This window comes from Panthera uncia (assembly GCF_023721935.1).
Source record: "Panthera uncia isolate 11264 chromosome B2 unlocalized genomic scaffold, Puncia_PCG_1.0 HiC_scaffold_24, whole genome shotgun sequence".
Classification (NCBI taxonomy): Eukaryota; Metazoa; Chordata; class Mammalia; order Carnivora; family Felidae; genus Panthera; species Panthera uncia.
In genome coordinates, this window is record NW_026057580.1 from 14,254,652 (window position 1) to 14,326,434 (window position 71,783).

Consider the following 71,783-nt stretch of genomic DNA (forward strand, 5'->3'; position numbering starts at 1 on the left):
TAATTTGTCCAAGGTCAGGCGGACAGTAAGCAGAAAAGCCAGACCCCAACCCAAGTCTGTTAGAATCCCAGCCCCAATTCTTTTCACTATTCTTTACTTTATAATAACTCCGCTTCCCAGGGGAAACTATTACTAAATTCAAATAATGTCTTCTTAGACTTGTTAGACAGACAGTAACAAATGGGATGGCATTTTTTAAGTATGCAGATCACAAAAATCCTCAGCCTTTTTTTTTTTTTAATTTTTTTTTTTAACGTTTATTTATTTTTGAGACAGAGAGAGACAGAGCATGAACGGGGGAGGGTCAGAGAGAGGGAGACACAGAATCGGAAACAGGCTCCAGGCTCTGAGCCATCAGCCCAGAGCCTGACGCGGGGCTCGAACTCACGGACTGTGAGATCGTGACCTGAGCCGAAGTCAGATGCTTAACCGACTGAGCCACCCAGGCGCCCCAAATCCTCAACCTTTTAAAAGTTTTTCTCTCTTGGGGCTCTTAGGTGGCTCAGTCAGTTAAGTATCTAACGTTGGCTCAAGTCATAATCTCACCATTCATGGGTTGGAGCCCCTTGTCGGGCTCTGTGCTGACAGCTCAGAGCCTGGAGCCTGCTTCGGATTCTGTGTCTCCCTCTCTCTCTGCCTCTCCCCTGCTCATGCTCTGTCTCTATTTGTCTCTTAAAAATAAATAAAAATGTTTAAAAAGATGTTTTAAATAAAAAATACATAAAAATTTTTCTTTCTTTAATTACTTTCCCCCCCCCCCCCAGAGTTAATCTGCAAACTAGGTTTGAATGTGTTTCATTCCCGTCTTGGTTTATCTCAGTAATTAGGTACCCATAAACCCCCAACTTTTAGCTTCTAGCACTCATAATGTCCAAACTAAGCAGAAAATATGGAGTGGTATCTGTCTAATTACTAGAATCAGAGTTGTTCTCTCTCTCTCTTTTTTTTTTTTTTTTTTTTTTTGGTATGGGTATACATGTTTGTACGTAAACACATAAAACTGTATTTGTGGGTTTTAAACAATTATTTATTTATTTAAGTAACCTCTATGCCCAAGGTAGGGCTCAAACTCACCACCCTGCAATCAAGAGCTGCATGCTCTTATGATTGAGCCAGCCAGGGCCCCATAAAACTATTTGTACTCCACTTCCCTACCAGTATTTTGTGGCGTTGTTGCTGTCCTGTGTCTCAGTGTTTATGGTTTCCTTGTCATCACTAGAGAACGTCTGCTGTCACTGCTAATAATCATGGCACACAGTATCTGTCCTGTGTACGTCCTGAAGTCTCAAACTAAAATAAGACCGCTACTTGAATGAATGAACCTATCTGCATGTATCCACGTATATATACGCTCCGTGCGTATATACGTATGTATACGAAAGACTACTTACATATGATGTGCCGTTACAAGACCGGGGATCATGAGGTCACTGTAGTTTCCATCTTTCTCTCTTATTTGGGCTGTCGCTCTAATCCAAAAACTCTTCTCTCTCTCTCCTACCACCCCTCTTAATCTAACTCCTGCTTTTTGCCAGGTTAAGCATCCTACAATGCAGCTAAGATTGCACAAATCTTCCTCCTCCCTTCTTATCTATTGCTCCTGACCAGACAAGTGATGCCTTCCCCATGAGGGCCTCTTTGATCCCTCCAGACTTTGTCTTCATGGCTGTTGGTGCAAGCACTATGTTCCAGCCTTCATAATAGCGTTGCTTCTGTGGGTACCCTCCCTGCCACCTTTTCTATCCTACTCCATTGATTGAGGACAATGATCGTATCTTATTTATCTTTATATCCCCTCAAACAGTGCTTCTTAAACTTGAATGTTGCATAAAACCCACCTGGAATCTTGTTGAGATGCAGATTCAGATTCCCACAGGGCTGGGGTAGGCCTGCGATTCTGCATTTCTAACAGATTCCCAGAGAATGTGCATTCTACTGGTCCACGGACCACACTTTGAGTAGTGAGGCGTTAGTAGCCCTTGCATAACATTTTACATGTGGCAGGTGTTAACTCACACCTAGCAGAACGTTAAAAGTTAAAAAGCAAGAGCAAAATGCAAATACCATGAGAGAGCCCCGTGCCCATATGACCTCACCAAACATTGGTGAGGATGTCTGAGTACCTGGCTGTTCATAAAATGTTCATGGGAATGTTAAATAGTACACCTGTTTTGGAAAAAGATCTGGCTGTCTATTTTTTTTTTAAACAAAATTAACATATACATATCCCGTGACCTAGCAGTTCCTTTCCTAAATATTTATGTGTCCACAAAAAGAGCCGTATGAGAATGCTTGAAACAGTTTTATTCCTAATAGTCAAAGCCCCCAAATACCCTCAGTGTCCCTTCACTGGCAACTGGGGGAAGTAAACTATGGTATGTGCAATGTTGACATCTATTCTATGCCAAGGGATACTGGCACAAGGCTGGAGTCGTGTAGGGCAGAGCTACAGTCCTCTGAAGGCTTGCCTGGGGCTGCTGCAGAACCTGCTTTCAAGATGGCACCCTCATATGGCTGTTGGCAGGAGGCCTCAGTTCCTTGTCACATGCTCCCCTCGCTGAGCCACTGGAGTGCCCTTATGACATGGCCACTGGCTTCTATCATGTGAGTGATACCAGAGAGACCTGCTGTGGCCTAGCCTGGCTCCAAGCGGCTGCCACACCTGCCCTGAGGCTTTCTTGGTCAATGTTGGGCCACAAGGCTCCTAATGAAAAGGTATGGATTCCTGATGCCCAAACATATGGGTGAGTCTCAAATGCATTATACTGAGTGAAACACCCAGAACCAAAGGCTACTTACATATGATTTTATTCACTTTATATGAGGTTGTAGAAGGCAAAACAAATCTGTAATTTAAAAAAAAAAAAAAAAGAAAGAAAAAGTCAGGGGCGCCTGGGCGGCTCAGTCGGTTAAGCATCCGACTTCGGCTCAGGTCATGATCTCACGGTTCGTGGGTTTGAGCCCCGTGTCGGGCTCTGTGCTGACAGCTCAGAGCCCGGAGCCTGCTTCGGATTCTGTGTCTCCCTCTCTCTGCCCCTCCCCCATTCGTACTCTGTCTCTGTCAAAAATAAATAAACATGAAAAAAAATTTTTTTTTAAGTCAGGACTGCGGTTGCCTGGAAACGGGTAGGCAGGGAGGATTATCAGGGAACTTTCTGAGGTGGATGGAATGTTGTATGTTTTGTAGCATTTTCAGTTACACAGCTGCATGCATTTGTCAGAACTCAGGATCGTATGCGTAAGATTTGTTGTACATGTGGGTCTTCGTAAATGTCTTTTGAAAAGAAAAAGAACCCTCAACGAATTCTGAATTGTGACGATAAGCTGCTGAAATGTTCCGAGTTGCGGGGTACTGATCTGGCAACTTAGAGTGGCTATAACAAGAGAGCTAGTCAGACAGTTGAGCTACATCCTTCCAGGCTCCTAAGGATTCACAAGAACCCTACTGAAATGTCTTGATGGTTAAAATTCAACCAACATTGACAATGTTTACTTAGAAGTGCCTGCCATTCTACGTATACCTGGAACCCTTCAGCATGTGTTGTTACACTTAAATCCATGTTTTTCCTGCTGAGTTAACCTGAATTGGTGTTTTTGTTCATCAGTTTCAGGTGGAGACCAACGAGGAGTCAGTCATTTGTCTTAATCAGTGCTGGACCATCTGATGGGGTGTAGACACATCTCCTTCTGGGTGGAACACTGGTTCTCCAAACTGGCTTCCTATTAAGACTCACCCTGGAGAGCTCTGGAAGCAATCACGATGCCAGCCCACCCTAGGACAGTTGAATCAGTATGGGAGGGCAAGTAGGAAGGAGGTCTGGACATCTATACTTTTTAAATGGTCTCCTGGGTATTTTATTTATTTATGTATTTATTTTTAGAGAGAGAGAGAGAGAGAGAGAGAGAGGGAAAGAGAGAATCTCAAACAGGCTCCACACTCGGCACGGAGCCTGATTCGGGGCTCAGTCCCTCAACCCTGGGACCATTACCTGAGCTGAAATCAAGACCCAGATGCTCAACCGACTGAGCCACCCAGGTGCCCCACTCTCCTGGTTATTTTAATATTTATCACATAACTTAAGGTCTATTCATTTTTTTAAGTTAAAAAAAATTCCTTAAAAGACACTGCAAAGAAAATATAAGTCTACTTCAAACAATGCTGTTTAGGGTCAAGGTTCTTAAGGTCAGTGGGCATCTTTTTTTTTCAGCTCTTTGAGATCTGTATCAAAGTGTGACAGGTCGGTAAGTTTGTTCATTGAAATAGAACACACTTCAGTTTTTGACTCCTGGGGAATAATAGGATCTCACTGGCAGACGTTATTTGGATATTATTGACACTGAGATCTATGAAAATGGTAGTATTTTCCTGAATTCTAATGTGTGTATGTCCTGTTGGCATAACTGGATTACCCTATAGGTGAGCCAAGCATGTGTTTAGGGCAGGCAACAAAATATGTGTTTGGAAAAAAATTGTATATCTGATATTTTATTTATTTTAAATGTTTATTTATTTTTAGGGGGGGCAGAGAGAGAGGGGGACAGAGGATCTGAAGCAGACTCTGTGTTCACAGCAGACAGCCTGACGCGGGGCTTGAACCCACAAACCTCAAGATCATGACCTGAGCTGAATCAGACACTTAACCTACTTAGAGCCACCCAGGTGCCCATGTATCTGATATTTTATTTTATTTTTTAAAATTTTTTTCACATTTTATTTTTGAGAGGGAGAGGGAGAGAGAGAGAGAGAGAGAGTGAGCAGGGGAGGGGAAGAGATAGAGGGAGACACAGAATCCAAAGCCGGCTCCAGGCTCCGAGCTGTCAGCACAGAGCCCGACATGGGGCTTGAACTCACAAGCCACGTGAGATCATGAACTGAGCTGAAGTCAGACACTTAACCGACTAAGCCACCCAGGCGCCCCCCCATGTACCTGATATTTTAAAAGTGGTATTGGAGGAGTCATTGTACTTTTTAAAGAAATTAGAATTATATTGGCATTCCTTACACTTATTCTATCTCTGGGAGGCAGGGAGGACCGACGGCCTTGGCAACGATGACCACCATGAAAGGCGCTACCAGCCTGGTTGGCGGAGTAGACGGGGCTTCTGAATGGAAGGCATAACCAGTGCTTCCTGCCCTGCCCCCTCTCTCCAGCCAGGTGTCAGTACCAGTCAATTACAAAGTCAAAGTACCCGAGGAGAACGGAGAGAGCTTGTGCCTGGCCCAGAGGGTTTTACACTGTGAACTAGATAGAGAACAACATGCTAATTGTTCTTTGTTTGCTGAGCAGGGCCTGCTGCCAGCGCAGAGCTGGCCCTGAGAAGCTTCCAGAGCCTGGTGACCAGGTGTGGGGAACCAGCACTGACTGCCCGCCACCCTGCTGCCTGCTGGGGGGGGGGGCACACAGCAGGCGCATAATAGATGGATTAGAAATCCCGCACAACTTACAGGTTTCAGAGTTTTTGAACTTACAGGTTTCAGAGTGTATTCTAGAAAAGGACAGAAAATGGTTACAAAACTTAGGCTGGCCACACTCCTATCAACACAGTAAACTCCAGGAAGGTGGGGGGTTTAGGACTGTAAATGTGCAGAGATGCCCCCCCCCCCCCCCCCCGAGAAGAGTCTAGCCCAAATGTCAAAGCTCTTCCCGGCCTTCAGATTGTTTGACCTGCAGAGACATGACCAGACCCAGTTGTCACAGACACTGTGGACTAATCCTTTAACTGCAGGGCAGTCCCCAGGTTGTGAATAAGAGAAAGGCTCCAGGAAGGCAGCCTCTGTGGAAAGCGAGACTTTCTGGAAAGCAGAACATAAGGTCTTTGTGACGTTATCACTGGACATTGAAAAGGTAAAAATTCTACAGCTATGATTTTGCTGTTGGTCTTCTGGATGTATCTAGACAGGAAAAAAACGTAAGTATACGCCAAAGAAAACATACTTTTCAAAAATACATGCACATAAAACTGTCATGAGCTCTGGGCTCATGAACTGGACTGTGGAAGAATTTTTCTTTTTCTAAACTTCTAGACCACCTTACTTACTTTAGGTATATACACATTTATGTATTTATACAAAGACCGCGCATGTCTAAAACTCAAGAGACGTATAAAGCTAGTTCTACAGTAAAATCAGCCTAAAATTGCAGAGCCCCTAGTTGGGGTCCACACTGGGCGTGGAGCCTGCTTGAGAGTCTCTCTTCCTCTCCCTCTGCCCCTCACCGTCCTCTCTCTTTCCAAAAACGTAAAATAAAATACAGACATAAAAAATAAAAGGATCGAGGGAGAGATTTATGTCTCTGGAAAAGTCTCTCATGCTTTCCTGTGGTAATTTAGAATTCATAAGACCATCACGAACAGGGCAAGACCTCTCTTCTGCCGCTCTGACACAACATCACCAGTTTTCTTTCCTTGGAAATGACGGTACTTAGCTGCTGTTCTTAGCTTTCCAGAGATGTCAGGCAAAAGGAGGTCATTACAATGTGTATCAGTCTGTCGACTCATCCCAGTTGGGATCCAGTCATTTTGTTTACCTTTGACCCTTCACCTTGTTTCAGTCTCTAGTTGCTAGGTCACAGCAATGGTGCACGGAAATATCAAGTAGCCAGGAAAAAAACAAAACCAAAGAAAAAGAACAAAACCAAACCCAGATCCTGTGAGTTCGCTAGGACTAGTATCATTGCTCCTACTTTCATGTTGAAGATGAGACAATAGACTTGGAAAGGTCCTGGGATTTTCCCCCAAGTTATATAGCTCCCCAACTTGGCTCCAGAACTGCTTGCACCGTGGTGGTGACAGAGGCTGGCCCATGATGCCGTTGGCGCTGGCACGGGCTGCAGGAACTACCCTACCCATGCATTCGATTGCCACCCACCCTTTCATCTGACGTGTCCCCTTCAGCATTCCAGCCCACATTATTAACACCACAGTGGCAGCCATTTTGGAGGCCCAACTGGACAGGTACCATTCATGGACTCCATTTTATTCTACTTTTTAAAAGCCATTTTATATACTTTTTATTTTAAGCTACATAAGAAATACATGAGTACAGAAACAACATAAGACCTTCCAATAACCTAAAAGAATATAAAGTAAACAAGTAAAAACTCATCTTAACCGTCTCTCTGTACTCCTCCTGAGAGGCCTGAGAAAATTGAAACTTAAAAGCTTAAGTTACGGGAAACTGAAACCTAACCAAGCTTAACCAGCTTGTTCCGATTCTATACAATTGCTTGGCGCGCCCATGTATTCCTGATCAATCATTGTTGCCTGGCACATCCGTATATTCCTGATCAATCATTGTAATACCCGTACCTCTGGTTGTGGTCTGACCTAAAGGCAGGAACCAATCGAATACTGTTAAGTGTCCAACTTTAAACACCAACCAATCGCAGCTCTGTAACTGTGGAAAATTCCTGATTTCCCCATGACTTGTTTGTACCTGTCTATAAAAGGGGTGTAAAAACCTCTCTCAGGACCTCTCAGCGTCACCGGCAATGAGGGCGCAGAGGTCCAGGTTCGAACCTGCAATAAATGACCCTTGCTGCTTAGCTTTGACTCTGGACTCTGGTGGTTCGTTTTTGGGGGTCTCTTAGACTCTGGGCGTTTCACTCCATCTCCTGCCTCAAGACACGTACTCTCAGTCTCACTCACCTCGCTAGAGGTAGCCACCGAGATCATTGGTACGTATTGTCTAGCAAAACAATTGTCAAAATGGTTGCTACAGACTAGAGATTGCCATATGCCCCCTGTTCTCCTAGTTCTGTCCAGTTCAATGTCATGTAAATATGAGGGCCCAGGCTAGGCTGGCTCAGAAGTTCCAGGTAGGGCGGGTCGCAATGTGGATTTGACCAAGAGCAGTGGCCATGGAAATAGCCCAGAGGACACAAGCGCAGTGTGTCTATGATCACCTCATGGCCTGACTAGTTTTCCACCTCTCATCCACTCCTTTATCATAAATGGACCTTGAACACCTCCTTTCTCGTCTCTAGAACCAGAGCTGGCTTGAGAGGGAGAGTTTTAATAAGCACTTCCCCAGCACTCTGTCACTCAGCATCAAGTCGACTTTGCTTTTGGTTTTGGCCGAACCTTGTTCCTGGTTTTCACAGCGTGTCTGCAGGGCCCAACCCTGATTTCATATCCTAGATCTGATCAGTGGATCCACGATATGTCACTTTCTTGGTAACACGCACGGCAAGTCAGATCCTCTTAATCTGATAGCCTGTCCTTGCTCTCACGTGTCCCCGGCCCTTGAATTCCAGTCCAAGAGCAGAGCCTGAGAACCTACAGTAGACCTCCCCGATACAGGACTCTGTGTGCCAGAATGAACTTCCTCCTGCGTCCACAACCCTACTCATCTCTTTAGCACTCTCTGCCCCACGGTGAATGGGTTTAGTCGACCGGTTATGTCCAAAGAGATGGCAGGTCACAAAAACAGGAGAGAAACGGGTGGCAAAGGTGTGCTGCCAGCTCTCTTGGCCACATCAATTGACATCTTAGGCAGAAGCGGCCCGGATGCGCGGTCCAGAACACCTGTGTGAAAGCTGGGGAAGGAGTGGAGGTCACTGGCAACCTCGCAGCGGGGTCTATGCCCGCACTGTACAACCACTGGTGCCGGCTGGCCACCGATGGTGCTTGGTGGTGTTTTGCTTCTCCGTCCATCTGAATCCCGTGACCCACGCACAGTATCGCAGGACAAGTGGGGCCTGATGCGCGAGGACCAGCGCGAGCCATCAGCTGGAGGGCAACATCGGAGTGCTGCCACCCTAAACTTTGCCTTCAGATGAAGAATACAACCGTGAGAGTGAGTAAAACAAGGAAGTGTTCCCAGTGCTTTCCTGGGCTGCCTTAACATTGGTGCGAAGCTCCCAACAACTGCCGTCTGGACCTCAACGTTAGCTGCCCAGGCACAACCGCCCCCGGGGACCGAGCTCTTGCCTAAAGGCAGAGGGAGTTAGGAGGAAGCATGGAGAGAACTCAGGAATTGCAATGGGAACCCAGGTGGACGTCCCAGCTCTGACGGTGACAAGCCATCTGGAATGTGCCCCTCTCTGGGCCTCAGCCCCCTCACCTGACAGCAAGTAGGAGTAGCCTCACACACTTTCTAAGGTACTTTCTGGCTTTCGCATTTGATGAGTCTCTGTTTTTCCGCGTTACTGAAACATGAGAAACCACTTAGTTTCGTTCTTACCCCAGCCATCCACCATGTCATTAAAACCAAGAAACGGCCTATTTATACATTTAGTCAAGATGATATCTGACTACACCATGCAGGCATTTGCATGGTGATATTCTCCCAGTTGGGGTGATAGATAGATAGATTGCAAGGTCCTTGCAGGAGCACACTCTTGCCTGTTTTTCTTTCCTGGGCTAGCACAAAGTTATGCACACAGTAGGCCCTCAACAATATAGACAAGATTTGAACCGAGACATCCAATCTTTCCCACCGAATCCATCACGGAGCAAAGAATGTCCTGAGGAAACTTTGGGGGTTTGAAATGCGTCTTGTAAAAGACAAAACTCTCTGTGCTCATCAAGTTGAACCTGGCTTGACATGCACCCTGTGCCAACATGCTAACTGAACAAATCTAGACACATACATCTGTTCGGATGGAAATCCTCAGTTTACAAGGATCCACTGCTTAGATGGTTCCTAACATGCCCAAGAAGCATGGACAAATGGGCCTCAGGAGACCATTCAAAGGAGCACACTATAATCTGACAATCTTATAATGTCCTCAGGGAAGGAATGGGTATTTCAAATTTGGCATTTAGAACGAAACAGGTTATTAAAGTTTCTTATATGTAAAATGCAGGTTTGGATTCAATAATCTCTGAGGAATTTTTGTTTTTTGGCTTTCTTTGATTATCCATACACTTACATACCCTAGAAATAATCATTTTATACACGATGCTATATGCCATTCTTAGGGAAAAAAATATTTTTAGGTTCATTGCAGTGCATTCTGCACATATTGAGAAATCAAAAAGAAAAAAAAAATGTGTGTGTTTGGGGGCGGGGTGAAGGGTAAGGTAATAGAAGGAGAAACTCACGTCCGAGGTCATCTTAAAATTTTCTGCTTCCTTATTTGGAAAATGGCTCTAGCCATCTTCACATTACAAGTTGGAAAGAAAGGACTAATAAAATACACATCACAGAGCTCAAAGTGTAGTTGAATTTTTAAATTAAAATTTTAAAGCATGAGTCAAGTATACAAAGGACAGGTGCTTTTTAAAAAAGTATTTATATGTAGCTTCACCTTGTTCCAGAAGGGACTCGAGGTGGCATAATATAAACAAACTAAAGGTAAAATTCAGAGGAGGGAGAAACAAGGTTGGGTTGGGACAGACGCCATTACAGAATGCCATGTAAAGGATCAGTAATATCTATATCTCTCTCTATCTATCAAATTATATCTCTATATTATATATGATTATATCTCTCTATATAATATAGGTCTGTCTATATAATATATAGATATATTATATATAAGATACAGATAAATAATTATTATATATTATATATTATATATAAGATACAGATATAATATCTGTATCTCTCCCTTGTGGAGAGGCACATACTCATATATAGCATGAAATATGCAAGGAGTTAAAAAATTTCTCTCTTCCTTGACTTGCTCAATTCTTTCTCCAAGTATTCTCCCATGTGAACATGTCCCATGTGAAAATCCCACAGCTTTTTGAGGATGGCAAACAGAAAACTTGCCTTTTTACAAGGGACTTAAAGAGATGAAGGAATGCACCTGTGGTCACATAACTCGTTTTGACGGAACTAATAATTAAGATCTTTAAAAGAAAGAATGGGCTTCTGAAAAATTGTGTATAATTTCCTTTCTTGCAGGGCTTTGAGAAATAAGATAAATAACTGCCTACCTAGGGTACCTTAAATGGAGCTCTTCCTGAAAAGAACATTAATTAGAATATGTTTTATCCCTGTAACTTACAGCTTTTACAAAGCCACAGTTTTCAAACATTTGAAGTTATTGACAATTGTGTAAACTATATTTAGTAAGAGAATATCAATTTACGCAGAGATTTAACAAGAATTGGGAGTATGGTGTGTGAAGCTTGCGTGGAGGGTTGCTTCTATGTCTTTGAGAAGTTGGAGAGGCCAGTTTGTCAAGAATGGTGTGTACGTGTGGGGCGCCTGGGTGGCTCAGTCGGTTGAGTGTCCAACTTCGGCTCAGGACATGATCTCGAGGTTCATGAGTTCAAACCCCGCATCAGGCTCGTGTGTGACACGGCGAGTTAGAGGGGACTGAGGTCCAGAAAATACTGAGGTGGACAACTGCCATAAACCTCTGGGAGCTCCTGCACGGTCTGAGTGCTACATATACATAGCTGAGGGAGACTGTTGAGTCCATGGGAGACATGGGACAGTGATACGAGGTTCATGAGTTGCTGGGGGAGAGGCATCCTGCAAATTACTGGGCGGCCCTAGCGAAAATCGAGATGATGGCAAAACAGTTCATTGGCACAAGAATGACAGGGTGCTGCAAATGAAGCAGACATGGGACTCTGGTGAGCAGCTTGGTGACTCCAATGAGTTCCTGGAGGCTGGATCATAGCAGGTGACCTTAGAGGACATCTGTGACTGTGGTTGAGAAGCTTGGGAGGGCAGCCGGAAGCCATGATGCAGAACATCACAAGGGGAGTTAGGCCTGGGTGTTGTGGGTGGAGTTAGCAATGGTACCACCGTCATCTAAAACAACAGTGATGAGAAGTCAGGACTCCACCAGCTTCTGGTAAAGGGGCCAGAAAGCCACCTCCTTCTTCACCCAGGCGGTCCTTGGGTCCCGAAGCTGACTTTCTCTTCTTACCAAATATTTGGCTTTAATAACTTTTCTGCTACCTAATCCGTTTCTGCGTCTGCAGAATCTGTTAGGACCTGGCCTAGGATGGGCAAGTAGCCTGGATGAGCTGCTCCAAACCCTGTGCTTTCATCTAACCCTATAATTTTGTAATGATCATCTTTTCTCTTTTTTAAAACTTTCAGGTTTTACTCTAGTTACATTGATTAAAAGTTTCCATTTTGTTCATATGAGTTTACCTTCATGACGCGCTGACACAATTAAATTAATGCTAACCAGTTTGGTACTCCTTCTAGGAAAGTGACTTCTAGGAGACAGAAGCAGCCTTCTGTTTGTCTCTGGAAAACATTCCAAAGAAACAAGTATGTCTTTGATTTTTAGTGGATGTCAGATAGCATCACAATACATGGGATTCCCGCCCCTGGAGCTAAGATACTTACCAATGTCGAACAAAACCAGTTACATAACTCACCCAGATGCCTTAGGTTAATAAGCAAGGCAGACTGCATTCATGACAGGTCAGAAATGGGAAAAATCCCAGCCAGCTTTGCTCATGACAAAGAAGAGGGGAACGGGTATCTCCCAGAATGGATATTATCCTCAAACAATCCAAGGCAGTTGAAAGCAATGTAAAAATATCTTGGAAATCTTGGGTACAATTATGAAAAGGCGTGCGATTTTTTTTCATCCTCTTCTATAATATACCTGTATTGTTTTATTAGACTGTATGCCACAGCGTGTAAGAGAGCTGGTCCCTGACCCTATTACTCTGAGTTTGAGAGCATAGCCATTACCAAACCCCCAGGGTCTGCAAGCAGCTTCAGAGACAATGTGGGGCTGGCTGGGTTCTATCGATTATTAGTTCGTACCTTCACAAGTTCATTCCCATTGCAGACCTCTCGGCCGGCCTGTGCACGGATGTATTGGGCTCCTTAGATCCGTGGGGTGTCAGAGCCGGCAGGAGTGGCAGAGGCCATGTCATTCAATCCCTAGAATCTGCCAGACCTGAATTTTAATACTCGCTCTGCCACTCAGTAGCTCAGCAATCTTGGGCCAGTGTCTCAACCTCTTGAGCCTCCATTTCTTCATCTGTAAACCAGCCCTCTTACAGCACCAACCTCTTCGGGTTACTGTCAAATGAATGAGATAAAGCAAGTAAAGTGCTCAGCACAGTACCTGGCACATGGTAAGTGTTAGCGATCATCATCACTCTGAGCAGAAAAACGTTCCCCACCCTGAACAATGGTCAGGAAAAGTCTGAGTTCTGGGGAAATTTATGTAATGTCCAATGTAGGGGAAATTAATTTTTTTGGCATTCTGACACGAGGTGCATGACTGCTTAAAGAGTAGACAAAACCGACTGATACGAAGGTCAGATGCGGAGCGGAGACGGCAGCAGGATGGGCATCGGGGGAGAAGGTTCCCTTCATCCACGGCCACTGCCCACGTGGCTGGGTCAGATCAGGCATGAAAGCTTGGCTTTGACGTTAGTAGGCATCTATTGACCTCGAATTACTCCTTGCCAATTTGAGGTCATGAGCACAGAGAGTCCCCATGTGTCACATTACAACCTCTTCCTAGATCCAAGGGTCCCTTGGTGTCCTGTCAGCTACATTCCACTGTGGCACACAGGAGGATACCAGGTTACTAACTGGCACCAAATCCAATATTTTCTGAACATGCCTCATGACGAGACACCCAGCGTTCACGAAAAACAGAGTTCTCAGATGCCACACAAGATTTATTGAATCCAAGTCTTGAGGGGAGGGACTTGGGATCTTTTGAACAAAAGCCACAGGTGATTTGTGATTGGGCAAGTTTGCAAAACTGTAATGCAAAAAGCCAGAATGCAAATGTGTTAGTTAACTAAGATGTTACTCTCTCTGGACTTAACCCAATTAAAACATCCAGCTTCTTAAACGTCCCAAAGGTGTTACACTAATTCTGGAAATTCCAAGCAGAACCCTAGGGAGGATTTATGTCTGAGTAAAGAGAATTCCTTAAATCCACTGTTAGGAGGGATGTTTATTAAATTTTACCTACATTGTTCTGTAGCTCCATAGTTGAAGAGAGTTCTGAATATGCTTGGAAGAAAAGCTGTAGAATGATCAAATGGTTAGAAACACCAAGCAACAAAAAAAGATGTAAAGTAATTAAACTTATATAAGCCCCCAGGGGTACCACTTCAGTGAAAGTCTTCATATTTGAGAAGAGATGTTATCCTACTGATCTTAAAATATACATTCCCCCCTACATTTCAACATCTCTGAAACCAGAATGTATCTTACAGCTGATTGGCTATAGTTTTTCTTAGCGATACATCAAATAACAGGGTTTCTTAACACGGTATCTTGTAGTCAAAGAAATACTGAAACCAAGCACGCGACAATGACATTCTCCTCCATTCCTACGCACGCGCAACAAGTGATCTAGGTGTCCCCTCTTGCCTGTGCATCTCCACAAACAAGCCTGACGACACTTGAAGGTCCAGCAGCCAATCAGTCTAACCCATCCGCTCACCCAGACTGCAGGATACCTCTACTCCTATAGCTCTTATTATCCGTACAACCTATTTTCTTCTGTTTCTCTTGCTTAGCATATATGTTGCAACATAAATCCTGCCTGATCGATTAATTTGGATGCTACCCTATCCCTTTATAAACATCTCGGCCTCTAAAACTAGGTGGTAAACAACATGAACACACAAAATTTGCCTGTCTCTTGTTTTTCCCCCGGGGCCTAACACAGAACTCCACCTGGCAATATTCAATAAATATGAAAGATGATGGCACTTCAGTAGGGTGACCATATACTTCATCATCCAAGCCAGGACATTTTGGAAAGTGAAAGGGGGCACTGTGAATATGGATGTGAGATAACGGGCATAAACGGGAACTATCCTGGGCAAATGTGATTGATCCTTCTATATGTGAAAGTTTCTCCTACTCTGTTGTAAACCTTTTTGAGGGCAGGGACAGTGTTGTACTCACTCCTATTCCCACCATACAAATAGCACAGTGCTTCATACCTCATTGCCAAATTGGGTATAACTCCTTCTTTATGTAAAAAATAATATGGACTTTTTAATTTTAATTTTTTAAAGGATTATTTTATTTTTGAGAGAGAGAGAGAGAGCATGCATGCAAGCAGGGGACAGGCAGAGCGAGGGGAAGACAGGATTCGAAGCATTCTCTGTGCTGAGAGCTGGGAGAAAGGAACCTTGCAGGTGTGATAAGATAAGGACCTTGAGTTGGGAAGTCGTTGTCCTGGATTACCTGGGTGGGCCCAAATTAATGGTAATCAGAAGGTTCTTTATAAGGAAAAAAAGGACAGAAGAGTCAGAGTCAGAGAGATTAGAAGCTGCTACACTGTTGTCTCGGAAGCTAGAGAATGGGGCCAAGAGTCAAGGAATGTACTTGGCCTTGAGAAGCTGGAAAAGGCAAGGAAATGGATTCTCCCTGAGAGTTTCCAGAAGGATCGCAGCTCTGCCAACCTATTCTAGACTTCTGGCTTCCAGAACTGTAAGATAAAACATTTGTAATAATTTGTTACAGCAGCCAGAGGGAACTACTCTACAATCTAACCTGTGAGAACCAATCAAAACCCAGCTCGTCCTCCATCCATTTTTGGATTCCTACAGCTGAATGTAACCTTTGCATGATTTAACCTCTTCCTCTTTTGGGCTTCCCTTACAGCATTTACTTTACCCAACAGGAATGTAAGCAAATATTAGCTTTTCTTATCCCCTTTTGAGATGTAAGTGATAGAAACCTAATTAAAATTAGCTTAAGCAAAGGGAGAACTTACTGAACCATGTGAATGGAAAAGCTCAGCGATGGAGCTTCAGGTAAACTTGGATCCAAGGACTCAACATCATCGGGTATCAGGCTCCTTCTCTCGGCTCTGCATTCTCTGTGCTGGCTTTATTCCCAGGTAGACTTTCCATTTACAGTGACAACACTGATCACCAGCAGCTGCCACAGGCTTATAGTCTACCTATTTAGCAGCAGCTCTTGAAAGACTGACCCTCAACTGTTTCAACAAAAGTTTCAGGATTGACTCTTTTTGCTTTGGTCTGGGGCATGTCTCCATCACTGAACCAAGTCCTGTGGTCAATGGAGTGGAATTGGCTCTCCTAAGCCAGGCTTGGGTCAGAGTGAGAGTGACCAACTCATTCCAATTTTCCTGGGACTTTTCTGGTTTCAGCACTAAAAGTTCCATGCCCCATGAAAGCCCTCAGTTCCAGGAAAATTGGGATCGTTGGTCACCCTAGTCCTCCATGCTGGAGCTGAAGGGAGATGTGGTTAGCCCCAAATGACTCCCATAGACTAAATGTGAAAACAAAGTGGTTTCCTGGAGGAACCACCCGGAGAAGAGGAAATGAATGTTGGGCAGGCAAACCCAACAGAGAGATGTCCTCTCCATTTACCCTTCTAGATTAGAGGTCCTTGAAGGCAGGTACTGAACCTTACTTGTTTTTGTATCTTTTTAAAAATTGGAGCACGTTTCTTTCTACCTAGGAAAGCCTCAAAAGACTTTATACCTGCACAACTTTATTAAATACTTGGAAAAAATCCTTTAGAGTGAGGAATGTCGAACACCGTATAGTTCATGATAGATAATACAGATTCACTTTTAACAGGAGAATTTAAAAATAGTTTACCATCTTACTTGATTGAGATTATTAAAAAGTAATCTTGCAGGGGCGCCTGGGTGGCTCAGTCGGTTAAGCGTCCGACTTCGCTCAGGTCATGATCTCGCGGTCCGTGAGTTCGAGCCCCGCGTCGGGCTCTGTGCTGACAGCTCAGAGCCTGGAGCCTGCTTCGGATTCTGTGTCTCCTTCTCTGTCTGACCCTCCCCCGTTCATGCTCTGTCTCTCTCTGTCTCAAAAATAAAAATAAAAAACATTAAAAAAAAAAAAAGTAATCTTGCAGAAAATGGGGTGGGTGGAGAGTTTTAGTTAAATAAACTTTCAAAGATCACTGAAGCACTGTCATTCCCACCGTCCTTTCCACCCCCTATATTAAAGATAAAACAGGCTTCGTCTTTACATCACCATCTAATATATATTAAAAAGTGAAACTTAAAATACTGTAAGTGATTTGAGATTCGATTCACTAGTTTCGGTTTTGTTGTTTAATCCGAGGGAGCAGTGGACAGGAATTGTTTTCTTTTGGGCAGGGTGTGGCTTTTCCTCTGAAACTTTGTTTCTGTGACTTCTAACTTCTGACCCATTCCTGCCAGCAATGAGTTAGGCGCCCCAATTAGGAGTTTAAAAAGGAAATAGCTGCATAAAGAGCAATGTCTCTGATCTAGAAAACATGATAAAAAAATTTAAGTGTTTTATGCTAATGCTAAATCTTGAATCTAGTAAATGGGGGGAAAAGGAGAAACTGCCTCTAACATACTGCTTCCAAACCTGACTTTGGCTGTGGGAGCAAAGACTCGAATTGTAATTCGTTTTTGTGAATTTAGCCAAGTCAGTTCTCTTGGAGGCACAACATTCATTTGTAAATGATGAGTTTCGATTCTTGCTCCTTGCACATTTCAGTCTCTAACACAAAATGGGTTTCAACTTCCTCCATATTTCTAAGATTTATATAAAATTCCTTTTCAAGGGGCTCCTGGGTGGCTCAGTCGGTTGAGCATCTGACTCTTGATGTCTGCTAAGTTTGCGGTCTCGAGGTTAGTGAGTTTGAACCCCTTTCCTGGCTCTGAAGTGTGCTGTGCCTGCTTGGGATTCTCTCTCTGCCTCTCCCCCACGTACATGCTCGGAAACACACACACACTCTCTCAAAACAAATAAATTAACTTAAAAAAATTCCTTTTTCAAGAGCTAAGCTGAAAGAACATTATAAGTGAATGTTATTAGATTGCCAGCTAAATAAAACAATTATATATATATATATATATATATATATATATATATATATATGTCTAAAAATCACTTCAGAAATGAAAAATTCATGATACTGTTACGCTTTCTTTTATTATCATTAAATCACTCCAATGAATCTATAGTATGCTTTGTGGTGGAGTTTCTTTCACTTACTCTGCCTCACTCCCGTCGAGCAAGGAAGCACAGTTTGGGAAAGATCTCATCTCAAGGTTTGGACTGAATTGATCGCCTGGTAATTCCACATTCTTTGCTGGCTTAGATTTGGGCATATGACACAATTCTAGTTCAAGTAACCGAAGGAGATGGTTGCTGGAGGCTTCTGAGACAGAGGGAAAAAAAACCCCTAGAAATCACTTCTGTTGCCCAGTGAAGTGAAAAATGAATCATATGGCTCCTTTTGCAACTGTTATATTTACTACTAGAGGAACCAGATTCCAAGTCTGTTAATAGCCCAGTGGAGAGTTAAAAGAATCTAGTACACGGTGACACTGTTGAGTTGCTAACATAATCAGTCCTGAAGCCTACATTACCTCTGGACTTCTTGTTTCACAAGATTATAAATATCCTTGTTAGTTATGTCCATCTAAAACACATTTTCAGTTGTGGTTGAAATAGTAAATATTTGAAGGATAACAGAATCTTGGTGCCAAAACATCCTTAGGAATCATTTTGTCCCCCTGTTCTCAACGACATTATCTGTAAGAAGGAAACCAGACTGCATAGGACTCCCCGTTCTGACCCCGCCACGTGGGCTGTGGCCGTGGATGAAGGGAACCTTCTCCCCCGATGCCCATCCAGCTGCCATCTCCGCTCCGCATCTGACCTTCGTATCAGTCGGTTTTGTCTACTCTTTAAGCAGTCATGCACCTCGTGTCAGAATGCCAAAAAAATTAATTTCCCCTACATTGGACATTACATAAATTTCCCCAGAACTCAGACTTTTCCTGACCATTGTTCAGGGTGGGGAACGTTTTTCTGCTCAGAGTGATGATGATCGCTAACACTTACCATGTGCCAGGTACTGTGCTGAGCACTTTACTTGCTTTATCTCATTCATTTGACAGTAACCCGAAGAGGTTGGTGCTGTAAGAGGGCTGGTTTACAGATGAAGAAATGGAGGCTCAAGAGGTTGAGACACTGGCCCAAGATTGCTGAGCTACTGAGTGGCAGAGCGAGTATTAAAATTCAGGTCTGGCAGATTCTAGGGATTGAATGACATGGCCTCTGCCACTCCTGCCGGCTCTGACACCCCACGGATCTAAGGAGCCCAATACATCCGTGCACAGGCCGGCCGTGAGGTCTGCAATGGGAATGAACTTGTGAAGGTACGAACTAATAATTGATAGAACCCAGCCAGCCCCACATTGTCTCTGAAGCTGCTTGCAGACCCTGGGGGTTTGGTAATGGCTATGTTCTAAAGTTCAGACCCATGGTGCAAAACTTAGACCTTGGTTTCTAAGGTCCACTATTGTAGGTTACTAATCCAGGTGCTGGGTTTACACCCAGGAAATCCTCAATGCCTGAAAATAATTGACATATGATTCACATTCTTAATTCATTTAATTGCATATTTTAAAGTACCCACTGGAGCTACAGTATTGAATATGAAAGAAAATACACTCTTGGAGTTTTTTTTTTTTTTTTTAATGTTTATTTATTATTGACAGACACAGACAGAGCACAAGCATGGGAGGGGCAGAGAGAGAAGGAGACACAGAATCTGAAGCAGGTTCCAGGCTCTGAGCTGTCAGCACAGAGCCCGAGGCAGGGCTCCAACCCACAGAGGGTGAGATCATGACCTGGGCAGAAGTCAGACACTTAACCCACTGAGCCACCCAGGTGCCCCTCGGAGCTTGTATTTTAAAGTGAGGGAAGGCAAGAACCAAATGAATCAAAAGCTCCATTAAATTCAATAAACATTTAGCAGGTACCTTTTCTGCTCCAGGTTCTGTATTTGGCACCGCAAATACAAAGAGAGAAGAGATACTACCCACTTTTATTAAGTATACCAGGGTGACCCAAGTGTTAACAAATAAATCTACTTCTATTTGGTATTCTTTCCAGTAGTAAGTTTAAAGTTGCATTCTCCCGCTTCACAAAGCTTCCAATTAAAGGCAGGAACACAGTCCCCTATGTATCTGTCGAAAGAGGTGCCCATTTCTCAGCTGGCTCCCTACCACAAGGGTTGTGTTTCTGTGTTTCTTGTAACCTAACTTGTAAACTGCCTAATACTCAACTTCCCTTGTAAAGGTGCTCACTTTTCCAGTAAAACAGGTGCTTTGGGTAGAATCACATCGTATTTATTCCAATTCATTAGAAGTGGCTGAAGCTGCTCCAGACATGGGCTGGTCTCTGGTGCAGCCAAAGTCGTTTTTCCTGCGGACACCGAAGCCAACAGGTGCGTATTAACTGGGGGCGAAGCAACAGCCAGGGGCCTTTCCTGGACTCGTTGGGTTTCAGCTCCCCTGAAGGGCACCCCGCCCTAGGATGATATGAAAGGGGCGTGGTGGAAGACAGAAAAGAACCTCCTCGAGGTCCAATGCTAACCCACCGAAGCAGAAGTCTCCAGGTGGTACCGGAATCTAACCAATCGCAAAGGAAGTTACATTTAACGCGGCTCCGGGAACCAATCAGAGGAAACGTCTCAGCCCCCGCCGCCCGCCGGGTTCCAGCTGGTTGGCAGCAGGTTCCGCTGTCGCCCGCCGGGCGGCTGCGCACAATCCGTAGCGGCCCCAGCCAAGCGGTTCTCGGGGAGGTTGGGGCTGTTGACAACCGCGGCTGGAGCGCCCGCCATTGCGCAGGCGCCTTAAGAAGATTTCTGCCTCGCGGGTGTCCCTTCGGGTCTCCCTTGCCCCCAGGATCCACGAGCGCCGCGTGCCGACAGTTCTGAGTTCCGCGTGCCGGCAGCGGGTGAGTGTGAGCCTAGCGCGCCCGCCTTCCGGAGGGAAATGCCCCCACGTCCTCAGTCGCCAGGGGATTTGACACTGGAGGTGGTGAGAACCCCCTCCCCTCCCGTCTCCCAGCCTCAGGGGAGCTGGCGGGGACGTCCCCGAAGGGACCCGGAGGCGCAGGGACCGAGCTGAGCACCGCGAGGCAGAGGGCGTGTGGGAGGTGGAAAGAGCAGTTGGCAGGTGCTTTGGGAAGGGGGCGGGGGGGGGGGGGGGGAGGCGGTGGGGTGAGGGGGGGGGGGGGAGGGCAGTGGGCTGACCGCGGCGAAGGTGGGCAGCGTTGACAAAGAGGGGAGGCTGGCGGCGGGGTGGGCGTTTGCATCTGAATATTAGATCACAGCTCATGGTCATTATATAATCAAATGTAAGAACTAATTTCCTAGAAAACCAGTTAGCAAAGATCACATGTACGTGCTTTTTATAGGCTGGACGCCCTGTTAAGCACTCTCCAAACAACGCTTCCTTTTCTCGGTACAGCAACCTTATGAGATAATAGCGTCCCATTTATATAGATGAGGAAATTCAGGCTCAGAGAAGTCAAGCGACATTCAACATTGTGCAGCGAGTGACAGATTCAGGTTTATACCAGCCCAGACCCCAGAATGGTTTTGCTTAACCACCAGGTGATCTGCTGGACTGAAGCCTGAACACTTGCCCAGTGTTATAGGAAGTCAGCTGTTCGTTTTAATGTTACGGTTTTCTTTCCTTTCTTCCTTTCCCCCCAGAGGTTGTTTCAAGCTATTTTAAGGAAATTAAACTCACTTGAAAGCAAGGAGGAGCTGTTTTAAGTATTTGAGTATAGCCACAAAGTAATTTGGGAGAAGTTTTGATGAGAACACAAGAAACACAAGAAGTAGCTGTTTTGAAGACACTAGAAAATTTTGTGAGCCCTTGAAAATTGGAGAATAACTTAGACTCCTAGCATTTTTAAGACTGAGTAAATCTTCTAAAGAGGAGTTACGTTTTTTCTTTAAACACCAAGAAAATAATAATAATCTAGAGGAAATCACCAAAGTTCCCCAGGCCCATAGACAATAATGTTATTTTATTTCAAAGCTGTATAAAAGTTTAATTATACATATTTGTAAAGTCTTTAGAGCTTTTGTATTACAGAGCAGATGGCAAGCTAATGGTGACAAATACCTTTCACCATTTCCTGTAACTGTTACAGTCTCCTCTCCCAACTTCACACGGGCTAAGAATGCCAGTGGGAATTGTCTGACATGCATTCCACCCAGGTAAAAAAAATCATCCCAGAAGACTTGGAGCATGTTCTGTCCCCTGAATTGAAGACAACTCCTTACTACTTCTGGCTGCTGTTGGGATGTTTGAGTATAGTCCGGATGAGTCTGCTTTTTTTTCTTCCCTCTGCTATTTTTTTTTGTTTGTTTGTTTGAAAAATTACAGAATTTTTCTCAAAGTTTAGTAATATGTAACGTGTAGTGATTTTGAGTTCTTGCAAATTACTTGAGAACTTCTCACCGGTATTTTGTGGCGAATAGATTGACACCCCCTGTTAGAACGAAACAGAAGGCAGTAGACATAGATATGGGCACTGTTAATGAAGGATGCTCTGACATGAAAGGTTTTGGTAATTGTTGGGAGTTTATTACTAGTTTTGTGAACTCGCTGTTACTAGACTTGTAAACTTGTTGAGGGCGTGAATTAGTAAGGGCATAGTAAAGTTGCTAAATTGCTTTCTGAGCTTGGCCAATCACTGGACTTCAGCTCCCTTACATGTGAAAAGAAGGGGTTGGACTAAATTATTTCTAATTATTTTTAGTGGCACAATAATGTTATTCTGCCCATCGTAGTACAGACTTTCTCCTAACATAACAGCTTTGTAACTCAAATGGACAAAGGGAAACTTAAACGTGAGAGCCTGTCCTGTAACACTGTATGCACCCCCATTTCACAAACACTGAAACTAAATCTGAGAGAAGTTAAATCTGCCCACTGTTGCCCATCTACTAAATGTGAGCTCAAGTTCTGGGATTGTTCTGATTTCGGAGCCTACAGTCTTTCCACTCTGTGCTTCTAAGCCTGGGGACGAGGATCCTAACAGTGTGCTAACACATTCCTGAACCCCAGGATAAATAGCACGTATACCTTGAACATCCTTTTCATTCAAGATTTGGAGAAGAAAGATTTTGACTTGTATGTTTTTTGAGAAAGAGAGTCAGACACAGGTTTTCGTTTTGCTGTTGTTTTGCATTTGGAAGGTGGTATAAGACATTTTCATGTTAAAACACCCCAGGTCTGAATTATGGAGTACAGATTTCACACAATTTTGGAGGTAAATTGAGACATCGAAGATGTTTCCTGTTTTCTGGCAGGGCATTTCAGATGCTTTTAAGATGACAATTTCATTCCCTCCTTTTTTGTTGTTGATGTTAATACAATAGTTTTATTGAGATAGAATTCACATATTATCCAATTCACTCATTTATTAAAAAAAATTTTTTTTTAATGTTTATTTATTTTTGAGACAAAGAGAGACAGAGCATGAACAGGGGAGGGTCAGAGAGAGAGGGAGACACAGAATCCAAAACAGGCTCCAGGCACTGAGCTGTCAGCACAGAGCCCGACATGGGGCTCGAACTCACGGACTGAGATCATGACCTGAGCCGAAGTCGGACACTTAACCGACTGAGCCACCCAGGCGCCCCTCACTCATTTAAAGTGTACAGTTTTGTAGAGTCCTGGAGCTGTCACCACAGTCAATATGAGAGCAGTTTCATCACCCCCAAAAGATACCTCCTGCCCATTGGAATTTCCTCCTCATTTCTCCCCAGCCCCTTGGCCCAGGCACTACTAATGTACTTTCCATCTCGAAGAGATTTGCTTATCCTAGGTATTTCCTCTAAAAAGTCCTACAGTAAGAGATCTTTTGTGAGCACCTTCTTTGACTTCGCATAATGCTTCAAGGTTTCTCCCAAGTTGTAGCATATGTTCATTCCTTTTTATTGCCAAATAATATTCCATTGTATGGCTATGCCATACAGTGTTCAAAATGCAAGTTCCTGGCTTTTACTCCAGCTTGAATGAGCCAGAATTTTCCCGGTGTAAAGACTGGGCAGCTGCACTTGTAAGGAGCTTCCCTCAGTGATTTTTAGGTCTACTGTGCTGTCATAGATGATATGCAAAGAGAATTGACAAGGCTGGCAACAGATGCTTTTCCCAGGGCAGCTCTGTGGTGAGACAACGGGGAGGCTGTTTTACAGGTTTGGGGACCTAAGGAAAGGAAAAAGACTTGGAGGTGCAGAGAGTACATTCGGCCTGGTGTACATCAGACCTGACTTGTCTGCAGAGCTGCCTGTGCGGTGGGATTGGTGGCGAATGTCAACTGGTTACTGAGGGAAAGAGCCAGGGCAGTAGATTATGGTTTTAAAAAATATATTTAGGAGTGTCTGTAAGATACCGCACCACCTGTTTGCTGTTGTAGTTCACTCTTTCTGGAAACAAACATTTGTGCCTGGGAATGTAGCTGTACCGCAAGAGAAAACAGGGAATCCGCCAAGTTCAGCTTTCATGGTCTCCACGCAAGTTCTAAGATTGCTGGAACCCAGGGCAGCAGCCTGCACAGCACTGTGGTATGGCCGCACTTGTGCTGACGGTCCGAGGGAGGAGGCGAGTTGTGCCTAAACACTAGGTCAGGAGCACCAAATACCGAATGGAAAGAGAAATGCTGCTGTCTGTCTCGATTCTTGAGAGTTGATATTGCTGAGCTGTAGCCGGGGCTGTGTCTGTGCAGAGTGTCTCTTAACTCTTTTCTTTGGAGCAGTGATTTGATTTTGCCATTCTGTACTGGTTTTGGTTTCCTGGATGGCATCAGCAACGGATGGTCCGTGCACCACACCCCGAAGGTAGCCCGTCTCGGGTTAAAATGGTAGACTTTGCAGGCCCAGAGATCCTCACCGACAAGATGCTGTGCCTTTCTGATGTTTGCAATTGTTGAGTCCCTGGTTCCGAGAGGGTCAGAGCTTCAGTCAACAAACGTTTGAATGACGGTACATACAGAGATCATCTACCTGATGGTGTGTTTGAAGGAAAGAAAGTCTCTGTCTTCAAGTCATTGCGGTTTAGTCGGGAGAAAGAAGAACACCCAAACGGCTCATGAACTTAATCATCATGTCAGCTCACTGCTGCTTACACCTGGGACCTCCAGGCACATACCCCACCCCCCGTCTCTCCGGCAGCCATACCTTGGGTCTTACTCTGAAATAGTGACTTCACTCACCTCACTCTGACCACAGTCTCACATTCTTGCAGCTTCCATCAAAACCTCCGGTCGGGGGGCACCTGGGTGGCTCAGTCGGTTAAGCACCAACTTCGGCTCAGGTCATGATCTCCCGGTTCGTGGGTGTGAGCCCCAGATCGGGCTCTCTGTTGTCACAACAGAGCCCACTTTTGATCCTCCGTCCCTGTCTTTCTCTGCCCCTCCCCCACTCACACGCACATGCTCTCGCTTGCTCTCTCAAAATAACTAAACTTAAAAAAAAAAAAAAAAAGAAAGAAAAGAACCTCCAGTCCAGGAGCCTTTCCACTTTGCACATCTGTATCGGTTTCATCTTAAGCGCTGCAGTTCAGACTTCAGTCACTCCGTAGGACCTTCAGCTTCCTTCATTATACTTCAGTTTCCGGCAGAGTCTCACGCGCAGGCAGGATCAGCTGCCTGTTCATGCCTGTGCTGGGGCCGCCGAATTGCTAGAAAAAACCGGTCAACAGTGTCTCTAACAATTCATGACGCCCGCGGTCAACTTTGACCACCAGTCCTCCCTGTTTCCCTGTACCCTCTCCCGTTCTCCACGTTGGCCACTTAGACATTCTCTGTGATTCTCAAAACCCTGAACCTTTTACCACCCTACTCGCTCTCAATAATCACCCCTACCTCTTGGAACACAGAGAACGCAGCTCCCTTCATCTCCAGCCCTCACACCTGTTAGCTAACTTAGCCTTCGCTCCCTCTCTCTCCTATTGCAATGAAAGAGATATCCCCTCCATCTAAAGTGGACCATCCTGCTTAAATCACCTACCCTGCTTTCTTAAGGACCAAAGATGATAGAGACTGAAGGCAGGGAGATTTATTATGGGAAAGCTATTTTTATAATCAGTGGATTGTCAGAAAAAAATAATGAAAAATCAGGGAGAGCTATGAGCCTGGGGTGTTAGGGAGAATGGTTATGTTCTTGATAGTAAAAAGGAAGTTTAAGGGATATGGTGATGAAAGTCATTTCAGCAGCTGTTGGATTTCTTCAGAAGTTAGTACAGCATCCAAGCCCCTGTAGGCTTTGTCTGTCAACCTCATGTAAATACTGGGAACGTATAGATTGAGACGAGATCTTTTACTCAAGTAATATTTATTTCTTATCCTTCTTTTCCTGCCAGTATCTTCAACAGGAACTGGTGATGAGCCAATATGGTAACATTTCCACCACTTATTTCTGTGGGTTAGAAGGAACTTGGGGGTGGGGGGGCGCCTGGGTGGCTCAGTCAGTTGAGCGTCTAACTCTTGATATCGGCTCTGGTCATGATCTCAGAGTCTTGAGATCAAGCCCCATATTGGGCTCTGTGCTGATAGCGTGGAGCCTGCTTGGGATTCTTTCTCCCTGTGCTCACACATGCGTGCTCTCTCTCTCAAAATAAATAGGTAAACATTTAAAAAAAAAATAAAAGGAACATAGAGTACTTGTCATTAAACTGGAAAAATAATCTCCTCTGGAGCCCCTGAAGGCTTGGTATTATTTCTGTTTTGTGCAAAGGGATCATTTTTCTTTCTTTTATCTGTTCTTAGTAAGTCTTTTTTTTTTTTTTTCAAGATTTTATTTTTAAGTAATCTCTACACCCAACATGGGGCTTGAACTTATACCCTGCGATCAAGAGTCTCGTGTTCCACTGGAGTGAGCCAGCCCGGTGCCCCTGTTCTTATTAAGTTTTTAGGATAATTTCTGCTACTACAGACAAGCAAGGCGACCAAACAGGAATATCTGTGTGGAGTGTCAGAGCGGTCTGTATCCCCTTCAGAGCATGAAGGGTGGAGCAGGACGTACATAAATAGGAAATTGGACAAGTAAAGACAGTTTTCGCCCCCAATTTTAGCTTTATTCAATTATCTTTCAGTAAATGGCATTATGTAATTTTAAGTAGATATGAAGCTGGTATATGAAAGTTTATAAATTTTGATTCTCTTCTCCTGATGGCTAAACTTCTGAAACTGAATCCAAATCAAAGCAGCACTACTACTTATGAACTGTGTTTTTATATTTTAGGAACCCTGATTGCTCTCCTTCAACACATTCATTATGAAGTCATTAGTAATACTTTTATTTTCTGGACTTATAACTGGTTGTAGAGGTAACTCTTCCCATAGTTTGCCACCCAAGTTACTACTGGTGTCCTTTGATGGTTTCAGAGCTGACTATCTACAGAACTATGAATTTCCCCATCTCCAGAATTTTATCAAAGAAGGAGTCCTGGTGGAACATGTTAAAAATGTTTTTATCACAAAAACATTTCCAAACCACTACAGTATCGTGACAGGCTTGTATGAAGAAAGCCATGGCATTGTGGCTAATTCCATGTATGACGTAGTCACGAAGAAACATTTTTCTGACCTTGATGACAAGGATCCTTTTTGGTGGAATGAGGCCGTACCTATTTGGGTGACCAATCAGCTTCAGGAAAACAGATCCAGTGCTGCTGCTATGTGGCCTGGTACTGACGTGCCCATTCACAATACCACACCTTCCTATTTTATGAATTATAGCTCTTCAGTGTCATTTGAGGAGAGGCTAAATAATATTACCACGTGGCTCATCAATTCAAATCCACCAGTCACCTTTGCAACCCTCTACTGGGAAGAACCAGATGCAAGTGGCCACAAATATGGACCCGAAGATAAAGAAAACATGTACAGAGTGTTGAAAAAAATAGATGACCTTATTGGTGAGCTAGTCCACAAACTCAAGGTGCTAGGATTGTGGGAAAATCTGAATGTGATCATTACAAGTGATCATGGGATGACCCAGTGCTCTAAGGACAGACTGATCAACTTGGATCGCTGCATTGATAATTCAAGCTACGCTCTTATAGATTTGACTCCAGTTGCTGCTGTACTTCCTAAAATAAGTAAGTAAACTTTTAGCTGAGGGATATTTGGGAAGGGGGCAATTGAACGAGGAGGAGGGCGTGTCAAAGAATGCGGCTCTGGCTTTCTGTAGTACGGTACCGTATATTCGTAAACTTGCTCAGAGTGAGATTCTGGGTTTTCCCCCTTAATTTGTAAGTCTTGAAGCAGTTAGTTTAAGGTTCATGTTCAAGGAGATTATTTCTCTGCCTTTTGATGTGTTTCTTCATTATTCACACTAATGGAAAAGGACATTGTTGTCCTTTAAAAACATCTGGGATATTTGTGTGAGATATATTCTTTGTCTACTGATCTTAGAATTCGTAATAATATGTAATTATTTCATCTTTCCTTAGGAAGCTATACATAAAAATTGTCCCCTTTTGTATAAAAGCCTACCAGGGAGAGTCACAAAATGAAAAAAGAGATATGTGAATGCTTGGAAAGATAGAAGTGTGTCTGTGTCTGTCTGTCCATCCCCAACAATGTCACATAATTATTATTGCTCTGAATTTTTAAGAATTAAGAGTGATTTAATCGATGGTATTGTTCAGAATTTATTTCCAATCATTCTAGTTAGAAATACTTATTTTCCTTATCATTCAATTGTGATTTTTTTCCTTTACTGTTTCCTTTTTCTTCCAGATACAACAGAGGTTTATAACAAACTGAAAGTCTGTAGCCCTCACATGAATGTTTATCTCAAAGAAGACATTCCTGCCAGATTTCATTACCAACATAATAATCGAATTCAGCCTATTATTTTGGTTGCTGATGAAGGCTGGACAATTGTGTTAAATAAATCATTACCAAAATGTAAGTATTTAGGATATATCTGTTGTATCCTGGGGATAAATCACACATTGTGACATATTTCTATTAACAGGGTGCTTTGATTTAGAGACTTTAACACTGTATAATCAGTTCACTTTTTGACTGGATAATTCGTAGGTTTTCATTCAACAGCAATTTAAAACCGTATTTCACCTTTAGAGAAGGGTGGGTGACCTTGAGGGCAAAGGTGTAGATGTACTTTCTTACCCACATTGCGGTTACTGTCAGTAACGTTCAAGGTTGGTTCTCTTGACTTGTAGAAAATGGCAGAGAGGTAAAGAAACGGTAAAAGGGGACAGATCCGATAGTTCAAATGCCTGTTTATTTTTTGTGTGCATTAATAAACATTGTCCAAGTATCCCGAAGTCTTTCCCCAATGATGAAGTCGTTTACCTGAGTGCAGTTGCTCTTTGGAACACTGGGAAAGATTCAGAAGGTAAACAAACAAAAACCTACCAAGTACACAAAACAGGCGTATCAAAATCTCTCCTAAAGCTAAGGAAATAATAGGGGAGAGTTACAGGTCTTCCCTGAACCCAAGCTTATTCATCCATACGTTAAGTTCAATTTGAATACTTTTTAAAAAAAACTGGCTTTGTACAAGTCTGTAGCAGGAGTCAGAACATTTCTGTAAAAGACCAGATAGTAAATATGTAGGCTTTATAAGGCAGCTGGTCTCCATCTCAACTACTCAATTGCACCTTTGTAACGGGAAAGTAGCCCTAGACATTATGTAAACGAACTGACATGGGGGGTTGCAGGGAAATTTTGTTTACTGAAACAGGTAGGGGACTGAATTTGGCCAGGGGCTGTCATATGCAGACCCCTGATCTACAGCACATCAGAAGCTTCAGACAAGGATAAGATAATGGTTATTGGAATTTATATGTTCTTTACGCTTATATACTCACTGTTGAAAACTGAGAAAATACAGAAAAGTTTAGAAACGAGAAAAAAAAACAACTATCCATAATCCCTCCATACAGAGGTACGGACAGATGTGAATTGTGGGAGTTTCCCCCTTCTATACTTTTTTGCTATTACATATACACGTATATTTTTACACTGCTGAAATCGTAATGTCTATATATAGAGTTTTATTCTGTTTTTATTGATCACATGCATTATTTTTATTATGAAATATTTCAAACATAAAATTAAAGGCTAATATAACAAAAACTGATCTGCCTTCCACTCAGTCGTTTGCACTTCATATGAAACCAGGAGCTTATCAAATCCAACTGGTGTATGTTAAAAGGGAATATTTGCCAACACAAAGCCAAAACCTAAGATTCTGGTGTTGGGGTCATATCAGAGACTATCCTGTCATGTTTTCCTTTGAGTTAGATTTGGAGTTACAGGTTGGTGATCTGGTTAGACTTCACATTCAGTACAAGAATCCCTTCTGTATTCTCAATTCTGTGGCCTCCGGATGTTAAGGTGTCCATTAACTGTCAGTAAATCAGTATATTGTATCATCCCGTCTCTTATCACGGGAGCAATTGACGTGGGTAAGGCTGCAGGTTCACTTCTTCCCCATTCACTGGACACACTCACTTTTGCTCTCCAGTTATTTAGGACCCTCAGCCCACCCACTCTTTTTCTTTTATAATCACTAGTGCTCTTTGCATGCAGACGGTTCTGGAAATTGAAGGGTGAAATAAGTGGGGCCAGAACTGAAAGATAGGTACCTGAAGTCAAGAAATAGTTTTAAAGTCTCAGGTCATGACCAGTTGGGAAAAGCGGTATGTGTGTCTGCGTGAAATGGGGACATGGCTGAGTTGAAAAAAATAGAAAATTTTATTTCTAGCCCCCATCTGGTCCAAATTAATTGGAATTAATTTTAACAGATGGGAATTACACTGGCAAGAATCAGCATATTTCCATTGGAAGCAAGTTATTTTGTAATAGAAAGATCATTCTTTCTGTTAAGAACTAACATAATTTTGTTCTTTTTTTCAGTAGGTGACCATGGTTATGATAATTCTTTGTCTAGTATGCATCCGTTTCTAGCTGCCCACGGACCTGCATTTCACAAAGGCTACAAACACAACACAATTAACAGTGTGGATATTTACCCAATGATGTGCCACATCCTGGGATTAAAACCACGTCCCAATAATGGAACCTTTGGTCACACTAAGTGTTTGTTAGTTGACCAGTGGTGCATTAATCTCCCAGAAGCCGTTGGAATTGTTATCGGTGCGCTCTTGGTCTTAACCACGCTAACAGGCCTCATAATAATCATGCAGAATAGACTGTCTGTACCCCGTCCGTTTTCCCGACTTCAGCTGCAAGAAGACGATGATGATCCCCTAATTGAGTAATACTTGCTGGAATTTATACAGAGTATCTTTAATTATACATGAAACCAGGGATACGTTCAAGGGATGGTGTTATAACTATGAAAAATCTACTTTGAAAGACAAAGAACTTAGACCAAGCATGCTAGAGTTATTTTGTTTTTCCCTGTGCTTTGTTTTGGTGCATCAGCTAATACAGAAAAACCCTGACCATAGTTAAAAATGCTAGTAAATCATTAGCTAACACCACCCAGTTCTCTAACTAGAAACTTTTTTTAAGAAAAATACTGCCTCTGCCTTTTTTTTGCAATGAAGATTTGACACAGTTTTAAAGGAAAATATACCAAAATTTAGTAGGCATGCTTTTCTAATGAATTTTTATATTTGTAACTGAAACAACAGAAATCTTTATGCAGTTAGAGGATTTTGTGTATCAGGAAGGAAAAGTTTTCTATATTTTTATACTTATTAACCTTAATAGAGTCTGTATCCTAAGTTCACCTCTGACGTAGGAAAACCTCTGTGATGGTTAATAAAATCAGTTAACCGGGCAGAACAGATCTAGCATGTGAAGAAATTATTTTAAGAAAAGCTATTATAAAACACAACACAAAGACCATGTGATACAAAGCCTCAGTCTCCACCATTGCGTCTTTGTTTAGACCCGTAAGCTGTTGAAGCCTCAAAAGATCTCTTTTGAAGATTGTTGCTAATAAGAAACTAAGAAAATAGAATTGCTTTCCTCTGTGCTTAGCGCCTTCGCGTAAGTTATTCATTTGTGTGTGCGCAAGTGTGTTTGTGTGCACGAGTATGCAGACTTCCTGTGACTTACAGAAAGTGTCAGAGGTAGGCTGGTCTGTAGGCTGACTTCCACAGAACGTGGCTGTCAGGCAGACGGTATAATTGCACTTCATATTTGTTTACTTTCTTCTGACTCCCAAGCTAAAATCCTAACTGAAGAAAATTCATCGGCTATTGTTACCATTTTTTACTTTCTCATGTTTATTATGGCCAGAGGTATCCAAGTCCTTCAGAAAAACTGATGACCTAAATACAAATCTGGTTTCAATTGGGTCAGAACGAGGAAGAGAGATTTTGATACTTAACCTTTGGGACATTATGCCTTACTTTTTAGGCATGGGATTTGGTATCTTTTGATCTTTTCCACTATTCATATGTTAAGTGGCAGAATTTAAGCTTAAACTCTAAGCACTGTTAACATTCTGTAGCCTGAGTGCCACCTCTGCTTTTTTTTTCAGTGTTTGGTTCATAGAAATAATCACTCTGCTCCTGTTTTTGTAAACATACGTGTTCAGAGCTAAGGATTTGCTGTGAAGAATCACCATCCCACCTTGCTAGGTGGTACTTTCTAATAATCAAAATTAATGTGCGGAAACTGAGTTGTATCTGTTAAAGAAAAAACTGGCTTTAAGAACCATCCATCAGGACCTGAGGCAGGCCATTAATAGTGTGAACTTGAAAGTTTTGACAATATAAAATAAACTGGGTATCTATCTTTCAGATAAAAATAAATTATCTACAGCAAATATGCAGCCCAGTTAAATGTTGATTTTCTATGATAGTAAAGAAAAATGCTGCCAGTCATCAAACATATAATTCATCCTATTTGGTCACTGCTAATTTTGTGATCCTAGCATTTGATGCCTATTGTTTTGGGGGTTCTTGAGAAGCATTTCTACAACCTGCATAAATAGTCCATGCTATTGGTCATAAGTGGACTGTGTTAAGAACAGCATGATAAACAAATGAAATAAAACCAATAGGACTAATTTTGCTTTTTGACAAATTTTGATTTTTTTCCCTCACATAAAAGTTACCCTAAACTTAATAGTTTTTCTGAAGAAAATAAAAGAAAATTTTCTATTTCAATTTCCATTAAAAAAAAAAAAAGACTGGAACAGCCACATTTAAAACAGTAGACACATTTTGAAGTATCTAAAATAGCAGAATATTTCATACTAGCCCAATAGAGCTTGGTCCCTACAATGCCGTGAGTTTTCGTGATCGCATTAGTTTGGTGGTTAGGAGTTTCAGAAATCTATACACAGCATCCAGCCTGTGGTGAGTGGACTTCATACAGGATGAAAGAGCCTGTCAGTGTCTTACCCTTTTGAATAAGACCTTTACATATTTGTCTTTCATTCCATTCTCAAAATATTAACTTTAAAATTGTAAAATTTTTTATGTATATATGCTGAGGGGACAAAACAGTATTTATTTGATCAAAGAGACGTTTATATATTATTGAACTTTGTGTTAATTCATTTGTATCTTTGAAAAATTATCATCGTTAAAGCCAATGACTCCTCTCGTGCTCTGAGAAAATCTTTTAGCGAAGCCAGCCCTTTACATTAAGGTTTTGGTGTGGATTTTGTTAAATAAGTGACTCCTATGTGTCCTGACATGTTTTCTGGGTGATAGGAAGTATTTGGCTCTGGGAAACACTTAACTGTTGATGACAACAATACTCAAAGGTAATAGGAACACTTTTTTTTTTTTAATTCTTAATGTTTATTTATTTTTGAGAGAGACAGAGACAGAGACAGAATGCGAGTGGGTTAGTGGCAGAGAGAGAGGGAGACACAAAATCCGAAGCAGGCTCCAGGCTCTGAGCTGTCAGCACAGAGCCCGATGCGGGGCTCGAACCCACGAGCTGTGAGATCATGACCTGAGCCGAAGCCGGACGCTCAACCAACTGAGCCACACAGGTGCCCCAGGAACACTTTTTATTAAGTAGTTTTTGTTAATTCAGTGAGTGAATTCAGAGTAAGTACATTTATGCGTTGGTGGTATAGTGATGAGCATAGCTGCCTTCCGGAATAAGTACATTTATAAAGACAGTTCTGTTATTAAGGTGCGAGTTCTTCTGGTAAACAGCAATAAAATTCGAATGTAAATTATTTCAGTGCTCTGTATTGTAGGCCTTGTGTTACGGTTTCATCAAGCTTGGTGTAAGAATTTAAAGATAAATTCTTGGAATATTAAAGGATTAAACATGCCTTTGTATTGTTCTTGGGTGGCTCCCCCTCTTGTCCATATCTGGTAAGATTTAAGGATGATGGCATTTAATTCCTTTTATTTGGAGGTTTTGCTTCATTGCGAATGCATAAAGTTACAAGTGAAGGACAAAGATGAGATGGAAGGTGTGGATTTTATAGTCATTTCCTAAAATAGTGTGTAAATAAAATGACATGAGTATGCTTTAAAGAAGTCTTTATGTGGTGCCTTAAGTTGAAGTAAAATATATTTTGACTATATTGTTTGAATCCATAGTGAATGACTTTGCTTATGATTAAAAAATTTTATGTGAATAAAAACATTTTTACTGTAATTATTAAATATAGAATGCAGTGTTACTGATTTTTTAATTTGTCACCCTGCAAAATACACACACGGTGATAGATGTTGACCTGACCCAGTAATACTGCAAAAATCCACATGGGTGTTCATTAGAGACTTTTTTAATTTTTTATTAAGTTTATTTATTTTTGAGACAGAGAGAGACAGAGCATGAACGGGGGAGGGGCAGAGAGAGAGGGAGACACAGAATCGGAAGCAGGCTCCAGGCTCTCAGCCATCAGCCCAGAGCCCGACGCGGGGCTTGAACTCACAGACCGCGAGATCGTGACCTGAGATGAAGTCGGACGCTTAACCGACTGAGCCACCCAGGCGCCCCTGCAGACTTTTTTTTAAAGCCAGGATTAAGTATGTAAATATTTAACCAAATTTTTATTTTTCTTATTTTTTTAAATATTTATTTTGAAAGAGAGAGGAAATGTGAGCAGGGGAGGGACAGAGAGAGAGAGAGAGAGAGAGAGAGAATCCCAAGCAGGCTCTGTGCTGTCAATGCAGAGCCCAGTGCGGGGCTCAAACCCACGAACTGTAAGATCATGAACTGAGCCAAAATCAAGAGTTGGAAGCTTAACTGACTGAGCCATCCAGGTGCCCCCCCTCAACCAGGTTTTCAAAACAGTGTATAAGTATACAATCTAGCATGAGGACATCATTGGAAAGAAGGCCAAGATAAATTTTGTACAGCTTCCAAAACTGTAACTTCTTCATGTACAGAAGGGAAGAAGTTTGAAAAAGCTGATTACAAAACTCTAGAGGTGAAGGGGGGATTATAGTATTTAAACTATGTTTTGTCAATAGCCATAGAAGTAGTTAAACTGTGTTTTGTAAATAGGCATACTAATTGAGTATAGATTCCACAAAGTTTTCCTCTAGTAGAGCAGTGATAAATTCATTCCCTATATTCATACTAAGCAAACACTGCTAGGAACTGTGGGAGTACGAGTAAAAGGTACTTGGGAAGAGAGCTCTGCCGCATCTCACAAGTGGTAAAACTTCTATACCAACAAATTCTGTCTACTCATGGTTTAACTCTTGCTGCTGAGATCCTTGGATACAGAACCATTTTCCAGGCCGTGTGCTTCCTGAAGTTTGGATGCCAGCGTCACACCTCTTTCCCTGACCCCCAGCTTCCTTGGTGCCTGTACTTGGGTGTTGTTACCGTCCTCCCTCCCCCAACACACACACAAACATGCACAGCTTCAGAGAACAGGAGAATCCAAACGAGCCTGTTGGGTCCTGTCGAGTTAGGCTGCAGAGGACTGGTTTGCTTTTTGGCATAAACCCTTTGGAGTTTCATTTTTCATTGTTCCGTGAATATTTTTTTTAGTTGAATGGTTTGCTTCATATCTTTCAAGAAAAACAAAGACATTAAGGCAAAAACCTCCCACAGAGATGCTGATCAGAACGTGTTCCGTATTCTTAATGGATGTGTGTGTGCAGGGGGTGGTGGCGGCCAAAATAACTCAGAGATGTGACTCATCCCCCATGGCCACATTACCTGGCAAGGGCCGAGTCCTACCCAAAAATCAAGCCCGACTGCCAGGCAGGCCTTCTACTTGTCCAGGTATCTTCTACCTCCTTGACTACAAAAATCTGATTTCCACCATTAAACTGAATCCAGGGAGCTCCTCGGGTGACAGCGCCCCAGTGATGGTTTACAGATGTCTCCAGTTCAGACTGCCCTCCTGTGGTAAAGAGCTGAGTTGCCAGGGACCCAGTCGGCATTCTTTTCTTCCCTACCAGGCTTACTCAACTTCACGTTCATAGTGGAGGCTGGTGGAAAGGATCAATGGAAATTAACCCCAAAGCAAATCCAGACAACCCCACTCTACAAACATATTTTGTAAAATGGTTCATACTGGTTAGACCCAGACCCAGTACTAGACTTACACGTTGTTTGAATTTTCCACCGAGGAGAGAGAGGTCTTGTACACCAAAGTTTTGTTAAGCCTTTTTTTTTTTAAAAATAATAAAAGTTCTGTTTTCAGTAAAATGATGGAGTATGTAATTCAAACCAACCCTCTTGGTGAGGACTCGGAAAAATCTGGACAAAGTATAAAAGACCTGTGCTAAAGCACTGAAAAATTATGAAGAAAGTGAGGGATCAAGAGGCCACAATTCACAAGAAGGGGGAAATGTAAAAAAAAGGAGCCCCCGATGGCATCTGTAAATTCTGGAAGAGGCAGTGGAGGGCCTGGAAGCCAACGTAAAAAACCGGGTGGAAGTGTGGAAGGAGAGAAAACATAGATGAAAAAGAGACCAGCAGAACATTGAAAAATATTAAGCCTACTTTATACTATTTGGCACAAATAAGTTTGGAAATACAGACAAAATGGATGATTTCCTAGGAAAAAGATGAACACAACTGATTTCCGTAGAGAAAGGACACGAAAACCAATTTCTGAATCAGAGATTGGGCAAATTATAAATGATTGTACAACAGGGTACAGACCCCAAAGCTAATAATCTTGCTCATTGCCTCTTCATTAGGCTTGATTATCAATGTTACATTAGCCTCATAAAACATGCTTTAGAAAAAAAAATATGTGGGTTTTTGAGGTGACTATAACATGGATATAAAACCTGATAAAAGCACCCCCCCCCAATGAAACTATAGACCAATATAGAATGGGGAGGGAAGCAAAATGGAAACTCAACCATATCAATCACTAAATGTAAATAGACAACATTCCCATTAAATGTCAGAGAGTGTCAGACTGGATGAAAAAAAGAGCCAGATGTATGTAGCCTACCCTTTAAATACAAAGGCAGATTGAAAGTAAAAGGACAGAAAAGGATACACCATGTAAACTAACCATGTGATAGCTGGAATAAAGTCATCTTCAAGACAAGAATTTTCAGAGATAGGGACATTTCACCACGACAAAAAGACAAATATATCAAGAAGACAATCCTAAGGGCTCATACCTAAAAAGCAGAAATTAAAAGCTTGTGAATCAGGGGCGTCTTGGTGGCTCAGTCGGTTCAGCGTCTGACTTTGGCTCAGGTCATGAGCTCACAGTTTGTGGGTTCAAGCCCCGCGTCGGACTCTGTGCTGACAGCTCGGAGCCTGGAGCCTGCTTTGGATTCTGTGTCTGCCTCTCTCTCTCTGCCCCTCCCCCACTCGCACTCTGTGTCTCTATCTCAAAAATAAACATTAAAACAACAAAAAAAGTTCGTGAATCAAAAAGTGATGGATCTCAAGGAAGACTCCATAAACATAACTGAAGAGTTTAGTTCTCCTCTCTTAAATAATTGATACAACTAGACCAAGAAAAAAATCAGTAAGGGTGTAGAAGACCTGAGTGGTGATATCAACCATATTCACTTACATGGCATTTAGAGATTACAGCCCCAACCATAAAAGACATGTTCTTTTTCAAGTGCACACGGAATTATCACCAAGATAGATCATATGCAACACAATGAAACAAGACTCAGTAAATAATCTCAAAGGATTGCAGTCTTACAAAGCATGTTTTCTGACCACAATGGATTGATAGATTCAGTAACAATGAGATCTAGAGAAGCCTTGAATATTAAACAATGCACTTCTAAATAGCATACCAAACTCTGTAGAATGTAGCCAACGCAGCACTTAGATAGACATTTCTAACTTTGAATGCTTGTCTTTGAGAGGAAGAAAGGTTCAAAATTAATGATTTAAGGTTCCACTGTAGGAGGCTAGTTTAAGATGAGGAAAATAATTCAAAGCGAGTGGAAAAAAAGAAATAATAAATATAAAATCAGAATTAATGGAATAGAAAAGACAAATAATAAAGCTAAATTTTGGAATTTTAAATGGTAAAACTGACAAGGCCCTAACAAGATTGACTGAAATAAAAGGGAGGTAGCACCAATTGGTAATATCAGTAATAAAAGAGGGGCCATCACTTCTAGATCCTACTTATTTCAAAAGGATATCAAGGAAATGTGCCATTAAGTTTGTCAATTTTGATAAAATGAACCAATTCCTTGAAAAATACAACTAAAACTGATACAAAATCAAAGAGAAAATCTTAATAACCTTATGTCTATCACAAAAATTAATTTCTTATCGAAAACATCCCCACAAAGAAAACTCCCAAGTCCAGGTGGTTTCCCTGATTAGTTCTATCACACATTTCTTAAAAAATCATTCATTCATTCATTCATTCATTCACACAGCACGCATGCACTCAGGGGAGGAGGGGAGGGGCACAGACAGAGGCAGAGAAAATCCCAAGCAGGCTCTGTGCTGTTAGCATGGAGCCCGATATGGGGCTTGAACTCAGGAAGCTATGAGATCATGCGCTGAAATCGAGTTAGGCGCTTAACCGACTGAGCCACCCAGGCACCCCAGTTCTGTCACACATTTAAGGAGGAAATTATTTTACACAAACTCTTACAGGAAACAGAGCATAAAGAAACATATCCAAACTGGTTTTATGAGACCAGTATGACACCGGTACCCAAATCTGACAAGGATGTTAAAAGAAAACCACAGACCAATTTGCCTATGAGCAAAAATTCTTTAACAAAATACCTAATTGAGTCTGGCAGCTCTGAGTATTTCAAAAGGATAATACACATTAACAAGCAAAGTTTATCCCAGAAGTGCAACATTAGTTTTGATATTTGAAAGTCAATGTTAACCTCTATCTTGATAAGAAGGAAAACAAAATCATGTTAATAAATGAGGAAAAAGCATTTGCCAAAATTTAACATCAATTTATTATTAAAAAACCCCACACATTTGTAAGAGAACTTCAAGCTGATATATTTGCCACAGGCCTACAGCTAACATCACACTGAATCATATCATAATTATGTAAATATACAACTAACAGACTGAATAGTGAAATACTCAATGCTTTTCTTCTAAAATCCGGAACAAGACAAGGCTGTCCACTATCATCACTTTTATTTAACATTGCATTGGAGGTGCTAGCAACTCAGTAAGGCAAGAAAAAGAAATCATATGACAATCGAAAAATAATAAAACTGTCACACCCACAGATGACATGATTACATACACAGAAAATCCAAAGGAGTCAGACAAACCAGAAGCTTAATGAAATTGCTTGCTATATGGTCAATATATAAAGATCAAGTGTACTTTTATATATCAACAGAAAATGAAAATTTAAAACTGGTATCATTTATACTGATATCAACAAGCATGAACTATCTCAGGATAAGCCTAACAAAATACATGCAGATTTTTGCACAGGAAATTATAGCATCGAAAGGAATTGAGAAAGACCAAAATAGAAGGCTGTGCATGATTATGGGTTGAAAGATTCAATATTGTAAAGATCGGCAATTCTCCTCAAATTGGTCACTGCATCCAAACAATTCCAACAGAGTTTTATTTAATTTTTACGAATTGTATTAACCGACTCAAACTTATGCAGAAAGGTAAAGGGCCAGGGCACCTGGGTGGCTCAGTTGGTTGAGCACCCAACTCTTGACTTCAGCTGTGGTCATGATTTTGAGGTTTGTGGGATCGAGCTCCACATTGGTCTCTGTGCTGACAGCACAGAGCCTGGGTGGCATTCTCTCTCTCCCCCCCCCCCCCCCCCCAAATAAATAAACATTAAAAAAAAATGCAAAGGGCCAAGACAATTTTGAAGAAAGATAAAGTGATAGCACTTACTCTACCAGATGTCAAGAACCATCATAAAGTTGTAATAATTCAGTATGGTATTGACACAAGGATAGAAAAAACAGATGAACAGAATTGATGACCTTGGTTAAAACGAAGAATCCGTATACGTGTGGCCGTATTAGACATCCCCTGTGTCTCAAATCCACTCGGCCCACACCTTAACTCCAGTTTCATCCTGGCACAGACCAGCTTCCCACAGAAGCAACCTGACAATGCTGAGCCTTGTTCTTCCTGGCCCGGACACGATGGCGCTGGGTGCCTATGAGCTCACACTTGGAACTTGTGCATACATTACCCAGAAATCCATGGAGTCAATACCCGTGCAGCCACCCCTAACCAGGGGAGGGTTGGGAAGTTGACGGACAAATGTTTTGCATTCCTCAGGCAGACAGTTCTGAGATTTATTCCATAAGGCCCCTCTGAAGGTGCGGTGAGGTTGAGCACCAGTCATTAACAGCGGCCAACTCTCCGACTTCTGCTCGTATAGGCTTTTCCACATCTCTTTCACTCCTTGTTCCTCACTCGTTTCTTGGGATCAATTCACACAAAAATTGCCTGTATCCAAGCCTAGGTCTCTGCTTTTGGGAAAGTCTAGGCTAAATAGTGGATGTAAAGAATACAGCCAACAAAAATGTATACGTGTATGCACCAAAAGACATGTAAGAGAATACTCAGGGCGGCATTATTCACGGTAACGTCTAACCGGAAATGATTCAAATATCCAAAAACAGAATCCAGATTGTGGTATATTCACATAATGTCATTCCATGAAGCAATGAGAATAAACAAAGCAATGCACACACAAGGACTTGGGAGGAAAGTCACGTGGTCTTGCGTGGAAAAAAACAAACATAAAAGCATATCGTATGATCATAAAAATAAAATTTTTAAGCAGGGGAAACTCTTCCATTGCATTCCAAGTCAGGACAGTGTTTCTTGCAGGCAGCGAGGAGTGATTGGGAAGAGAACTGAGGATCTTTCTGGAGTGCTGGTAATGGTCTGTTTTCTCTTTCTCCTCTAAAGTGACAATTACATGGATTTATTCACTTCTAGAAATATATTTATTTACTTATTTTGAGAGAGTGTGTGTGTGTGCACGAGTGGGGGAAGGAGAAAGAGAGAGTGAGAGAGACAGAGAGAGAGAGAGACAGAGAGACTACCAAGCAGGCTCCATGCTGAGCCCCATGTGGGGCTTGATCTCACGACCATGAGATCATGACCTGAGCCAATATCAAGAGTCGGATGCTTAACTGACTGAGCCATCCAGGCACCCAGCCCCAATTCAACTGTACTTAAAACAAATGTTTATTATTTTTGAAAGAGAGAGAGAATTAGCAGGGGAGGGGCAGAGAGAGAGGGAAACAGAATCTGAAGCAGGTTCCAGGCTCCAAGCTGTCAGCACAGAGCCTGATGTGGGGCTCAAACTCATGGACCACAAGATCACGACCTGAGCCAAAGTTGGATGCTTAACCAACTGAGCCACCCAGGTGCCTCACAACTATACTTTTGAAGGGAAAAATATTTCCTTGTTCCTTACATCTGCTCTATCCTCTATTTCTGGAATACATATACTATTTTACCTGTTCATTAGCCAGCTGGTACATTAATATACACAAAATCACAATACTATCTGTGGGCCATCTGTCTATAAGCTGGGTTTTTTTTTTTTTTTTTTCCCCGAAGAAAGCTGTTCTTTCCAGGGTCTTCTCTTTCCTCTAAGAAACTGCAGGTAAACCATAGGTCTCCCCAGCCTGACTACTTCAGAGATCTAAAGCACAGCTTTGGTGGTCGGGATGAGAAGAGCTGAGTGTCCAGGCAGATGATAAAACTACCCAGGTGGTCGAAGCCTGTGACCTTGGCTTCATCTTTGATCTCACGGAGCACCCGGTGAGGGGGCATCCAGATATTTCATGAAAATAAGGCTATGATCTCAGCTCCCCTTGCTTCGATACCTGTCCCCTCTAGGGGCTATTTTGCCGATTTCTGCCATCAGGCGTCCTTTAGCACTGCTCTGGGTACAGTGTGAACATCTCAGGCACAGTCCCACCTAATGTTCCTTCCCTAGCTCCTCACAGCCCTTTTTGAGAACGGAGTGACCTACACAGCTTGAGCTCTGTCTCGCCTGTGGATCTGCAAGTGCTCAAATCTTAAAGATGCTCGTACTCTCTCTTCCTACACGTTACCAGAAAGAAAAGAAACATCGTTGTATCTAATTTGATTTTTAATGTGATTAGCAGTGATTCGGTTTTCGAAGGAGCAGAGAATTACAGAACAAGGGAAGACATTGCTGAGGTGGTCCCCAATCTCTTCTGTTCAGAACAGGCCAGTGCTGGACTATGTAGGAAGGACATCTATGTTTATGGTGTCTTCATTATTATATAATCAGAGCAAAATGACTCATCAGAAAATAAGAACAATGAGTTTCATGACAGAAACAGTATGTTTAGGACAAACTTGTCAGCACTTGAGTCTTTTTTTTTTTTTTTTTTAGGAAGCATAAAATGAAAACCCATGTCTTTTAAAAAGAAGTATGAGAAGAAATGCCCACAGATGAGTCCTGCTATTGGGAATGTGTCCTTCCAAACTTCAATGTATGAAGGTCATCACATTTAATTTGCAACAGTTTTGACTTTCTTCTTGCACTCCCAGTATAAGGGGATAGATTTCTACAGTATTCAGGAATTGTTAGAAATTTCATTCAGCTTGAACAAGAAATAACAAGTATTCTGCGACGTTGGCCGAAAAAATTGTCTTTGTCAACCAAGCTAGAAGACATAATTGTCAATAAAGTGCGTTTCGCATAAAAGTACCCTTTCGGAGAGTAATTTAAAGTGCAATGTATAAGGAACTTTAGATAGTGCAAAGTTGCTAAATATATACATTGTATGTGCCAAGTCCAAATAAAGCAGGATTTTATCTACCCCTAAGCCGGAGAAAACCACAGAAATATACTTCCTCATTTTAATCCTTTATAGGTATGGGCATTTGGTCTACGTGTGTGTTTGATGTATGTGTGTATGCGTGCGTGTGCGCGCGCGTGTGTGTGTGCGGGGGGGCTGTGCCTGCATATGTATGTAACTGTTTACTGATCTGCACGAATGTCCGAAACTGGTTTCCTAGAATTTGAAACCCTTAAACACGGACAGCATTACACAACCTCCACTTTAAAGTAGCGTTAGGCTTGTAGTAATGGTTGAGCTATTTCAGCCTGCATATCTGGTGAGGCAGGTACTTGACTGCGAATTAAATGTTTGATGAAAATTACAAAAAATACGAGAACCAAAATGCTGCCAAGAGAGACCCCTAGGAAATACGCATACGACGCCTCGTGCTCATCTTTCCTTGGTTTGACCCTACCATGGAGGAGGGTGGGCCTCTGCGTGTAAGGAAACACTCTCGGGGTCGTTGAACTGAGCAGATCCTGGACGCCCCTCAACGACCCGTTGTGTGGCATGCCAGTGATATTGAGCAGGTGGCAGAGTAGTGGGTACAGATCTGTGGAGTTCATGGCTTCTTTTGTGAAATTCTTTCTGAAGGCAGGACCGTGGGCTAAAAATATTGGACGCATTTCTGCTAACGCGTTATCGTAACCGTGGTTGCCTACTGGAAAGATAAGACGAATGGGTAAGTTAGCCAACCAGATGGCATTGATACGAAAGTAAGTGGTATCACCAAAGTCTGACCTTGAATGCAACATGTATCTAGTCTGTCTTTTAAAAGAAGATAATCTTTTATGAACAATCTCTGTTGTCGTAAACACCACCATTCACTTTATAAAATGAAAAGTCACATGATCACAAATTTTTCACGCAGGCTGAAAATACCTGAAACAGCAGAGGAGGAAGAGTAAAGGGCAAAGCTGAGCCAAGTCAGGGGAAAATGAGTGACTGTTTTGTTGTTGTTGTTGTTGTTGTTGTTGTTGTTGTTGTTTTGTGGCAGGTAAACTAATATTCAGCAAATATTTATCCCAATTATATTCTCAAGATAAAGGGATAAAGGCGTTCTTAGTCATAAGGACAACCAATTTATAATTAACCAATGAAAAGGGAAACACAGTAAATTAAGAAAACAAAAGATGCCACAAAAATCAAACCCCTAGCAACAGCTACCATCCACTAGTGACTTTTGGTGGTTCGGATCAAACTACAATTTAGCATTGTGTGCTTGTGTGGCCACACGTAAAAACTTTACAAGTCTTCGGATTTATCAAGAGATATAAAATTGATGGACAGAAATTCCTGCATAATAAAAACTGCAATTTAAAGGCATGTGTGCCTGGTGTATCAGGGTGTGAGGGGAAGCAGCCACAGGTGGTAAGGTGGCAACCTAAGACAATTGTCTTAGGCTTTATTTTATCTTATTATTATTTTTAAATTGTTATTATTATTATTATTTATTTGAGAGAGAGAGTACGAGCTGGAGAGAGGGGCGGGGGGCAGAGAGAGAGAATCTCAAGCAGTGCCACACTCAGCACAGAGCCTGATGCAGGGCTCGATCCTACGACTGACCCTGAGATCGTGATCTGAGCTGAAATAAAGAGTCAGATGCTCAATGGACTGAACCACCCAGGCACCCCCCCGTCAGGATGTATGTTAAAGGTGGTGAGAATGATTAGCAAATCAGTCTCCATATCCCACATTCACTACAGGGAAATAGGCAATTGGAACACAACACTGCAAAAGAGAAAATCCTAAAACAGCTCCTCTGAAAGTCATGAGCTCACCCCGAGTCATCTCCTCAAAGTAGTTCCATATCTGCCTGGCTCAATCCATCAGAAGAAGTCATTCTGAATGCCACAACTCTTTTTTGAGTTTATTCAAGTAAAATAATGTTGGATTTATGACATCACTAATTACCTGACTAGTATTATATGTTATTCTAGCTAATTAACTGATAGTAACCCTGGGAAATATGCCATTATGTAATTTGTAATGGGCTAGATGATAGCTGTGCTCACTTCCGTGAAAAGTTGGGATCTAGACTCTCAATCATGAAGGCAAAGATAATTCTCTCATATCACACTTCTTCCTAGAAAATCAGATTTGAAGTGAACTCATGCCTTCTAAACCCTTTCCCATGAATAGGGACTTCATTTTGTAGTGGCCCCAACCATATCTGCTTGATCCAACAGATGATATTTAATAATGGATGCCTGAGGGCAGTGGTTCTCAAACTTCCTTCTGTGTGTGAGACTTCTTGGCTGGGGGACACGTGTAACACAGATTGTTGGGCTCTACCCTCACATTTCCTAGTTCAGTAGGTCTGGGTTAGGCCCAAGATTTGCGTTTCTAATGAGTTCCCATGTGATTTGGATACTGCTGGTCCAGGGAACGTATTTGCGAACCACTGCTTTTGGACAGTAGGATTTCATTCTCTTGTGGAACTCAGGATGAGAAGGAATATACAGGCCAGTACTTATTTGTTGAAGAGATAATTATTTCATATATTCATTGAATAAATAATAACATTGAGGGGGCACCAGGGTGGCTCAGTTGGGGAAGCATCCAACCCTTGATTTTGGCTCAGGTCATGATCTCACGCTTACTGAGTTTGAGCCCCACATCAGGCTCTGCGCTGACAGCATGGAACCGGCTTGGGACTCTCTCTCTGTCTCTCTCTCTGTCTCAAAATAAATAAACTTAAAATAATTATGTTGAACATAATACAACATAAATAGGAGCGTTATTAAGGTTTTCTACCAAAAATAGGTGTGACCAATCTATTGTGTCATTGTAGTGCACCAAACCAAAATTTCAAGAGAGCACCTTAAATTTACATTAACTGTAAAGTACAAATCCCCTCAGAGATGGAACAACCCCATCTTCTGAATGCAACTCGTCTAACATAAAAGCTCTCTGTACCATACATAAAAATCTGAAAATCTGAACATACAAAGGCAACAATTATTCTCATGCCCCTCCCCTCAATTTTTTTTTTTTTGAAAAAAAGAAATGATTTTTAAAGGCTTTCCTAAAACAGCTCCCCTGGTGTGATTAAATATTGGCTTCAGATCCTTATCTGTATGGAACACCTGTTTCGGGAACCAGAAACCATGTTCCTGTATATATGTGCCACTATGACTCCCATATGTACTACAAATGCCATGGCCAGGCAACCACATTTCTTTGCATCAACAGACATGATAGGAACCCAATTCTACCTAAAGGGACATTTCTGTACCTCTCTTGGATATATCAAGGACCAATGCTGAAAAAAACATGTCTATATGGTTTTGATATACTATATCAAAACTTCCTTCATCATCCAAGTAACAGAGGAGAAACGACTCCTAGTGAACTGGGCAGCAGTCATGTTAATATCCACTCAAGGTGGCCCAAAAGGGGGAATTTCATATGGGGGCCAGATACAAAAGTGTTAAGAGCGGAAAAGCACACAGCGATGGCAAGGTTACCCAAGGATGAGGAATAGTAGGAATCTCCTATGTCCCCTTGGCCTCACAGGGCTGGAGAGACAGAAGGGAAGAGGTGGGGTTAACCAGAGCCCAAAAGTCAGGGCTGCCCAGTAGGAGCTCAGGCTGTAGACAGAAAAGTTGTCCAGAGGGAGCTAACAGAGGAAATGAAGTCACTGTGAGAGACACAGCCTAAGATAGAGAACATGGGGGACAAATATCCTGGCTTCTTCCAAACTCCTGCCTCCCAAACTCCTGTGACTGTCTTCTATTGGCCAACTGGTCAACACTTACCAGAAGCCAGTTTGCAAAGGAGCCTGTGAAATTTAGTCTGTAGAAGTCAGTCACTGGCAATGCAAAGCAGAGTGGGGAGAGGGCAGGCAGTTTGAAAGCAAATATACAAATGACAGACCCAATAAAGAAGAGTGAAATCCTATGGATGGCTTTTCCATCTCACTAACTTGTTAAAAGCTATATAAGAAAAAAAGTATACATTAAGGATGGCAGAAAGCACATTATTTTGCATGTTTGAATTTCGAATGGGATTGCCATTGTATCTGACATTTATTCTCCAAAATTATATTGCTAAGTATTAGAAAAATATATCTTGATATATGATTATCCATGCCAGATGCACTTCTTTTTAGAAATGTTTCCAAGGTACAAAACAAAGTTGGCCTATATTTGGTAGAGACAGAAGGGCAAAAAAAAAAAAAAAAGAAAAAGAAAAACACCTAGAAAGCTAATTAAATTAGAATGCAGAAAGAGATTAAATTATTATGATATCAGAACATAAAACAGATGCAGAAAATAATCCACTTTATACATTTCAGTTATGTTTTTCTCAGGAACATGACAGTTATAATTAGAGGTATAGGGCACTCTGCATATCTTTGGTCTGACGACTTCAAGAGAAATAAACATTTGGGAGATTACCTCTTTTTTAAAAATTTATGGTTGAGAGAGAGACAGAGACAGAGACAGAGAGGGAGACACAGGATCCAAAGCAGGCTCCAGGCTCTGAGCCATCAGCACAGAGCCTGATGTGGGGCTCGAACTTACAAACTCTGAGATCATGACCTGAGCCGCAGTTGGACGCTTAACCAACTGAGCTACCCGGGTGCCCGAGATTACCTCTTTTTAAAACCCCAGGGATCTTTGATTTGCTATTAATGTATGACACCAACTAGTTATTCGATCAGGAAATAAACTGCTGTATTACCCATAGCCTCTACTTTAGCAAATAACAATGGAGAATGGGAAGACACAATATAACATACTCACACAGCAAGTTGTCTGACTTGTTCTGTAAGATATACCACCCTTCATCAGCCACTGCTATGATCGGTTGAATTCGGCTGTTGTATTTGTAATGCCATCTCTCCGGAATCTCCTCTTTTTTGTAGACAGTAAGATTAGGATGACTATGAGCGAGTGCTTCATAGACTTCATCAAATTTACCTAAAAGAGGAAGGATGCAGAGAGGCACTCAGAACAAGCCACTGTCACAGTCAAAGAAACCACCATGGCAACAGGACGTTTCTTCCTTGCAGACACCCCACTGAGGTAAAATGCCAGCGGGCAGAACGTAACGAAAGAGAGCCAGATACCTGAGAATTCCTACCCCCTTGAGGAGAGAATCTTGACGGGAAAACAGGCATGATTCATCTTCTGTTGTAAGTAAATTCACTTTACGGAATTGAGAGCACAGTCTATAGAACTAGAAATCTCTAAAGACTTAACCACACACATGCACGTGCGCACACGCACCCCCCAACTGGTGGCACTAAGTCAAATGTCTAGGGCACTGAAATACCCAAATAAAAGCAAAGAGCTAAGTTCTGAGAGATACGAGTGCAGAGAGTCTCTAGACCAAAAAATATGCTGACTGGAAGGTGAGAGAGCCATGAGAAAAGGACAGATTCGCGGTGGAGAGCAGCTTATAAAATAGAAAAGTTCTTCAGTTTTTAAAAAAATTTATTGATTTCTGTCAGAAAGATAGAGAGAACGGGGTGGGGGTGGGGGGCAGAGAGAGAATCCCAAGCAGGCTCTGCGCTGTCAGCACAGAGCCCGATGCAGGGCTCGAACTCACGAACCATGAAATCGTGACACGAGCTGAAACCAAGAGTTGGACACTTAGAACTGAGCCACCCAGGTGCCCTGAAAAAGTTCTTTAAAACCCTGGAGGTGTGGCAAAGTACTCCCTGTGGCTTCAAGCAGCGAATCTGGGACCAGAGCTTTAATCCTTTTCTTGTTTTTCATACTGATTTGTTGGGGCTTCCTCTCTGCCTCCCACCATCCAAACAGGGAACACACTCCAAATTTACAAGGAAAATTGAAGACTTAATGTGACTCTTCTCAACAAAAAAACTTGCTATTTTATACTGAATTTGTTAAAAAGTCTGTGCACAGGTGCCTACGTAGATCTTAACATTCACCGTTTCGTATTCCCTTGTAAGGAATATAATGCTCATTTGTGAGATATTTGGTTTTTCAAAATCTGGTCTCATTTGATACCTAAGTTAACTCTAGATGGTGACAAAACAGAAGGCAAAAGTCCGAGTTTTGCTCTGCACTTCCTTTGTGAACTGGGGGTGTTAAACCTGAGTTTGTTCACCCGTCTTTACGATCGAACTAACACTTAGGTGACGAGGTTGGTATGAGGCTTTGAGGAAAGGTTTGTAAAAAGTTCAGGGTATTGTTATTACTTCCTCTACTTATAGACAGGAAAAACAAATCTTCAGATTGGCCAACGCTTTCTCCTTCCCATACTGCACTGCTTCCCTATTAAGTAGGTCCTGCAAAAGGATCCATAGAAAGCTTTAGAGCTTCCATAAAATCACTGGAATTGCATGCAAATTCTATATGTTTTTCCATCTCAATTTTTCTGAGAAAGGAGGCTGTAGCTCTCATCATATTCCGTGACTCCAAAATGGTTGAATCCATCTGCCGTAAGTATATAGAGGACATCAATTTCAATACTCTTGGAAAAAGTGAAAAACCACATGCCGAGAAAAGAGATTTTGTCTTTTCAGAGTCTAAGGGTTAAATCCCAGAATATTACTAACACACAGGCACGCATATTTAAATTACAGAAACAAAAATTCCCCTCTCCACTGCCCTGGGCACAAGTAGCCCCAGCCCCAGACGGCCACCCGGTCAGACTTACCTTCTTTTGGCAAGATGGCCGCTACTGGAGATTGGTCGATCAGAATATAGTGGTCTTTATCCAGATACTGATCAAGTTCTATTACTCTTTCTTCAGAGCACTGGGTCATTCCGTGATCGCTTGTGATAATTAGGTTCAGAATGTTCCACAACTTTGCCTTCTTCAGCATTTGTATGAGATATCCCAACTTCTTGTCAATATCCGAAATGACAGGCCCCATGAGCGGACTCTCAGGTCCCAAATGGTGGCCCATATCATCGGGGTCTTCCCAGTAAAGAAGCCCGAGATTTATGGGCTCTTTTGATGTAAACCATTCAATAATTTTGGCAACTCTATCTTCAAATGAGACAGATTCATTGTAAGGCATGTAGTGAGTAGGAAAGCTATTATGTATTTTTACATCTGCTCCAGGCCACATGGCTGCACCACTAGAATGTCCTGCCTTCTGATTTGTGATCCATATTGGCGTTGCTTCCTCCCAAAACTCAGAATCATAAATGGTCATGTTATCCAAGGAGAAAGATTTATTCAGAATAGGATCAAACATGTCATTTGCAACAATCCCATGATTCTCTGCAAAGAGGCCAGTTACCAAAGTATAATGGTTAGGGTAGGTCTTTGTGATAAAAATATTAGTAACTTGCTTCACATGAACACCATATTTCATGACATAATGAAAATGGGGTGTTGGAACTCTATATAAGTAATCCCAACGGAATCCATCAAATGAAACCAGGAGAACCTTTTGCTGGTCTGGTTGGAGGGAAAATGTAATTGAAAATATTAATGCAGCAAGTATGAAGGATACCCAGAGAAGTTTTGCAGTCATTTTCAAAGTATGTGATCAGTTCAGTGCAAGATAATCTGTATAAAAAACATACAGAAGTTAATGGCAATAATTTTTTTTTTTTTGGTATACTTAATACCTTACCCACAACTGTCAGTGATGGTACCTAGGAATCCCAGTAAGACCATAAACCACAGCCTGTGAGAATTACGTTGCGCCATTTCAAACAAGAGACCGGGGCTACCTGTATAATAAAACTAAGTTTAGTTGCATTTTAGAAACTTCTCCTTCCCAAGAATTTTAAAACATTTCTCAAAGTAATCACTTAACTAAACTCCCCAAATATCATTTGAAAATAGGATATCATTTACTTTTTTCTTATGTTTATTAATTTTTGAGTGCTAGCATGAGAGGGGTAGAGGCAGAGAGGAGACACAGGATCCGAAGTGGGCTCTGTGCTGACAGCAGAGAGCTAGAGACGGGGCTCGAACTCTCAAGTTCATGACCTGAGCCAAAGTTGGAAGCTCAACGGACTGAGCCACCCAGGTGCCCCTGATGTCATTCACTTTTAAGAAAAACAAAAGCTTTTCAGAAACTTTTGCAGGGGACCCAGACTTCTGACTTCTGGTCAGAAAAAATTATATAGTCAAATACCTATGAACACATATTTATCATTATGGTTAGACCAACTACAGGAACCTAGAAATAAGGAAGCACCATTAGCAAAGCCAATAATAACGCTTTAAACACACACACACACACACACACACACACACACACACACACACACACCCCTCTATTTTCAAAGCCCAGGCCTTATGTTTGGTTCATCATGGTTAGGGATATTACTGGAAAAAGGAGAAAATAGATGAACTTGTTCTTCTGAAGTGACATAAAATTTGTGACACTCAAATATACTTGTGAAATGTAATCTGCATTCATTTAATAATTAAAGCCATAGCCTTCTTAAAAACTAAAACAATTAGTTTCTGACTTAAGTACAAACAGAAACTATAATTCTGCAATTTGGTGTTGACTCTCCTGATGCTAAAATTCACCCGCACTTAATCTTAGGGATATGTGAGAAAAAGGCACTTGACAGGATTAAAGGCTCTCCCTGGGTCAAGGTTGTTGAGTGGCTGGTTGTTTAAAATCTGCATAGACTTCTAAAAAGTGGTGATGCTATTCAAGAAAGCTAAGAAAACACAATATGGATAAGCAAGACATATGTAAATTCTGTCAGCTCTCAATGGGCTTGCACGTCAAACAGGATCTTTGGTTCCCTCCTTTCCTTGTCCCTTCTTGCATGAAGGTATTTATAAGCCCACCCAAACTTGGATCCATCCACGCTTTGTGCCAAGAAGTCTCCCGAATTCAGCTTTTGCCACCTTCCTAATTTGAATATGCTGAAGATACTTTTTTTAATGTTTATTTATTTTTGAGAAAGAAAAAGAGACAGACTTCTAGTGGGGGAGGGGCTGAGAGCCAGGGAGCCACGGAATCCGAAGCAGGCTCCAGGATTCTCCAGGATTCGAGCTGTCAGCACAGAGCCCGATGCGGGGCTGGAACTCACAAACTGCGAGGTCAGGACCTGAGTCGAAGTCAGACGCTCAACTGAGCCACCCAGGCGACCCGAACATGCTGAAGATATTGTTAAACCTCAAAAACAGATCCTGTCTTGCCTTCTTGCTATATTACAGGTACAGGTAAATAAAAACGGCTCAGCATGCTCGCTTTGCTTTCAGATGCAGTAAATTTTAACTATGATTTCACCACACCTAGAACATTACCTAAACCGAAATTGCTTTAAGTACTGGTCTCCATACAATGGTTCAAAAATTAAATTTAAAAAACTCTTTTCTCAAATGACCATAATGTTTCCAGTTCTGGAAGGAACGTTAACAAATCAGTTCCAATAAGGAACTGCAAAATATATTGACTACCATCTGGCTGAGGATGCTGTTTCCTCTCCCCTCTTCTGTTCTCCTTCACCTTGCAAACACAAGGAAGTCTGTTATGAAACAAATATAATTTAAGGCTAATAAAACAATCAGCTACATGAGACACCTGATTTTTCCTCTAAGTAAATTAATTTAGCAACTGTGGTAAGCAGGAAAGAGCTCCTTTCCTGGACAAAGGAAAATAAACAAAGGCTAAGTGTTGCCTACAGCTTAGGAATGTTTGGTAAGAACCAACATTATCACATCGATGACATAAAGCAATAAACAGAGAGGTGGGGGGTGGGGATGAAAGAAGTCTCAGATTTCGTTTCTTCCATACACAAAATGCTGCACGGTGCAGTGGAATCCCTCGTTCTGGCTCCAGATTTCACCTGGCTGCTGTCCAGTTCCTCCTCCCCTCCAATCCTTCCACCACAGACAGCCTTAGAAATAGAGGAAAGGGGCGCCTAGAAACGGGGAGAAGGAGTCCGTGTGTTATCGGGGGAAGAGACGTCGAGAGGAGAACGAAGTAGCTCCCCATCTCCTCCCCTGGGATTCCATCCTAGTCACTGGGATGGGGCGCGGGTACGGTGCGTTCCCAATTCGTAGACCTCTACCGACCGAAGCCGGCCGGTGACCCCACGTGGCTTGTGCGCTTGTGCAGTGGAAAGTGGGGGGAGAGGTCTGAGAGGACCACAGGACCCGTGTGAGTCCCCTGGAGGCAAGCCGCCCACTCCCCTGGACTCTTACCCTCGCAGCGATCCGGACGGTCCGCATGGGCTTGGGACAACTGGAGGGTGAGTCTGGAGGGGCCTCCCGTGGGACCCGTGCGGAGAGCTGGGAGGTGGCGAAAGCGAGCGGAGCCCCTTGAACTTGCAGCGGCTCACCTGCAGCCGCCTCGGGGCAGAGCATCTGACCAGCACCGCCTCCCGGCCGCAGGTCCCGCCTCTTGGCTGCCATTGGCTGCGGTAGGACAGTTCCCTCTGCCGGGCTCCTGGGAGTCGCTGCACAGCCTATCAATCAGCGGGACCAGGGGGCGGGCACTGCTTGCGTTAGGAGGGTGAAGGGGCCACAGTCCTCGGGAGCAGAGGGTCACGGGGAGGCCCCAGGGGCGGGGCGAATGTGCCCCGCGATCGGCTCCAGCTGAAGTCCGCTCTCAGCCGGGTCACACAGCCTCCTGCGGTGTGCCTTTAACTAGCCCCGCAGTTTGTGTTGTAGTCGGTGATGCAGAAAGGTTATAAAATGCTACCCCAGTGGTTTGTCAACACCGTTTTGGTTAAAAGTACTTTTATTCTCTTATCTGATCTCTCAAGTTTTTTTGGTCATTTTTTCTTCTTATCAAAAATTGGTGACTCCATACCCTAGACTTTGCTCAGAGGAACCCTTGAGCACCCCAGGGAGTCGATGGGCCAATGAAATTTTAACTCTTTGTTAGTTGGTGTGACCTGCTTTATCTCAGAAAAATCTGATTTAAAAGGGTTTAATTCGGTCAGTTCTGCAGCCCCAGTGTTGAAGGTTTTTTTTTCACTATAAGCCCCAGGTTTTTGCAGCATGAGGTCTCTGTGGTACGAGAGACTGCTCAAAGTCAACCAAGCCAGGTTCAGGGTTAGGTTAATCTGCACAGGGGGAGAGGCTACTCTGATAGTTTCATCTAGGCTCTAGACTCCGCTTCTAGCTTTTTTCCCAAATGCACCATCAGGCCACAACCATCAGGTCTCATTTCTCTTTCAGGAAGTTTTCTGGTTTGTTGGTGGCCGTGTTTGCGTGTGAGCATTGTGCAATGGTTTGTCAATTTCATCCCGGCTGTATTTACCATAAATTGCAATAATGACCTGGAGCTCCCTTGAAAGGACTTGTCCATCTACGTGATCCCCAGGCCTAATTCTGACCATTTTGCAATGGCAACTAATATCTGCTTGATTGTCACAATTTCAGTTTCCACATCTAATTAGCCCACAAAACTGAGCACAACCAGTGGCTTTGGCTCCTCTCTGGAGCTTCCGTTCCCTGTCCAGTGTGCTGGCACTGTAAACTGAATAGACATTCTTGCTGGTAATTAAGGGTAGATGCTTAATTATGGGAATATTGGGAAACATTTTGGTCTTAATTTTTTCTGTTTCTCTCAACTTCTTGTGGAGGGACAGCCCCTACCCCAATTTGCTTTCATCTGATTGCATCATATCATCCCAAAGGGTATCTGGGCACTCACTCTTCCATGGCCTTTTATTTGTAGTACTTGGGTTTATGGCTTTCCAGACGCAGGGCGGGAATTAGAGAGGCTGGTTTCTGTGTTTAGCCAGACCCAGTGACAGTGAAGTTGGACAGATTGTTCCAAGTTCCCTAAGCCCTGTCCTTTGAAATTGCTCAACCTTGGAACGGGGTGGCCCAACGTTATAATTCCTCGTCCCCCACAGACAGGCCAACCCTGTGTTCTCCCAAACACTCAAAGAACAGCGCATGCTGACTAGCGAGCAGAAGGAGTGAAAAACCAGATTTTTATCCGGGTCACTGAACAATGTTGGGTTCTGATCAGATGATGACACTTGGCCTTGCTCCACAAACTTGTTATGGAATGCATGATTGCGTTCGCCAGCCACCCTGGTGAAATAGGTACGGTGCACCTGTTAATCACAGCACATAACACGAACATGACTCAGGAGGGGCTCAGCAAGTGCCAAAGACTCTTCCTAGATCTCCCTATAATGACGCGTAATGTTGTGCTGATAGGCTTGTTGTATATCTCACGTCACTACTGGGGAGAAACTCGGTCTTGAATAGTGTAGATAGAAGAATGATTGTAAACATGTGGAATTTCTACTCACACATCTGTACCACATCGTCTGCCCTGTTGCCTCGATTTCTATCCAATTGTAATAGCTGCTGAGCTATTGGTAACATAAGCTACAGCCTGTTATTGACCTTTGTAGACCGCCTAGTCCTTTATTTTATGTTATTAAATTAATATAATCATCACTGAGCTAGTAATGTGTTTCTGAATAACAGGGTACCAGAAGAGCCAACTTCTTTCATGAGTTTTGGAGCAGGAATGGGGTCCCTCTGCCTATCTAAGGAAGTTTAATACTGGATTATTTTCTTCCTCAGGAGCTGGAAGAGGTGTTTGTGCTAAAACTGATATATGAGGTGTGATTTATGAAATAGCCAAGACTGGCTCTGCCATAGCAGTTTTGTTTTCAAAACTGGTCTCATGGCAGGGGAAATGAGCAAACTATCTTACAATTAAAAAAACCCCTGGGATGCCTGGGTGGCTCACTCGGTTAAGAGTCTGACTCTCCATTTCAGCTCAGGTCAAGAGCTCATGGTTCATGGGTTCGGGCCTCGAGTTGGGTTCTGCACTGACCGTGTGGAGCCTGTTTGGGATGCTCTGTCTTTCTGCGCCTCCCCTGCTCATGCTGTCTCACCCTCTTTCTCAACAAACAAACAAACAAACAAACCTTTAAGGTTGAATACATTGTACCCCAAACTGCCAAACTAAAAGAAAGTCGACCTCATGATTCTTTATAGAACAGTCTGCCAAATGTGGGTCTCCCATATTCAACAGCCATGGGTTAGGAACCGTTGGGACTCTGGTTCTGGACTGACCTTGATTCTTGATAAAAAGTAGGTCTTCACTAATTTGGACTTACTGGTGGAAGTTCAGTCTGATGAGTGTAAAGTTGAATTAGAGACTTAGTCCAAGTATTTTATGACTATTAGTAATTTAGGTTGCTAATGATGTATCTGTACCGATGAGAACTATATTCTCCTGCCAACAATTACTATGTGTTTTATCCTCCGAAAGCTTTAGGTAAGCTAAATGTAACCTTATAAACTTCTTTGTATTCTGGTGTTTTGTAGCTTGTATTCATGTGTATCATTTTTATAGGGCTACTGTAACAAACTCCGAAAAGGAGGTGGCTGATCACAGCAGAACTTTATTCTCCCACAGTTTTGGAGACTAGAATTCTGACATCAAGATGTTGGCAGGGCCACACTCCCTCCGGAGGCTCTAAGAATCCTTCCTGTCTCTTCCAGCTTCTGGTGGTTTCCGACATTCCTTGACTTGTTGCAGGGAGCTCCAACTGCTGCCTCCGTGGTCACATGGTGGTCCTTCTCTGCCTCTGTGTCTCCGCGTGGCCTCCCATAATGACACCAGCCACTGGAATTAAGACCCACTTCAATCAAGGAGGACCTCGTCTGTGCACAAGTAATTGCATCTACAAAGATCCTATTTCCAAATAAGGTCACATTCTGAGGTTCAAGGTGAAACGTGGATTTTGAAGGGACCCTATTCAACCCGGGAGATGCAGCTGGCAGACATGTTCAATTGATTTATTTTGTTTAGAATGTGGAGTTCTATAGCTCAGGCTAGATTAAAAAAAATTCGTGAAGAATTATTAAAATGGCTCACATCGAGGAAACTGACAACGTTTGGCCCTGACGAGGATGCAGAAGGATCACAGCTATCCTACATTGCTGGTGGGAATGATGCAGCCACTTCGGAAGATAGTTTGGAAGTTTCTTATAAAGTTAAATATTCATGTATTACACAAGCCAGGAATCCCACTCCGAGGTATTCAGACTAGAGAAGTGAAGACGGTGACCCCTCAAAGTTTAGATGCAAATTTTAGTAGCAGCTCTGTTCGTAATCATTAAAAACTAGAAACAGCCCAGATGTCCTCAACTGTGAGTAGATAAGCAAATTGTGGTGTATCCATGAGTGAAATACTATTCACCAATAAGAAGCAATGAAGTGCTGATACATACAATAACATGGGTGAGTCTCAAAAGCATTTTGTAAAGTGAAAGAAGCCAAATACAAATGACTATTCACTGTTTAATTCCACTTATATGACATTCTAGAAAGGGTAGAAGGATAAGGACAGAAATCAGATCTGTGGTTTCCAGGAGCCTGGGGTGAAGGGAGGGCATTAGCCTCAAAGGGGCACAAGGCAACCTTCTGATATGAAGGAATTTAAAACAAAAATTTTTAATGTTTATTTATTTTTGAGAGAGATGGAGACAAAATGCGAGTGGGTTAGGGGCAGAGAGAGAGGGAGACACAGAATCTGAAGCAGGCTTCAGGCTCTGAGCTGTCAGCACAGAGCTCGACGCGGGGCTCGAACCCATGAGCTGTGAGATCATGACCTGAGCCGAAGTTGGACGCTCGACCGGCGGAGCCACCCAGGCGCCCCTGATGTGAAGGAATTTTTTAAAAAATACATAATTTATTGTCAAGTTAGCTAACATACAGTATACAGGGTCCTCTTGATTTCAGGGGTAGATTCCTGTGATTCATCGCTTACATACAACACCCAGTGCTCATCCCAACAAGTGCCCTCCTCAATGCCCATCACCCATTTTCCCCTCAGGAATTTTTATTGTGATGGTGGATGCCTGACTGTAAGGTTGTCAAAACTCAGAGAACTCTACACCTGAGAATATTTAACTTTACCATATGTAAAGTATACCTCAGTAAACAATAGCAGCAAAAAGTTAAGTCCTATTCTGTAATGATCCGCCCGAAAGTTCGCGAATCGGGCCTAGCGGCGTTTGACTGTTTCATTGGTACTTTTTGGTGTGTAGAACAGCACATATATACGTTCAGTCTGTAGGATCTAAGAACTTGCAACTGCAGGAACCCCCTGGGGCTCCTGCTCTGCTGGTTTTCATGTCCTTCCACCTAATGGAGGGAAGGGTGGAAGTTACACAGCAGAGAAACGATTATTATTTTCTAGGCTAGAGCTGGGTGTCATCTGTTGAGTAACTCGATCAGTCTTGCATGTGGTAGTGTCGGCAGAGGGCACTTGTCTTTCGCTATCTGGTTTGAGGCTTATCTGGAAAGGCACATTCTCAATGCAAAATTGCACGTAGACTCACGGCGTTTGGGGTGAAAACATTTGGTCACGACCACATCCTTAGTTCTTCGTAAAGAATACATTCCCTAGGAAGCCTCAAAGTACTTAGTTTAACCTCACCGTTTATTTTGACAAGTATTGGCTCATCATGGGTATTATAATCCTGCAAATTCACTGTGAGTTGGGGAAGGGCCTAAAAAATACCGTCCTACACTTAGATCAAAAAAGATATTTTTTCCCGCTCTAGGTATTACCTTTAAAACATAAATGTGGGCATCCTTTGTAACTATTATGTTGCTTGGGTTCTTTGGTAAGTGTGACAATATAGCAAGAGGCAAAGCAGGTAACAATTGCTCTATAGCTTTATGGGTTTCTTGGAGTGGCAGCATGGGGCACATCAGGGCAGGCGTCCCCCTGCCCCCTTCCTGCATGGCTCCAACTCCATAATCGGAAATTCATCACTTCACCTTATGGTGTTTTTTGGTTTTTTGTTTTTTTCCCCAGGAGCCATGTCAGATCCACTTCCATTAGCCATTTACTTACACGTGTGTGTGACTCAAAGTCTCTCTGAATCCCTCAAAGTAGCATGCTTTGCTGGAGAGAAAGCTGAGAAGAATGGGTCAGTAGGCTGGGCGTTTTCTTTTGAGAGATGAGTAAATGGACTGGCACCTAGAGGAAGGTGAAAGCAGAAAGAGAAAGTAAGGGGCAGCCCACCCAAAGCTGACATCTCCCATAGCTTGCTCAAGGCTGGCTCTGCTCTTTGACCGTCATTACACAGCAGGCCGCTGAAAGAAGGTATAAAGCCACGGGTGACAAAGAGGACGCTTGGCTTATGGAGGTTCGAATAGTCTTTGGCCTGGAAAACTCATCTTAAATGTTGAGATTCGTCAGAAAATTCAACATCCTTCTCATAAATTTTCTGATATGACATCCTTGAGAGCTTCTTGACTCTTCAAGTCACTTTCACCTTTATTCGTTTACACCTGTTGTCACCTGTTCTCCGATTTCACAAAGGACTCCATCCATCTCCACCTTGCCTGGGTATGAGCCACCCGCTGGCCTAGTTCCTTCTCTGCTCTCTAATGGGGACTTTGTTTCATAGGAGAATCCATCTAGTGTGAATGGCTTGTTGCTGATTTACTCATCTGTTCTTGCTTAGAACTAAAGGTGTATGTTGGGGCACCTGGTTGGTTAAGCATCCAAGTCTTGATTTCATCTAAGGTTGTGATCTCGTGGTTCGTGAGATGGAACCCTGCGTTGGGCTCTGTGCTGACAGTGTGGAGCTTAGGATTCTCTCTCCCTCTCTCTCTGCCCCCCACTCCTGCCCATGCATGTGCTCTCTCTCTCTCAAAATAAATAAATAAACTTAAAAAAAAAAAAGAACTAAAGGCATATGCGTGCCTGAATTCACTGGCCAGAGTGAGCTATGTTGCTCATGGTAGTGGGGCAGAGTAAACTCACTGACCCATCTATAAAGATTTAACCTACTATTTTCTAAATAACAGCTTCATTGAGGTACAATCCACATAAAATAGAATTCACCCATTTAAAGTATAAAATTCAATGTTAGCCACCATTTAAGGTCTCCTAGGCCTGCTTTAACCAATTGAATATTCATTCATAGGACACGAATAGAATAAGGAGACTATTTTACATTTGTATAGTGCTTCATAGTTTTTGATGTATGTTTGGAACACCTTCGCCAATGTTGTTGAGTTTGTTTCTCATGGCCATGCTCTACATTCAGTGAGAATGAGTGTCTTAACCAAAGCTACATATTTAAACATTTGAAAACAGGGCAAAACATAGTATTTTCTACAAGAGAGGAACAGACAGAAGTGATACAGAAATATACCGGACCGAGAAATTAGCTGTGACTGAATAAGACATTGGGATTTCATGGCAATAGTAGGCAATGGAGAGGCTAGTGCTCAAGCAACGTCTTGAAAGACAGGTGGGATTTCAATAAAGTAGATGGAACAGAGAAGACGGCAAGCATTTAAAATCATGAGGTGAGAAAGTTCAAGGTATATTTGGGGGTAGCAAATAGAGACCCCCATACCAAAAGGCCTTGAAAACCGGACCAGGAGTTTGGAGTTGTCCTTGTGGACAGTGGATAGGGGGGCAGATGAAGGTTTTTGCAGAAGGGCACATTGTCACCAGAGCAGTAAATATAATTTTTCGATCACAAGTGGTGCTAGGTGGCACAATGGCCCAGCACACTGACATTTAACTGATGTCAAGATGTAATTGTCATTGAAATGAACATCACTTCTTTAATTCATTTGGCAGGAGTTGCCAGTTCTCATGCCATGGGTCAGGCTGACCGTTCTTTGGACCCTTGTACTGAAAAATGTAAACTACTTGGGCTTTTGGTTTTGTGCACGTTGAGAGTCAGTATGGTTTTCTTTTCTTGTTTTTTGTTTGTTTGTTTTTGTTTTTTCTTTTGGTAACATCTGTTGGCCCATTCCTAGTTTACTGTGTGTCACATGCTGTCATGTCATGTGTTTTCAGTGCTACCACAATTTTAGGATATGAACCTGTCATTAAATCACAGACTTGTGAGTCAGAAGAAATAGGCACGTCAGCACACATGGGTGTATGCTTTCCAGTCGTTCGTGGACGTGACTTCATCATCACATGCTATAAGTTTGTTTGCACATTTTTTATTAATCATGAAGTCAATAAGAAAGGGGATGGTGTACAAGGCAAGGTGAAAAGTAGAAGGGGCATTTAAAAAAATCCAAGAATGGGTACTATAGCCTCATTGAAAAAAAATATTAAAATCCACTAGGGAGCCGGATGTAAGAGTAGGAGGGACATAGAAGAGACGGGGACAGTGGGACAATTATAAAGCTGGAATAATGGTCACCTGCAAGGGAGGGTAAGTGGGCATGAAATGAAGTAAATAACACTATTACTAAAATAATACTATCTATTGTTTAGTGGAAACCAGATACCAGCCACTGTGCCAGGCAATACAACAGCCTTGTGAAATACAAATGACTCTTTTCTTATGACAGCTCAGGAACGGGATCTTGGGGAGACAGAGTAACTCATTTAAGATCGCACAACTAGTACGTGGCAGAACCAGGCTATTAATGCATCTCAGTAAGACCCCAAAGGGTGGACATCAGAGAGATATTCTGGGGACAGACTTGGAATTCAGGCTGACAAGACTTTAGCTCTGTAGAAACCAAGCCCATGTGTTTACTGGCAAGGTGTCTGTGGTCTTCAGAGTGGGGAATTCTAAATTTCCTTCTAGACCAGGAGGTTTTCAATGGTATGAATCTGCAGGGTGAAGAGCACAGTGGAGGAGTGCCAGGGCTCAGTCTTGCATCTACGGAAGGAGGATTTGGTATTTTGCCAGTCAGTTTAATAACTCAGTTCCCTTATCAGGTGATATGGAAACGTGGAGCTTTCATAGTCTCTTTCTTCAACAGCCATCACACAGATACTGTGTAAGAGAGAGGTAAGCAAACGGCACTGGAGTGGTCACTCAGAGAGGAGCCATCTTTAGAATTGAAATGACACTGGGTTAAGGATAGCTGCTTTGTATTGAAATAAAAGGTAGAGTATGAGTTTGAAAACCTTGGTGTCTAATTGAATGGGATTCTGCTCACCAAGGTTTATCCAGACTGAATGTCACCAGCCTGCTCACCAAGGTTTATCCAGCTTGAATGTCACCAGCCTGCTCACCAAGGTTTATCCAGCCTGAATGTCAGCACCAGAGACTAATGCTAAGCCCTCAAATGAGGAGAATAGCAGCAGTTTTTCCCTACCAGAATTTATATCTACACCAGTTACAAATCAATATCTCCATCAAACGGCATCTGGATGTCTAGTCTACCAATGTGGTATCCCGCAACAACATTTCCTTAGATGAGGGACCAATTTTACTGCAAAGGAGGCAAAACCAGGGCTTCCTGGTTTCACCATATACCTTATCAGCCAGAAGCAGCTGGTCTAGTTGAATAGCACAGTGACCTCTCAGAGAACACACCATGAGGACTAGAGTGTAGTCCTCTGTGTTGGAATATATGTATTAAAATAAGGGCAATATATGGTGCCATATCGTTAATAGTTAGAGCACACAGGTCTAGGAACCAAGGGGTGGAAGTAGGAGTAGTCCCTGTAGCTTTGATCCCAGTGACCCATTTGTGGAATTTGTCCTTTCCATTTTCATAACTTCAGGCTCCACTAGGTTAAAGGTCTTAGTTCCCAGAAAGAGCTATGTCTAGAGTAGCAGACAAATTAGGGGTTCTACTAAATTTGAAGCTGTGTCACCATCTGGCCACTTTGGGCTTCTCACGCCAGTGGATCAGCAAAGAGTTACAGTAATGGGGGGATAATCGACTCTGATTATCTTGAGGGGGGAGGGTTGATACCATATCATAAAGACAAGGTGGAGTATGCTTAGCTTTTCTATTTTAATCCTTCTGGCTACTGAGAGATTTCCTTCATGTCTGATTTTCCAATTTACTAATTCATTCTTTAGCTGTATCTATCATGTTCTTTATCTCATTTTTTTGTGTATTTTTCAGCTATTATACCTTACAAAATTCCATTTTTAATAATTTCTTATTCTTTTTTTTCAATATATGAAATTTGTTGTCAAATTCTTATTCTTTATAAAGTAATATTACTTTATTTCTTTAAGAATATTTATCATGTTTACATAAAATTCTTGACCCTCCTTTTCAATCTTTTGCTTCAGATGGAACATCTTAGCGATTTCTGTCCTTTTTTGAATTTGAAACAATTATATTCCTTAGATACATGGCAATTTTGGAATTCAAACTTAGGTTTTTCTGTATGTTAATACGGAATTGAGAGGAACTGAAGGCCAGGATTTAACCGAATCTGAATCAATCCTGATGGGTTTAAAAAGGATGGGAGAGAGTCTGAGCCTGAGGGCAGATGCTTTTTCCTATAAACTTATAATTCAAGGCTCTCGAACTTCTATTTACACATCTTTCTACCATCCAGAATGAATTTTTGTGCATGGTGTGAAATAGGGATCCAAGTCGGTATTTTTTTTCCCATGTGGATATCCAGTTGTTCCAGCACCATTTGTTGAAAAGTATTTCCTTTGCCTTTGAATTTTTTTTTGGTTCTTTTGCCAGGAACAATTTACCACATACATACCTATTTCTGGACACTATTCTGGCCCATTGATCTATCTGTATTTCCTTATGCCAACACCACAGGGACTTGGTTACCAAAACTTTATTATAAATCTTGAGGTAGGTAGGATGAGTCTTCAGGCATTGTCTTTTTCAAAATTGTCTTGGCTATTTCAGTTCCTTTGCTTTTCATGTAAAGTGTAAGAGCAGCTTGTCCATTTCTTTTTTTTTTTTTAATTTTTTTTAACGTTTATTTATTTTTGAGACAAAGAGACAGAGCATGAATGGGGGAGGGGCAGAGAGAGAGGGAGACACAGAATCGGAAGCAGGCTCCAGGCTCTGAGCCATCAACCCAGAGCCCGACGCGGGGCTCGAACTCACAGACCGCGAGATCGTGACCCGAGCTGAAGTCGGACGCTTAACCGACTGAGCCACCCAGGTGCCCCGCAGCTTGCCCATTTCTACAGAGACGCTGGCCTGGATTGAAATGAAGATTTCATGGAAACTATAGAGAAGTTAGAGAGAAGATTTACCTTAACAATATTAAGTATTCCAACCTATGAAGGTGGTAAATAGCCCCAAGTTTCAAAATGAGCAAATGGTTTAGAGAGCCTAAGTGACCTCCTAGGGTTATAAAACTAAAGCAGTAGGAACTCTCTTAATATATTCACACCTAATGGACTCACCAGAATCGCCTACCTTCTTACTTCCTTCTGCAAATCATACTGACTGCTACCCCATGGCATTGTAAGCCATGCTGGCTCGTGTCTATTTCCGTCTAACATTTCTGCTTCTGCCAGGTGATTCGAAGGCTTAACCAAAGTCAGCTGTGTTTTTCCAGTATCAATTTTTGCCAGTGGTGCTGGCAGTCATCATTCACTGATTTAAGGAAAAAAAAAAAAAAAAACTCTGACCTAGTAAGTCTGTTTTTGAAGAATTTATCCCGTCAGAGATGGGAAACACAGATTTTGGCATGACATTGACCCAAGTCTTAGTACTAATACTCCTCAATAAGAAACGACCTAAGTGACTTATGAAAAGCAATGATTAAGAACATTTTGATATTTTCATATGATGGCTGCAATTCAGCCATTAAAGAGCATATTTTTGAAGAATATTTAATAATAAGGGGAAATTCTTATGACAAAAGAGAATAGCAGGTTAGGAAACTCTCTATGTAGAAGGATCCTGTTATTTATAATATTCATATTCCTGGTTTTCCAACTACCCTTTGCTGAGTTTTCCATGGTCTTTCGTGTTATTTGGGGGGATATTTCCGTTATCACCTCAGTTCTCTGTGTGAGGCACTCATGTGGTAAAGCTGACACGTCCACACTGACTTCTTACTCCTCCAACCCCAGTGACTTTATTACCAGTGATTCCTTTTCATCACCGTCCTCCCCACCTGTGCCCTCCGGACACATCTCTTTGTGTCCTGTACCATCTCTTTTGATGTTCAAAAATATGAGCTCCTGGAAAGGCCAGTGAAGACAAACTGCCAAAATCTGAAGCAAAGGATATCCTTCTGGAAATTATCTTGATTTGCCTATGTAATCCCTTCCTTAGTAGAGGGACCAGCAAATAAAATCTCTCTCTCTCTGTCTCTTTCTTTCAGAACAATTCAATACTGGAGACTCAAGCCACTTCTGCAAGTCCTGCCAGAACTCTGACCCCATACTCTGCCCTTTATGTGCTCCTCTCTCTTCCTCGTATGATGCCCTTTATGCTGTTATGAATGCTGTGAAGAACAGTCTTGCCATCTCCCATAATTAAGGGCATTTCGTGACATTTAATTTCCTCTATGAGATCTTAGCATTATCAGGTAGAACATTCAGTGATGTGTTTTGTACCCCAGAGCTGGCCACATGAATTTCTACTTTTTAGAAATGATGTTAGATGAATCCTCTGGCATTCTACACTAATGGTTGTGTCACTCTACTGGGACCACTGTTTATACCCAAATGATGAGTTCTCTTCCTCCATATCAAACTGGGCAGAAAACAAAATGAACAGGACCGACCTGACCTCAGGATTCTCGTATCTTTTATTCGTTCGTCCATACATTCCCTGAGAAATTTTGAAGTGCAATACATTAGACTCACTGTTTAATCCTTGTCACATCGGAGTTAGAAAGGAGAGGACTGCAGGCCTGGAGGAAGGTAGAAATGAAATCGGGAGGTCATTGAGGCTCACACATTCACACCTGGAGGGATGAGTTAGCCTGTGCCATCACCGACTCAGTAAAAGACAGGAAACCGAATGGGTGTCACGGATTGCTACTACACTTTCCCTACAGCTCTTGGACAGGTTGTGAACATGTCTGTTAAAAAAAAGAACAAAAAACCTACAGCTGCAGCATAAACTCATGAAGGGGCCACGAAGCATCCCCAAAGTGATCTGGAAGTGATCCCCTGACGACCTTCCATCTCTGTCCCTCTGTATTGATAGCATTCCAGCACCTGGAAAACACGATTTGCTGGGGGCCTTGACAAAATCTCCCTGGAGGAAGCTACTCATCAGTTAACTAATGGCAGAGTGTCTGTATCAAACGCTTACATAAGCCATTTCCTCCTGTGAATTTCTTTAGCTCTCAGTGACCTGGCTACTATTGTCATTCCCCAGTTTACACAGGAGGAAACTGGCCCAGAGACATTGAACCGCTTGCCTGGTTCACAGAGCCGCTAGGTGTTGTGTCAGAGCTCAAATGTGACCCTAAGAGGTTTGGCTCCAAAGTGCCACTATCAACTCTGTCCTGCCTCTAGTACATCCTATGACGCTAACAGCCCAAAGATAATTTTTTTTAATGTTTATTTATTTTCGAGACCGTGGAGACTACTTGAAACACACACACACACACACACACACACACACACACAGCATGGGTGGGGAAGGGGCAGAGAGAAAGGGAGACACAGAATCTGAAGCAGGCTCTAGGCTCTGAGCTGTCAGCACAGAGCTTGACGTGGGGCTCGAACCCATGGACAGCAATATCATGACCAGAGCTGAAGTCGGATGCTCAACCGACTGAGCCACCCAGGCATCCCACCACAAAGATAATTTTTGAAGCAATTAAATAGCTTGCATTTTCTATCTACCACTTCGGCATTTCTTTTAAGTCTATTTACAGGTGATGTCCTTCCTTCCTTCCTTCCTTCCTTCTTTCCTTCCTTCCTTCCTTCCTTCCTTCCTTCCTTCCTTCTTCCCTCCCTCCCCTCCCTCCCTTTCTCTTCCTTTTCTGGTTTTGTTTCCTTTTGTTTTGCTTTATTTCATTTTGTTTCCTTTCTTTTTCTGAAGTGACTAGTTTTCAACCTATCAATAACATGGGGATGAATTTAGGAATCTCCTAGTTTCACTGGTACATGTTTAACTTGGACTTACTACTTAACGCAAAACTAAATATACACAAGAGCAAGCTACATCCTCTGTTGTCAAGCTACGCAATCTATTGAAAAGAAAAATCAAGAACAAATAATCCCAACCCCTTCTGTAACATTTCTCCCCGTTCTCGGGCAAGCATGATGCTTCCAGAAAGCAATACTATTCATGGCTATAGATGAAATAGCTGAGGTGAGAAATCTAGTCTGGATACACCTCTGTTTACTCTTTACCTGCCTACCGCCTTCAAATTTTTAAAGACCAAACTCATGCCTACCTTCCTCCAGGGAACCTCCGCCTCCCTCAGCCCTGCCTGGATATGCGCCTCTCCCTCGTGCTTCCAGGGTGCCCTGCACACCTCTGCTATTGCATTAAAAGTGTTGGTTGGTGCAGCAGGTAGCCAACACTGGGCCTGACAAGCCACACGCGCCCAATAACGGCTCAGTAAAAGTTTACTGGAAAAAAAAAAAAGTATGAGGGAGTAAGGAGGATCATGTTGAGTTGCCTTGTTGGGTTCTCAACTTTGGTGTCCCTTGTAAATAAGGACGATGCTTCCTTCATAGCACCAGGCCTGACACAGCAGTCTTGTTCAACGTTCTGAACTCACTGTTCTTCACCACTTGAGGATGAGACTGTTCATTGATTGACACAGGGCTTGTGTCCCAATGGTCTGCCACACTTGCCAGCCATGTAGTCACAACAGCTTTTCTACCGACTCATTTCGTTTTCTAGAGGACATGTATCTGGAGTGTTTCCAAGCAGAGAGATTGGCATGCTTAACAGAATGAACAACTTATGTTTGGCTGATAATGATAGGGCAACTAATCCTGTGAGGAGTCCCCATGGGAAGTCATGGGGGTGGGCGGGGAGACAGTTGTGGAAAGTTCTAGTAGCCAGCCAGGCCAAGCAGTTTATGCTTTGACCTGTAGGCAAAGGGAGACCATGGAAAGCTTTTGAGTTGTCAAATAACAAGAATACATAGTTACTAGAAGAGATTTTCTTAAGTTTATTTATTTATTTTGAGAGAGAGAGAGAGAGAGAGAGAGAGAGAACAAGCGGGGGAAGGGCAGAGGGAGAGGGAGAGGGAGAGAGAGAATCACAAGCAGGCTCCGTGCTCTGTGCTGAGCCTGATGCGGGGCTAGATCTCACAACCGTGAGATCCTGACCTGTCCTGAAATCAGGAGTCAGAAGCCCAACCAACTGAGCCACCCAGGAGCCCCTAGAAGAGATATTTAAAAAAAAATTTTTTTTAACGTTTATTTATTTTTGAGACAGAGAGAGACAGAGCATGAATGGGGGGAGGGTCAGAGAGAGAGGGAGACACAGAATCAGAAGCAGGCTCCAGGCTCTGAGCTGTCAGCACAGAGCCCCACGCGGGGCTCGAACTCACGGACCACGAGATCACGACCTGAGCCGAAGTCGGACGCTTAACCGACTGAGCCACCCAGGCGCCCCAAGAAGAGATATTTTTTAAAAGAAGCTTAAATGAGTCTATTATCTGCTTGAAATGTATCTTTCAGCCACTGAATTTGGGGCTTTATTGGCAGCCACAGCTTAGCTACCTAAGTAATAGCTCAGTGCCTGTCACACAGTAGGAACACAATATAAATATAAATATAAATATAAATATAAATACAAATACAAATATAACTGTATGATGACATCCAGAAAATTAGTCACTGCAGAAAATAAATCCAAGGAATAATGTTACAAGTGTTTGCAGACCAGAGACATACAGCAAACAGAAAATGTAAACTCCATTTAAGAATCAAAATGAATGGGGGCGCCTGGGTGGCTCAGTTGGTTAAGCCTCTGACTTCAGCTCAGGTCATGATCTCTTGGTTCGTGTGAGCCCCGCGTCAGGCTCTGTGCTGACAGCTCGGAACCTGGAACCTGCTTTGGAGTCTGTGTCTCCCTCTCTCTCTGCCCCTCCTGTGCTCACGCTCTGTCACTCTCACAAAAATAAATAAACATTAAAAAAAATGAAAAACAAAAAAAAGAATCGAGATGAATAGATTAGTGATCTATCAGGCCAAGAAAGAAAGGATACAGTGGAGCAGGGGTCTGCAAATGTTTGCTGTAAAGAACAAATGGTAAATATTTTAAGCTTTGTAGGCCATGTACAGCGTCTATTGTGTTTGGATATTTTGGTATTTTGGTTTTTTGCCATCATTTCAAAATGCAAAAACATTCTTAGCCCAATGGACTATATAAAAACAAGCTGCATGCCAGATTTGGCCCATGATCTCTGTTCTAGAGATCTAGGCCACTAATAAAATTACTCCTGACCCCTTTTCTTTACATCATTATCAATGTTCTTTTTATTTATAGGTCACAGTAAATTCAATTTGTGGTATTAACTGTTTAATTTTGCTAAAGCCTAATATTAGTAACCTTATGAAAACCTAATAAATAAATACTTAATCTCAGGGACAGAGTCTCAAGTAGGAAACAAGAGAGCAAGAGAAATGTCAGTCTTTTTAAGGTCTTTGTAAAGAAGGGGGAGAAAGAGACAGAGAAAGCAGGGGAAAAGAAAAAGCAGCCGTAGAAACAAACAAAAAAAACAGATTAGCCCAGGGCTACTTACTAAGCATTGCTGAGTGTTTGTTTAAAAAAAGAAAACAGGGGCGCCTGGGTGGCTCAGTCGGTTGAGCGGCCGACTTCGGCTCAGGTCATGATCTCGCGGTCCGTGAGTTCAAGCGCTGCGTCGGGCTCTGTGCTGACAGCTCAGAGCCTGGAGCCTGTTTCAGATTCTGTGTCTCCCTCTCTCTCTGCCCCTCCCCCATTCATGCTCTGTCTCTCTCTGTCTCAAAAATAAATAAATGTTAAAAAATAATTAAATAAAGAAAGAAAGAAAGAAAGAAAGAAAGAAAAAAAGAAAACAAGGAATTATTCCTCCAGGTTGAATTTTGACCTAGATTCAAATAGTGCCCAAACAGTCCCATTTCTTAGAGTCATGGAGCATATTTTCACAGGAAGCTGTTTTAAAAATGAGATACTTTTACCTTTATTTTGTAAAACCAGCCCTGACGGAAGGTGAACCACAGAAGCCTACAAATTGCACAACTTACTTCAAAGAATAGTAAATAGAAAAATGCAACCGATTCCCTGTCTTAGCCTTTTTATAAGGAAGTAGGCTCACTGACCTCAACTTTTTGGAAGATATTATGGGCAAGAGAGAAAGTATTTTTGATAATGACCTTGAGGTCTCTTCCTGGATTGGCTGTTTAGAGAAAATAAATAAGCAACTTGATGTGTCATGTCATCAACACATCGACTGACCCCACGGAGACATCGAAACATCAAGGCATCGTGGAGCGGAGCCCTTCCCTCCTCCTATTTTGAATATCCTGGTGTAATTTCTGGATTTGGTGGACCCTTCAGATGGTGTTGACGCTTTGGAGCTTCTCTGGCCTGAAGACTGAAATAAAGGAGGAATGAGATAGTGAAATGACCCAGAGGGATGTCTTCAGGAAGAGAGGTGACGGTGCCCTTGAGTGAGCCCAAGGCTCTCCCTGGGTTCTTGGTTAGGTTCGAAAAGTCTTGAAAGGAGTACGGATGAAATTTCTGCAGGTGTACAGCCTAAAGGACAGACTTTGATGATCACAGGGCATGTGGGAGAAAAGAGTGCAGGAGAAGTATTCAGAGAAAAGAACAATCACCCTGCTTACAGCACGCTCCATAGTCAACTCACTTGTTGGACGTTGGTTGGTGATTCCAGGCCTTTCCTTTTCACAGGTGGCTCACTCGCAGGTATTTGTTTAAATACACCAGCTATCCAGCCGTCCTCTTGCTCAGTTAAGAGATAAATCAGAAAGAAATCCAAGAATCTGACTTCTCCTCCGTTCTTCAACAACCTGAGCACAGACTGTTATTCCAAAATGCCCTTAAGCAGAAAGTAGCAATAAAATGCTTTATCATATTATCTCTTAAGAAAAATAGCAGAGGATCATACTGGGCGGGTGTTAGAGATAGAAGTCTTGAATAGAAAGGAAAAATTGAAAAAAGAAAGCATAAAAAAAAAAAAGCCAAAGTCGCAGAAGAGAATGTTAGCAGTGGTCCTCCCTGCCTCTGCCTCTTCCCTGCCCCATCCAGCCCTTTCTCCAGCAACACAGCAGAATGGACCATGCTTCTGCATTACACATCTTGCATGCGAATTTTACATCACACTGGACTGAGCCCAGTAAGCCCAGGCTGAGACTGAGATACAGAGTCCGAAGGAAATAATTTCTAGAAACTCATGGAACTCAGAATGATCTTCCTGGAAGTTATCTGGGACATAGAAAGAGTGGGTGTCAGTAGGAGGTTACTCCAGAATTGGGCAAAACTATGCTTTAGGACTCACTGAGACATTGGAATTTATGTAAATATAAGGTAGTACTCCTGCGTTCTAGCTATTTATCAACGCCAACGCAATAAATTTTCAACAGCTTGCCCAAAGTCACCCAGCTAGTAGGTGACAAAGGCAGAATTAATACTGTGGGGGCTCACATGGAACCTCAGAGTTAGTATAGATTCTTTTAAGCTGCGAACATTTGAAATTCAGCAGCTGTAGAAAGAAGGCTTCTCAGCTTCCCTTATCTGACCAAAAGCAGAAACTTATGCGAAATGAACACTGACGTTAGTTCCACCTTAGAAGCAACTTCTACTCCCAAGAGAGCGACCAAGAGTAAACCTGCCATAAATCCCCTCTCTGGGGGGAGTATTACGGTCCTAAAGAAGACAGAAAGACCACTCGCTGTCCCAAACTTTGTCTCCTGTTCTTCTAAGACCCATTCGTATTTCCTAAAGAAACCTATTTGCTCTTCCCATGGAACCCTTTCTCCCTTCTCCCTCTCCTCTACTGAGTTAGCGGTATAAACCTTTAGCCATTTAATGAGCCAACCCTGGTGTGCAAATGAATATACCCTTTTCTCCTGTTAGAACCTGCCTGTTATCAGTTTAATTGGCAGGATCATCAGCGGACAGAGGAAAAAGCTTTTCCTCCCCTATAAAACCCAGGCATTCTGGCTACAGAATCCATGCTTTAAACCAGGGTTTCTCAAGGTCAGCCCTCCCGACATTTGGGACTGGAGCATGTTTTGTGTCGGGACTGCCCTGTGCATTGTAGGGTGTGAACAGATCCCCTGGCCTCTGCTCACTAGATGCCATTGGCATCTCTT

At 42.5% G+C, this 71,783-nt stretch overlaps 2 protein-coding genes across 5 annotated transcripts; one reads left to right on the forward strand and one right to left on the reverse strand.

The window, feature by feature from the left end:
* The first annotated feature begins 20,392 nt into the window (after positions 1–20,392).
* ENPP4 (ectonucleotide pyrophosphatase/phosphodiesterase 4) lies at positions 20,393–34,142 on the forward strand. Of its 3 annotated transcripts, none has more exons than XM_049652806.1 (4): positions 20,393–20,634; positions 26,942–27,800; positions 28,444–28,614; positions 30,598–34,142. In XM_049652806.1, the coding sequence occupies exons 2-4, from the start codon at positions 26,975–26,977 to the stop codon at positions 30,957–30,959; spliced, it is 1,359 nt and encodes a 452-aa protein (XP_049508763.1). In that variant the 5' UTR covers positions 20,393–20,634; positions 26,942–26,974; the 3' UTR covers positions 30,960–34,142. The 3 variants fall into 3 exon arrangements, with proteins under 3 accessions (XP_049508763.1, XP_049508761.1, XP_049508762.1); XM_049652804.1 differs by having other exon boundaries at positions 20,394–20,634; positions 30,595–34,142; XM_049652805.1 differs by lacking the exon at positions 20,393–20,634 and adding an exon at positions 20,647–20,855 and having other exon boundaries at positions 30,595–34,142.
* An 8,021-nt stretch (positions 34,143–42,163) lies between these two features.
* Positions 42,164–53,169, reverse strand: ENPP5 (ectonucleotide pyrophosphatase/phosphodiesterase family member 5). Of its 2 annotated transcripts, none has more exons than XM_049652803.1 (4): positions 53,016–53,169; positions 49,539–50,402; positions 47,654–47,830; positions 42,164–43,560 (listed from the first exon to the last, which is right to left on the reverse strand). In XM_049652803.1, the coding sequence occupies exons 2-4, from the start codon at positions 50,365–50,367 to the stop codon at positions 43,136–43,138; spliced, it is 1,431 nt and encodes a 476-aa protein (XP_049508760.1). In that variant the 5' UTR covers positions 50,368–50,402; positions 53,016–53,169; the 3' UTR covers positions 42,164–43,135. The 2 variants fall into 2 exon arrangements, with proteins under 2 accessions (XP_049508760.1, XP_049508759.1); XM_049652802.1 differs by having other exon boundaries at positions 42,164–43,563.
* Positions 53,170–71,783: the final 18,614 nt, after the last annotated feature.

Coding starts and splice junctions, on each gene's coding strand:
- ENPP4 (XM_049652804.1), top strand. CDS start 26,975: ATGAAGTCATTAGTAATACTTTTATTTTCTGGACTTATAACTGGTTGT. Junction 27,801..28,443: donor TGCTGTACTTCCTAAAATAA/GTAAGTAAACTT, acceptor TTTTTCTTCCAG/ATACAACAGAGGTTTATAAC. Junction 28,615..30,594: donor AAATAAATCATTACCAAAAT/GTAAGTATTTAG, acceptor TCTTTTTTTCAG/TAGGTGACCATGGTTATGAT.
- ENPP5 (XM_049652802.1), bottom strand. CDS start 50,367: ATGACTGCAAAACTTCTCTGGGTATCCTTCATACTTGCTGCATTAATA. Junction 47,831..49,538: donor GGCCATCTTGCCAAAAGAAG/GTAAGTCTGACC, acceptor TTCCTCTTTTAG/GTAAATTTGATGAAGTCTAT. Junction 43,564..47,653: donor CAAGTCAGACAACTTGCTGT/GTGAGTATGTTA, acceptor TTATCTTTCCAG/TAGGCAACCACGGTTACGAT.